At 32.9% G+C, this 61,834-nt stretch overlaps 1 protein-coding gene and 2 pseudogenes across 1 annotated transcript; 2 read left to right on the forward strand and 1 right to left on the reverse strand.

Annotated features, from left to right (window-relative positions):
• Window positions 1-9,860: 9,860 nt before the first annotated feature.
• On the forward strand, window positions 9,861-15,104 carry LOC128171631 (uncharacterized; annotated as a pseudogene).
• Window positions 15,105-28,777: 13,673 nt separating this feature from the next.
• Window positions 28,778-37,333, reverse strand: LOC128176665 (uncharacterized; annotated as a pseudogene).
• A 743-nt stretch (window positions 37,334-38,076) lies between these two features.
• LOC128176674 (uncharacterized) lies at window positions 38,077-59,020 on the forward strand. The gene is made up of 2 exons (XM_052843170.1): window positions 38,077-38,102; window positions 57,661-59,020. Exons 1-2 carry the CDS (start codon window positions 38,077-38,079, stop codon window positions 59,018-59,020), a joined length of 1,386 nt encoding a protein of 461 aa, XP_052699130.1.
• Window positions 59,021-61,834: the final 2,814 nt, after the last annotated feature.

Genomic DNA, 61,834 nt, shown 5'->3' on the forward strand with positions numbered 1-61,834 from the left:
ACGGGAGAGACATTCTTTTCTGCAAGAGTCACATCTATGAATGGTGTCTGATCTTTTGGGGTTTAGGCGCTGCTTTCGTTGTGCGTGTTTGTTTTCTGCTGCATGCACAAGCTTTTCTTCCCCAGACTTGATCTGTCTAAGTTGTCTGGACCTCCATCTAGGTCGATCTGCTGCTAAGTCTACCCAAGATCGCACGTCGATTCATGTCTCATTTTACAAAATCATTGAATCGAAGTTGTGGGCGCCAAGTGCTTCGTTTCCCAGATCTTAATTCTCCATAAAAGATGTCCTTGGGAATACGACCGTCATCCATTCGACGCACATGCCCGAGCCAGCGTAACCTGCGCTGTCGAAGCATAGTGAACATGCTTGGAAGGTTCGCCCGAGACATAACTTCGGTGTTAGGCACCTTGTCCTGCCATGAACACAGGATGAATGACCATCTTTAAGTTCTCCTTAAAGATAGCTTAAAGATGCTTAAAGGTAGCTTAAAGACGATCTTTAAGCCACCTTTAAGCTACCTTTAAGCTATATATGTTGCTTAAAGATGGCTTAAAGAAAGCGTAAAGATGGCTTAAAGGCAGCTTAAAGACTATCTTTAAGCCACCTTTAAGCCACCTTTAAGGACAACTTATAGGTCCTTAATGTCCAAACTTCTTTAAGCCACCTTTAAGCCACCTTTAAGCTACCTTTAAGCCACCTTTAAGCCATTAAAAAAATTTTATTTCAATATTGTGCTTAATTTCCAACAAAATGTATTAACTTTATAAAAGAAAAGGTATTAAAACGGTTTTTGTTCTAGAAAGAAAAATGAAAAAAAAAACACACAAAAAAAACCGGCCACAGCGAGAATTGAACCCGGGACCCTCAGTTTACTAACATCACCACACTTCCTCTGCGCCACGGCAACTTACATACACATGAGCGTTTTTATATCCCATATATGAGTGGATATTGAATCACTGTATTGAATGTGTTTACTTGAAAAGATTTTGACAAACCATTCAGTTTGGAACAATCAATCATATCTAATTTATAAATTACATGCATGCGTGTATTTAGAATGAAATACGGAACTTGGTCTTCAGTGAACAAAAATATATTATACCTAAATGGAAACCGTTAGGTTCACTATAGTAGGCTTTCTTAGTTAATAAATTTAAACCGAGTAGATATACGTTCATCTAATTTATAGCTATAAAATTGTAAGAAAGAAAATGAAATCATTTCTTTTATGAAATGCATTGATACTATTAGGGTATTTGTTCAATCTCCCGCAATTTCCCGGTTTTCATGATCGCGGCGCCGTTCCAATATGTTTGAATATTTACATGTAATTGTATGTACATGATTTTTAAACTATCAATTCTATAACAAACAAAATTACCAATTACCGGTGACGTATTTACTGCATGTGGCAATTGCAAATGACTTGTATATACAATTGTATGATGAGCCAGGCCGGGTATATTTGACATATTTACCCTTATACATATATTTAAATAATCAACCCCTATTTATAATCACCGGTACATTAATTAATTAGCCTCAAGATTTTACTCTTACATACATGTATCGTTAATTTGTAGACGTAACATCTTTGAAACCTAGAGCTAGGAAATAATACTTTGAAAATGAATTACAAATGTAAATTAACTTTTATTCACTAGACTTATTGTATACTCGTACATACGGAGATTCAACGTCTTTAGAAACCCTGACGTGCACCTGGGCACACGACACACCTGTTGTGTATATCTTGTATATTCTGTGTTAGTTCCAGGGGTTTTCTTAAGTTGGACAAACAATAGACTTTAATTAGATATACACAAACATGCACCTGGGCACACGACACAACTGTTGTGTATATCTTGTATATTCTGTGTTAGTTCCAGGGGTTTTCTTAAGTTGGACAAACAATAGACTCTAATTAGATATACACAAACGAACAAAACTATGTCTAGACAAACAAATCAGTAATATCCTGCCTGATATAACAAAGGCAGTTGGGGGTCTTTTCATCTTTAACATGTATCTAGCAGATCTAGAGTTAGAAATAATGAAAATTGAAAAAAAAATACAAACCTTAAACCGATTATCAAATTAAATCATGCATTTTTGGTTCATTATCTTTATTTTGTTTAATAACCGGAGGAACAGAGAGAGAGAGAGAGAGAGAGAGAGAGAGATTTTTTTCACCGATTAATTTATAATAGGAAACAAACATACTTTAATTAGTTTTATGCACATATTAAGATACAGAGACTGCGCTCATCCCTACAATAATTTTGAAACCCCCCAAAAATTATAAAGAATTTTATAACGGCAATCTGTGTCCATCGGAACGGTGCTGATGATAGCGATCTGTGTTTAATGGAGCGACGATTAAAACCGCCTGGAACACACCCCCCCCCTTCCTTGGAAATTATATTATCACTCCCATCTCTATAAAAGAGCTTTTGCATTTAATATATGTTTTTATTGTTCAGCTTGATCAATACTGACTTAAAGGCCACTTAAAGACAGTGTAAAGGCAGTGTAAAGAGAGCGTAAATGCCACTTAAAGATGCTTAAAGATGGCTTAAAGGTGGCTTAAAGGTGGCTTAAAGAAGTTTGGACATTAAGGACCTATAAGCACTTGCTTAAAGGTGACTTAAAGGCGGCTTAAAGGTTGTATAGCCTTTAAGCTCCTTTAAGTCACCTTTAAGCCACCTTTAAGGACTTGCTTAAAGATGGTTTTTCGCCCTGTGGAAATGCCCAGGATGCGGCGCAGACATCGCAGATGAAAGGTGTTGAGCCTTCTTTCCTGCCTGGAATACGTTGACCACGACTCGCTACCGTATAGCAAGGTACTGATTATGCAGGCGTTGTATACTGCCATTTTGGTACAAGTTTTCAGTGTGGGGTTTGTTCAAACTCTTTTTGAAAGTCGAGCGAGAGTGGATGTAGCCTTTCCGATCCTCTTATCTAGCTCAACATCCAAGGAAAGGTTGTCAGTAATGGTAGATCCTAGGTACGTGAACTGGTGGACGACGTCCAGTTGGTAGTTGTCGATGGCTATAGTTGGCGCTGTGGAAGTATCCTGGATTAGAACGTTTGTTTTCTTTAGGCTAATAGTCAAGCCAAAATCCTCACAGGCCATTGAAAAGCGGTTCATCAACGTTTGCAGTTCTTCCTGGGTGTGGGTGACAACTGCTGCATCGTCGGCAAATAACATATCCCGGATGACTGTATCGCGGACTTAAGTTTTTGCTTTAAAGCGAGAGAGGTTGAACAGATTACCATCTGACCTGGTACGTAGGTAGATTCCTTCAGTCAATGCACCAAATGCATGTTTGAGGAGCATGGCAAAAAAGATACCAAACAGCGTGGGGGCGAGGACACCGCCTTGTTTGACACCGCTATTGATGCAGAATGGCTCCGAGGAACTACCATTGAACTGTACTGTCCCCTTTATATCCACGTGGAATGATGTCACTAGGCTCAGTAGTTTTGGAGAGCATCCAATTTTTCGGAGGATCTTGAAGAGTCCATCTCTACTGACTAGGTCGTACGCTTTGGTCAGGTCAATGAAGGAGATAAATATCGGCATCTGTTGTTCTCTGCATTTTTCTTGAAGCTGCCTAAGAGAGAAGATCATGTCGATCGTAGACCTCTTTGAGCGGAAGCCGCACTGTGAATCTGGGTATACACAATCAGCCAGCTTCTGCATTCTAATCAAGATCACTCGAGCAAACACTTTGGTGACTATGCTTAAGAGGGAGATGCCTCTATAGTTGTTGCAGTCGCTTCTTTCTCCCTTGTTTTTGTAGAGGGCGACGATCTTTGCATACCTCATGTCCTGTGGCACGCTCCCATCTTCCCAGCACTTACATAGAACCTTATGTAGGGATGACAACAGGGAGCTCTTGCACTGTTTAAGCAAATCTGGAGGAATCCATCTTTACCAGGAGCTTATCCTGAGGCCAGGTTGTCAATAGCCTTACTTAGTTCTTCTAATGTTGGTTCTACATCAAGTTCATCCATGGTTGGCAGGCACTTAATGGCGTCCATGGTTGAGACAGTTACAGTGTTCTGAGTAGAGTACAGGTCTGTGTAGTGTTCAACCCATCTCTCCATTTGTTGGTTTTTGTCTGAGAGTACCACGCCAGATGATGACTTGAGGGGGCTGTTTTGCACTGAGTTGGTCCTATGGCTCTTTTAATACCATCGTACATGCCTCTTGCGTTACCAGATATAGCAGCTGTCTCGATAGTCTCGCTGAGTTCTTGCCAGTATACATTTGCGCAGAGTCTAGCCATCCGCTGGACTTTGCCTCTGATCACTGGCGGTCACTGAGAGCAGGTCACGCCAGGTACTCCTCTGACTGTTTTACTTAAATTCTCTTTTAATGCGAACATTTTAGTCTTGAAACTTTGCCTATCAACACCCCCTAAGTCGTTTAATAGAACAATGGTAGTATTTCTTTTCAAAAAGGTGTATTTTATACAAATTTCAAATTAAGATTTTAATCTTTCAGCTCAATGATGCGTGACTTTACAGTAATTTTCCTAGTTCGAACTAACTTTTTCCGTCTCCAAACTGCATTATCAAGTCTTTCTTAGAAACTTCTATTAGGTCTCGCACGCAGTACAACTTAATTTTCCGCTGTAGTTAGCTATTTTGACAAGTTGTCCAGGAAACGTGTTTTGAGGAAGAGTTCATACTTTAAGAGACACCATTGACTTGCCTATGCCCCTTCTCTTATCAGCATAATCAGTTCTATAGGTCTAGAAACTGAACAACAGGAGAAGGCTACCTCGGGGAGATGATACTCGTCAGCCTGGGAAAACAGTTCATCTAGGGGAAGGAAAACCCTGATCACAAACCTCCGCTGTCTTGCGGCAATATCCAATACTGGAAAAGACTTCAGGAGTAAACCTCGAGGAAAATCCGGAGATGGAGTCCCTAAAGCAGTCCAGCGCTATCACGAACGCTTTACTGGCAACTCCTGCGACGGCACTAGTGCCAAACTGTAGCAACCTGTTGCTTCTTTGGGTCTACTAGTGACGTGGAGAGGGGGGACCTGCTGCATGGGCAACAGCCTGTCCTCCACATTTACCGCCCTGGCTTGTATCCTACCATCTGGAGAGGACACTCCAGCCTCACTTTTAGTGTGGACACAACACGGAGAGCAGCAGTTACCGGTAATAAGCTGCAGCTTGATTGGCGTAAAGCTTTGGCGCCAGGGGTTGTTCTCGACGGTGGGAGAGACCTTCGTGTCTCACTGGACAGTTACCGCCCGCCTCAAGCTGGGTAGTCCCCAGTCAATAAGGTACTTTCCCGCCAGTCTGCTATCCTCATGGGGTGCATGGGGATAAGGAATGCTCCGAACTGTAGACTGTAATATACGCACCAAGCAACAAAAATATACAAAGAAAGAGACCAGCTCTTAAACTGGGAAGCTTGAATGTCCGGACAATGTTGACGGAACTTTCCAACGACATGCATGATATAGACGGCACGCGCAAGACAGCAGTTATAAACAACGAACTTCTTCGACAAAGCGTAGATATCGCTGCTCTTCAGGAAACAAGGCTGGCAGACTCTGGTACGTTGAAGGAAAAGGACTACACCTTCTTCTGGAAGGGAAAACCCTCTGATAAGCCAAGAGAGCACGGTGTATGCTTTGCAGTCATAAACAGCCTACTGAGTACGCTAGAACCAGATGGCGAAGGATCAGAACGACTCCTTACCCTTCGCCTAAATACCACCACAGGTCCAATCACCCTTGTAAGTGTTTATGCACTAACACTGACGTCACCTCCAGAAACAAAAGACCTGCTCTACGAGAAGCTGTCATCAGTCATAAGGAACATCCCTCACAAAGAGCAGCTCATTCTTTTTGGCGACTTCAACGCCAGAGTCGGCGCAGACAATGACTCGTGGCCATCATGCCTTGGTAAGTCGGTGTAGGCAAAATGAACGAGAACGTTCAACGCTTGCTTGAAGTATGCACTTACTACAACCTGTGCATAACTAACTCGTTTTTTATGACCAAACCAAACCTCAGCACAAAGTGTCTTGGAGACACCCACGATCAAAACATTGGCACCAACTAGACCTCATCATAGTCCGACGTTCTTCTATAAAGTGTGTTCTACACACGCGTTCCTATCATAGCGCTGATTGCGATTCTGACCAGACTTTAGTGTGCTTACAGGGGCCAAGCCTGTTTAAACATTAATTTCAATGTAACCATAAATAAAGAAAGGGGTCAAACTCTGACACTGAGTTACATTGAAAATAATGTTAAAACCGGCTTGGCCCCTGTGAGTGTGCTGTAAAATCAGGATGCAACAAAAAAATTTCCACTGTTCACGGAAACAGGACATTCCGCCCATCAACGTCAGCAACATGTCACATGTCAGTGATTATATAATAGCTATATACTGTATACAGCCTTCTTGACAATTTGCAGTGCACGTAGCGAGATTAAGAACAATGAAGTGACAGACACACATGTACTTGTATATACACACACATTCTCAGGTCTGGATGCTCGGTAATGGTACACAATAATGCAATCTGTTGTTTAAACACCCCATATGACCTTTTTCCCAGTCTGTCAAGTAAAGAAACAAGAACATTTCGATTTTTCAGTTCTGGGAATCTCAAACATGAAAAGATTGAAGAGCTTTAAATTCAGAACATTATTTGGCACACTGATATGAATTAAAACTGTATATTGCTCTTTCATATTTTTCATTTTTCAAATCAAATAAAATTTAAATAAATGTATATTTTTCTGATCCGAAACCCGGATCATTGTTTAAGATAATGAATGTGTGTATAACTTTATGTTACCCTGGTACCGGCATTTGCATACAGTCATGCATTGAATCATTCATTAACGGTATCATTGCTCTACAGTGTATAGGCATGTGGACAATTCTACACTATAATTCATATAAATAACTAAACTGGAAAATGCACACTAGCTGATAGAAGTTAAAAGTGTCAATGGACCGGTCTAATCCCCCTTTCCGAAAAAATTAACTCTCTCTCTCTCTCTCTCTCTCTCTCTCTCTCTCTCTCTCTCTCTCTCTCTCACATGAAAAATACTGACAAATATATCAGCGGTTTACATGAACTTCATAAAGGCTTTTTAATTCTATGCATCATTACACTGGTCAAAACAGTCAAAATATAGGTGATCATTTCATCATTTTGATCGGTAAGTGGTTATCTGCAAGTGCTGAACATGTTGTGTTATTCTGCGCTTTATCTCAGTCAGGTTACATGGCACAGAACATTGCAAATTTCACGCACCCCTCCACCTTTTTTTTTTATTTTTTTTTTTTTTTACAAATTACAGAACACTGCAGTCATTTGTTTAAATGCATGTAATAAAATAAGTGGTTTATCGGTATACAGGTATATCTTGATTTGTGTCAATGTTGAGTCAAAATTATCCACATTTGTAATAATATTGCCCTCTCTTTGAAATGCAAAGAAAAACAAGCACTGTCCAACACATTAATGCTGAATATAAATTTTTAAAAATCCGAATTAATTTAAAGCTATTTATTTACTTATCGAGCAGTTAGGACCGTACAGGGGATGTCAGGGGCATGCACAGGGGTATACAGTGGCTTACAGGGGATGTCAGGGGTGTACAGGGGGTAACAGGGGCTTACAGTGGCACACAGGGGTTGTGTACAGGGGCGCACAGGGGATGACAGGGTATACAGGGGCTCTGTACAGTGGCACATAGGGGATGTGCAGGGGATGACAGTGAAAACACAGGTGGTGACAGGGGAAGACAGGGGATTTTCATACGGACAGGGGTTTTTAGAGCCAGTAGTGTTAGGGAAAGAAGACTTCTTCGGCAAGCTGCAGTTTTAGTTTTCCCAGATTTTACTTAGCCATTCATTCTAGTCAACGATGTAGGTGAGAATGTAATTGGAACTGTACTGTCTCTTTAGCAAGAGGAAAACGGAAGAAAGACAGCATATGCAATACGCTAATTGAAAAAATTAGAAAGTATTGCATGACAAAAAAGAACTATTAGTCATAGTAACATGTGTCAAGCAGTTTCAACATTATTTATGTAAGAAGTAATTTCTTGTAACCGCGAATCACAGTATACAGAAATGGCTCTTGAAGGAAGCCGGAAATTCAGCTAGCAAAATGGTTTTAAGTTTGTGTGTGTACGGTACGACTATTAAGCAATGAGTAAATGTTTACTGTACTGAGTGTCACCATAGACAACAAACTCAACTTGCAACCACATTAAATTAAAATTACAAGAAACACCAACAATAACAATGCTTTTTGTAGTCGTAACATATCTGACATCTGTTTTCTCATTAACGAAGGCAATTAGTTTTAAGACCCTAGTAAAACCAAAAGTCAAATACCATATATAATTATGTAAACAAGACCAATATTGATAAGATAAGATTGATCAAGTCATTTACAATTAACACGAAATTACACCAGAGGTTATTCTTTGTTGTTTTAAACCATTCTGCCATTTTCAATCATACCGAACTTCCTCTTCATAGCTGGAGTTATTACCTCGAACTTATCACTGGCATCTACGGTCACAGCTGATTCCATTCAATATTTCAAAATCATAATATCCGTCTAATCATTATCAGGTAAAGAGAAAAGATTAAAGTTATCCTAATCTTAAACAATGTTAACAAGGCATGATTTTAATCTTTTGAAGATGTGCACAATGCCCAACATTGAAATCAAACACATTACAAGAAGAAGGAGAAGAAAAAGAAGAAATGATTAAGCTTTTATTGTTTAGTAAAAAAAAATGAAAGACTCTTCTTTTTGACGTGACCGAGTACAGTTCGAGTACGCACGCTTTTGCGCAGCGTTTTATTTGCATATCAGGTTACTAATTGTAATCTCTTTGCTTGGGTGACGCCATGGTTTTATTGTTTCAACTGCAGATATTCAGCAAAATTTGTCGAAAATAGCTCGTCTGAGGCGTACAATTGATATTATATTGTAGAATAAACACAAGTCTTTTGAAGTATAAGCTATATTTGTGCATGGGTCGAAATCGTGAAGAGGATTCGGCAAGCTTAGCACTCTGTAACGTTTTCTTGCCCCGACTTAATATCTTTTAACCAATGTATTTCAAGAAAGTTACCATGTATTTTGTATTTTTACCCTTAATTTGTGATATTATAAAATATTTATTGCTTAAATATATATGAATGTTTTAATAACACTATAAAGATCACCAATTCCGCCCTCGTCAAATATAAAATAATCATTATCCTTCTGAGAAATTGGGCATTTAAATACAACTTTGATAAGACCCTGGAAAAAAACAGGAGGTAAAAGGTTATTTATTTTGTTTGATCACTTGATGCCTTTAAGCAATAACCTTCATATGTAGAAAAAGAAAAAGAAATCCCCAGAGCAGAAGTTTGAATAAAAAAATGAAAAAATGTGCAAAATTGGTACCTTTCAAGCAAAATCCCATAGGGTCCTATGTTTAAAATTAACAAACTTACAGATGAACCCCCTAAACAAACGATGTACTAAATGTCTTTCTTTTTAAATGATAATTATTTCAGTAGAAGTTCATGTAATAAATTTCATTAAAAAATGTAGGGCGGAACAAGTTAGGCCCGGCGTCGTTAAGTCACGAATTAATCACTAATAACTATACCCACGTTTAAACTCATAACAGTAATTAATGACACAATAAGGACATGCCGCATTTTTTTTAAACAAACATTTTCGATGGTTTTATTTCTATTATATGGGCTTTAAATGGGCTTTGAGACCATACACACAATTCTAGTTAAAGTAAATAGCTGCCGTCAAATATTGTACATGAATCATTTTCAATTTACAATTTGTAATAATAATTTTCTTTATTCTCGATAGGAAATCGTATGGAGTCTAGCCTTGAAGAAAGTTCACTCAACAACCATCGAATCAGTGGTCCAGGTAAAAACTACTAATATTTTTTTTTCCAAATAAACATGCACATTTTACCTTAAAGTAACACATTTTTGTTGACATGTACGTACACATCAAATATAAAAGAAACATATTATTAAAAATTTAATTGAGCTAATTTTATTTAAAAATATAACAAATATCATCTTAGACGAATAGTACATTGTATGTGTACACTTCATATAAATGTTACGCTTTTTTACATAAAAATTGCGTAATACAAGTAGTTGTTAATTGTTCTCTTCAGAGAAAACGGTATTTTAAGTTTTAGCACAGTCTGTTGTTCTAATTTAAAGGTTCATGTCTGTGATATTGTCATTAAAAATGTCAGAACTTGGTTTTATTGCATACGGGTCATTTCAGTCTACCATTACCTGTTATGAAGAAAAGCTCTGTATTAAATGTAAACATTTTAAAGTTAAACTGTATGGATTGTTTTCTTATACCCTAAAATAATATCATCTGTCAAAGTTTATAGAAAATCTAATGATTACAGTCAGAATTATATTCTTCCGTTTTACAGTCATACATTACAATTGCAAAGCAATATTTAACTAACTTAAACATTTCACTGGAATAATAAGTATATTTTGGAATATCTGGCATAGAGGAGCCTATTTTGCTAATAAAAATTAAAATTGCATCAAATTAAAATGACAAACACAATATTATTGTGTGTCCATTGCACCACATGGCCATGGGATTGTGGATTAAGGATATTTTTTATTTCTCAACGCGAGCATCTAATTCAAGCGTATTATTTGCATTTATATATTTTAAAAATAGGTATCACACTAACTACTCCTCTCCCTATAACATAGAGTTTTTTTTTAACACTTCTTACACACTATTTGTAGTCTGTTTGTTTTTGAAATAAGAATTTAAGTTATCCGATCCATATTAGGACTTAATTTTTCCACCCTTGAATATCCATCATGAATGAAATACTTTGATATTAATCTAAAGCATTTTGGGGTAGAACAAGATTTACCGAGAGAAATTTTCAAAAATGTTATTAACTAAGCAGTAATTAATTAATGAAGATTGCATCATGGCCTATGGGGGCAAGCACATTTTTTAGAATAAAAAAAGTAAATACTAGGAATATCATTAAATGCTTTGGTGGAAAAAAGCATTTTATCATTAGGAATACAAAAACTATTGAAAATAAATTTTATATGGTATAGATTTTTTTAATGAATTTTTATAGAAAAAAAGAAAAGGGGCGCACCTCTTCCTCTTCAAGAAAAGGCTAAGGTCATTACTAGGAACACATTCCACTTTTACATATTGATACTTAAACATGATTATTATGAGCAAGTATACTGAGTATTAAGCCCATACATATCTGTTATGCACCCAAATTCATTGAATCTGGGGCTGTTTTGGATCGGATACCTTGACTTTAGTTACATTTTCTCTTTTTAAAATGCTAAGAGAGATCAATGGTATTGGCCATTTTCAAAATGTAATAACTACTTTTATAGAAAAAAGATCTCCGTATACAGATGTAACAATATAGGAAATACCCAAGGAAATACCAAAAGGTACAACATATCAATTTTTTCTTTAGTTAATGTTTATAGCTAAACACACCATTTCTTAAAATGTTATGTAATTCTGGTGGTTGATGTGTAAGCGATTCATCCTCATTAATTTGAATCAACTAAAATGACATAAAGGTAATCTTAAGCAATAGGTCTGTGGGTCACATCGCTCATCTAAGCAACAATTGACGTAACAAGGGAACTGCAAAGCGAAGCATCTCCTTGCGAAATGAAAATATTGTGCGAGGAAATACGTTACTTAGGAATAAACAATAAAAGACCAAATATTTAACTTGTTACAAACCACTTTAAATTAAAATATTTCGTTTATTCGTATCCCCAGCACGCTTTTGGGTGATCCATGGAAGTAGGTGGGGGGTGGGTTGGTACATTTACGTGGTTTTGCAATTCCTCCCATTACTAGCTAAAACAACCATAAACGTGTTAAACTTTAATATTTATATTTTCCAGTGTCTTTGCCTGTGATAACACTACATATCTATTTTGTACTAAATATTGAGGCGCCAACTGAGTTTGCTTATCTATATTTAAGTATTTCATCTTATGATGGCTTAAAATTATATAAGTATAAGTAGAAAGAAATCATCCTTGAATATAATGAGGTGATATGATTTCGGTCGGGGGCGTGATCAAATCTATCATAAAGCCTTTCGGGCTTTATTGGATTCCATTACGCCCCGACCGAAGTTATAACCTCATAAAACTTAGAGAATTATTCCCTATTCCTTTACTAATGTAGTTTTATAAATTCTCTCTACCCAGTGACATGCATTACGCATTAAGACGATTAGTGTAAGCAAATTTAAGTTTCATATTGAAAATGAAACGTAAATAAGAGCTAGCGATTTATAGTCTGCTTTAAGGGAAAATTCGAGTTAATATGTCGTAATTTTAACCCCAATATTTTAAAGAGAGTAACGTATCTTCTGACATTTACATGAAATGATATCCCGGTTAATCATGTTGACGATATTCATCAAAGTCTCTTCTGAATTATAAAGCTGTTTTTCTCAAATTGATTCATTAAATATAGCCCGGAATTCGACTCAGACGGCTACTTGTTTTGATAAAAAACAAACACACACACAGCGATGCTATATCCCCTTTGCAAAAAGTTGGGCAAGGGGATAATAAAACCAGAACAATGAAAGAGTTAATAGATCCTTTATAGACTTCCAAAATTTTCTCCAGATGCTCTTATGTTGAACTCCTATTGTAACTGGATGATTTCATAGTTATATCAAATATTAAGCATTGCCATCATCTGAAAGATTTAATGCAGACTTAAACATGTTCATGTAAATGTAAATTAACATAAAACTTTGAATTCCTAGTGTGGCCAAAAATATCCAGGGTCACAGACAAGAACTGATAATCAACAAATGTCAATATCCTTGCATAATAGTTATAGTTTATACTATAAATTTCTTAATTATATCTCTTTAAAAGAGGGCGTAACCCATTGTTTTTACAAACTTGAATCCACTTCACCAAAGGATACTTTGTGCAAACTTGTTTGAAATCGACAGAGGACGGATGCCGGACAAAAAGTGATCAGAATAACTCACTTGAGCTTTCAGCTTAGATGAGCTAAAATATTATGTAAATTATTAGAGTAAATGTACATCTTGTAATCGGGATTAAGATCTCTAAAAGTTATAATCCATTGTATACTGATAACAAGGGACAAAACACGCACATTTGCCCCCTATAAAATGAAGCTTTCGTTTACAAAAAAACTGAACATCGATGGCATAAGGTTAAGAAGTATGTACTTCACATATAACGATAGATCGACAATTAACTCTTATATTTTTTTTGAAAAATCAATAGAATTTATAGTCATAATGTGGAAAACGTGTAGGATATACTGTTTTATTTTGCAAATTGAGGAGATAGTGTTACTTGTTATATCAACTTGCATTATAGTATTAAGGTAATGTACATGTAAATTTCAGAATGTCTATAAATGCATTTCAATGGTTATTCTTTTAATTTTAAAGCTTTTTGGATGACCGAAGACTACTTGGAAAAAAAATTGTTTACAATAAGCAAATTTTACGAGAATGCCGTTGGTGTATTAGATGTTTATCGTTGCATCACAATCGTTGGACCTCCTGGATGTGGGAAAACTCTTACTGCTCTCCAGTTATCCTCTCGAAAATGTGAAAAAGATGGAGGTTCGCAGCTATACTTTCGTCAGGCTTTAGAAGAGATCTTGACAATAGCTGAAAAGGATAGCAATGCTTATATAATTGTAGATGATTGGTTAGATAAATATTTGTATTTTCCATCGACACTATATCCAGCGATAGATTGTCTGAATAAAACATATGTGAAGTACATAAAGGGTACAAAGATACACCTCATTTTAACAGCTCAAGAAGATAAATGGAATAGAATCAGAAGTCTCCTTAACGGTTGTTGTTTGTTTAATGAACCGCATCTCTTGACAATGAATTCCAAACCATTTAGTGAAATCGAAAAAAGAAACATGGTCATTCGTCATTTTGAGTGTTTCGACATTGAAGAAATTCTTGGGGGACAAAAAAGTCGCATAACAATTCCTGCAAACCAAGCTAAAGATAGTGCTAACGAGGAAACCAGTAATTTAATGGAGAAAACGACATATGTTCAGAAAGGTACAGTAGATTACATTGTAAGGATTATTAAAGATGAAGAGGAATTTTCTTTCCCACTTAAAGTTGATTTGATTTGTATTTACATACGATTACTGAAATCATATAATGGTGTTTTCAATAATGGATTCAAGGCTTTTTTAACAAAATTTTTTGACACCTGGTCAAATGATACAGACATCAAGGAAAAGAGAAGTTTTTGTATTCTTGTATTTGCTGCACTTCTTGGTGGAGAAATTTCCAGCTAAAAAAACTGGTGATATGTATAACAGAATTTGCAGAGGGTATGCTTGTCAATCAAATGCAAATAAAAGTGTACAGAAAGAAGAGGGTAAAGATAAACCAAAACAAAACGAATTTATCGAGCAACAGAGTGAGAGAGAATTATTAGAGACTAACCTGCGATTGAAAAGTTGTTTGTACCAAGGCAGTAAAGGACAGGGTTGCCCTTGTTTTGCTTTTCAACACAGTTCACTTTTCAGATTTGTACTTTTGTACATTCAAAAGAAAAAAGGCGAGAGCTTTATAATTGAAAATGCTACAGCAGAAACTCTTTTGAATAAATGTTGGTTAGATCTGTCATTTTTCGACGAAAAGAAGAACACATTACTTAAACTAGAGGGATCGGTCATTTTTTCAAGGAAATATTTTTTGCCACTAGCAGAGAGGATTTTATCAGAAATACAAAATGGAGAGTGCATACCGGAATGGGATAAACACGTCTTTTTAAGTCATGAGGAATTTCTTAACGTATGGAATAGCATCAACAAGGCACATGTCATGGATGTAGTGTAACATTGTGCATTAAACTCAGAGAAATCATAGGGCGAAAGCTCACCTGAATGTCGTTTGGATTAATAATGTTTAGAAGCTTTAATGTTAGACACGATTTTTAATAGAAATGGGGCAACAACATTTGAACCACAGGCAAGTTTTCATGCCAATTTTGCATATACGATCTCTTCAGAAATACAAGGTGGATTTGCATACTGGAAATAAACACGTCGTATTAAGTCATGACAAATTTCAAAGCATTACAAACATCAAAATTCAGTGGTACAGTGTAACATAGTTTTTATCAAAAACAGCTAACAAAGTTCGAAATATCCAATCACATTTTGTCCGTCTGTCTGTCTTTTTATTTTATTTTTTACATATTAAGCTGCCTTAAAAGCATTAAGATTTACTTCATTTTTTCAGCATTGATTCTTTTAATAAACATTACTGGATATACTGTTACAGTATATTCCTTTTCAAACAAGAGGTGCCCATCGCGGATTTTAAAGGGGCATGGTCACGATTATTTTTTCTTATTTTTATGTTCACAATGCTTTATTTAGGCATTTTATATCCACAACCATAATTTGAGTGTCCTTCGTTGACTTATAAGCGAGTTACAGAGCTTGGAATTCTTTGCTATGTTAACAAAGCATTTGTTAACGTTTTGAATGTTGAAGTTAAAATTCTAGTTTTAGACCTAAAATGAATGTGTTAAACATTAGAAACTGTTTATTTATGATTCAAATGAATAAAAGATGGACAAATCAGCTTGAAAAAGATTTTTACTGGTATATTGAATATAATTATGTAAACAAAAACAGGGCACGTGTCTTGATTTCACGACAAAGAATTGTGAGCCCATTATCTTTCTAATAACTCTTGGAATGATTGTAAAATTTCATATGATCATTAGAAATGCATTCCTAAAGCATTTTAAATTATAAAAACAGAAAAGTAGAATTTGAACAAAAATTGTGACTATGTCTCTTTAAAATATCGCTTCTATTTTTTGAAAGTGTAAAACTATAAGAAAATTTTTGCGCTCGCGTTTTTATATTCTCGCGATTCGATGCACGCGGAATTATGTACTCGGAGAAATTAAAGAATTTACAGTATGTATGTGTATGACATATAGAGTGATGTAGATAAAAATCCCTAAATTTGCAGTAATATTATTTTTATGGCATTTTTTTTTGTATAAAATATTTATGTAGAAGTATTTTTCGTCAAATGTGTTAAATGGAAAAAATTTTAAATTAATAAAACAATTTGTTTTAAAATTTGTAAATATTGTTATTTTTCAGCTCTACTGGATTCAACAATGGTTCCTTTTAACCACGTTCATTATAACCGTTAAATTTTGCTATGATTTGTTATGTGTTGTTTGACCCTGCCAGTATTTTTCATCGCTTTACCCAATATTGCAAAGACATTCAACAATACGGCTATCCGAATGAAGAATACAGTGGTTTTAAGAGTAAAAATCAACAGGCATCAAGCATTCCATGGAAAGTGGAAAAAATATTTTTTGAAAAGCTGCTTGTATATTATTGATTTTAATCTACTTAACACAAAAACCCTGATAAACAATGATTTTTGTCATGCTAAGGGACTGGTATCCAAGGAAATTTATTTCCTTAGTTACGGGTGCACAAATCTTTGAAAATAAAACAATTATTTTAGGTAAACATCTACGTAAATTATTCCTTAACATGATATTATATAGTATTTTGGTATTTGTATTTATTATAAGATTGAGTTTTCCCATTTTTAGGAAAAAATAAATTCTAAAATATTTCATTGTAATTGTTGCCATGACAACAGGAAGAGAACATGCATTTAGACGCTTATCAATTTTCAAAAATTGCACATCTTTATCACTTTATATGCAAAATCTACAACCACTGCTGGAAAAATGAATTATGTATTTCTGTTAGTGATCATCTGTACTATATATATATGCAAATTAAAATCCATAGGCAACGTTGAGGGGAAAAAGTTGTACAAGGTTTAAAAGTATGTCAAATTTGCATTTTTAGCTTTTACACAGGGGTAAAGGTAACATAAAAACCAAGTATTATTAAATTGAATACATCATATTGTACCTTATTTTTAAAATATTCCATGGTTAAAGATACACAATAAGTCAAATTTTCTATTTTATAAAGTTGTTTTTTTTAAATGACATTTCAAAGATCATTCATTTTATCTAAAATTAGAAAACATGCACACACGGACGTAAGGGCAAATATAAGGTAAAATACTAATTTCATTTATAAATGAGGTATTTTACTCCTCAATGTGGTTGAATCATAAATTTAGTGAACATCTGTATACAAAACAATCATTTAAAATATTATGTACCAAGAAAAACAAGGGAAGGAGGTCAGGCTTTACCCCCTGAATTCATTTTATTTGACCTTTTTGTACTTAAAGTGCAATTCTCAACATAATGAAATATGACTTAGATATTCTTGACAAAAAATGTAAACAATAACATCATATACCAATATTGTTTTTCACTATATAAGTACTATAATGATGGTCAGAATGAATATATAAAATAAATGTATACCGGTATATAATATATATTTAGTTTAAGTTGCATCTTTCCTGACCTTTTTGTACTTAAAATTAGCCAACTTTTAATAATATTAAGTGTGATTTGAAATAAAAGCTTTCTTAATGTTTAGATTTCTTATGATTTCAATGCAGTTTTCTAGATATTTTTTTTTTCAATTCATAAATAAGATATCATATATCAATGTTTATATTAATTAGAAAGAGGGCTTTAAATGTAAAATTCTTACAAAAATGGCTTAAAATATTCCAGCTTTTTTCTTTGTATTTGAAGCAGTTAACACTAAAAGTTTATTACCATTAAAGCTCTCTGAAGGGTGCGTAATTATTTAAAATGACCTCAGTTTAGAAGAAAGACATGCTATTCATCTCTATATGTTATACTATATTGAATCTCCAGTCTACTCTAACTTGTCTAGGAGATTTCAAGTTGTTCTGATAAAATCAAACACCAATAAGATATTTTTTTTTGGGGGGGGGGGGTGGAAGTCCATCATAATTCATTTTTCAATATGTATATTTAAGAAAAAACATTGCTGCATGAAAAAGTATGTGCAGAGATGTTATTCAAAAAATGAAGGTCAGAAAAAGAAATCAAGGAGGTAACTTATTCCTCAGACGGCAAAATATCCAATTTAGATGTTCATCTGATTATCATAAAGATTTTATAGTTGAACACAGTCACCAATAGTTTCCTTCTTTCAGTGATATCAGCCCAAATCGTATTTGGATGTAACTATAACAAATAAATGACAATAATTATTTCAGTTAAATTGGTCATATCCGCCCCCTCCCAGGACCCACGCATGCAGGAATTTCACATAAGAAAAATTGTCTCAAAAGAATAACTCAGTCAACAATATATGTTTATGCTTCCTTTAAGAACTGATGTACTAAGCCACATTTAAAAAGTGTTCTCTCCATCTCCCTTATCGATCAGTAATTAAACTTTTTTGTCCTTAAGATGGGGAAATATTTTTTTTTCAAAATCTAATAATCAATTATTTTACATAAAAATGAATTGGTCTGCAAAAAATTTAAATGATTTAATTTGTAATTAAAATCAAGGTAATTCAGAGAAATATTTTGACAGTCAGATGATATAGATAGTACAGTAGCCTTAATATCAATATGTGAATTGTTGGTTTATATTCATATGCATGAATTTATTTCCTATTTAGTCTTGGTTTTGTCAATGTGATCAGGGCAGTTCAAATAGCTTGACATAAATCTGTATTACTGCTTTCACTGCAGAACTTGCTGAATGCTCTATTTAACATGGATTTCCTTCTTTATTTAACAATCTAAAGTAAACACAAATAAAAAAAATCTTATGAATATCAACTTTAATTTTTACCATCATTAATTTTCTTGTACATTTATTCAAGATGTAATAATTTTCACTGAAAATAATTCAACAACTCAAATGATCAAGTGGTAATAAATCATTATGCATCAGCATTGACATATGAACACATTTTATTTTCAAAAGTAGACAGAGTCAGTATAAGTCAGGCACACATTTGCTTTGAAATAGTTCAGAAAATACTTGTTTGTACCTTTGTATTTAACCCAAATATCCCTATATATAATTATATATAATTTTGAATTCTATTTGATAAGATTTTCAGTTTTATTTGAAAGCCAGCTCTTCTTTTCTGTGGAACAAAGTGGCTAACATAGCTGTTTATCTTCAAGGATGAAAGAAATTCTGCTGAAGAAAATCATCCCTTGTCAACTTTAGTTTTAATTTGTTGCATTTGTTGGTCTGTTTTTTCACAATTGCACTTTCACCCTCTTCTTTTGCAAAATTTAAATATTTCAAGCATTGTCTCTGAACTGTCTGGTGTGAATATTTCAATTTTTATGTAGACATGGTAGATTTTAGTGTCCATCCTCGTTTAAGTTGATTCATTTGGCTTGAATGTGACACATTTTCTGTTCACAACCCACTAAGTTATCTGTATAATAAAACAAAGAACCTGTTACAACTAATACACATTTCCATTCCCTATTTAATTAAACTGTCTTAAAAACTCATACAATAAAGTATTTTACTGTTATAATTCATTAAATATAGGTGAAAAATCTTGACTTTTTCAAGCAATATGGTACAAATAGTTGATTTTATGTGAATACAACATTGATTATCAACATATAGAATAAGAAGAAGACTGATCAATCATTCACACAAGATACATTCAAACATGTACTTGTATACTACATGTACTAAAATACATGTAGCTACCATAGTCTATATACATGAATGTTGATATATTTTTCATTAAAAGTTTGTTATTGTCCATGATGCACAAACACTATGTATACTAAGGAATCACGTATAAATTTTCTTTGTCATGTTTAAACTATTATTTATAATGTTGTGTGCATTGACATGTTAATCCGAATTTTCACGAAGATCTACAGCATCCACAATTTCTCCCGTTAAAGAAATGTTTGCTAGTAGAAAATAAGAAAACAGTAAAAGTTGTCACTTACCATGATAATGAACTAAATTAACACTTCTATAATCCACAAACTAAAATAATCCATAGTCGTCTCACTTCAGCTCCGTAGAAATATTGGATGTAAACAATGTAAACAAAATACCGTTTTTACCTCTTTCGTAAGAGAGTCTTATCAAAGGGAGGTAATTAGAGTAAAACTTGCACGTTTCCAGGTGTATAAAATCGGTATCTATTTATAAACGGGTGACTTGCCTAAAGATTTTTTAATTGATTCTACTAGAACAAATGTCATAATATAAATCTGTGGTGTTAGTTAACCTTGACATGGTTGTAGAATTTTATAAAAGAGCACTGAATTGACTGGTGTTTGCATGCAAAATTAACAAGATAAAACGGGTATAATTATCAAAGGATGAAGTAAATGTAAATTCTTAATGATGTTTAAATTACAGCAAAGTGTTTTGTAGTATAAAAAATTATTGATAGAGTTTTAAGATGATTTAACATAACATTGTATTTGTATATACAAAAATGTTCATGTTAAAATGAAGTACAAATCAGTCAGTCTAAAAGCACGTGGTTTCCATAGTAACAACACGAATAAAAAAAATTACCCAAATATTTTTAATGCAATCTTCATTCTGATTATCTTAATATGTGTTTTTATCATTATTGTTTTTATGTCACTTTCCATATTTTTCACAAAATGCTTGATGCTTGTTGATTTTTACTCTTAAATATTCGTTGAATACCAGTTTTCGTGAATTTCGTTGTTAACTTGATACACGAAAATAAATATTCACTAAAGTGCAATATTTTGATGGATAGGATCATTTGCCACGAAATTCCGTATCCTTGAAACTGTGATTTTCATTGAATCAATGAAAATTGATGCCCACGAATATTAATTAAACCACAGTTGCCTGTGATACTAGTAGTTTGTGATGAAGTCAGCACCTGGGACAGATCTATATGTTTGAAAAAGTAGCATTAGTGACTTATAAAGCGGGAACTGTTTGATTTCTGTTCAAACTGTAGAATATCGGTCGACAACGGAAACTTGTTTCACAACAAGGTCCCTGTGAAACCTTAGTGTGCTCATCTGTCAGCTCGCGACTGGGCTACGGAAAGGAACTGCTACACATTTTGAGAGGTAGCGCCCTATCAATACTTCAGAGAATTTAAAATACAGCAGCTAGGAATGGAAGCAGGGTCACATTACACCTGCAGCATTAATTGACAATTAAAGGGGCATGATCACGATTGAATTTTTGAACAAAAATTATATAATGATAATGATAAAAGATTTGGCAGAAGGAAAATTCAACTTGATAAAGAACTTGTAGTGATATATTGGACCAATGTATTCAAAAACAGGGCACTAACCTATTTTACAGAACACAGAATTATGAGCTCTGCATCTTGCTTCTAACATTACCAAAAACTCTAAAATTTTGATAAATCATTAGATACACGCCTTTAAAGAATTGTAAATAATAAACACAGAAATTAAAATAGAATTTGACCACATTTGTGACCATATCCCTTTAACACTAATAGACATTATTTCTCTGCACAGGTTGCAAGTGGACTTCCGATTCAAGTATTAAATTCTTATTATTGTATTTAATGCACTTCCTGAATTGTAATATATTTTCAAGACCTTGTAATTTTTTTTATATCTCAGCGAAACCGTTGCGCCAGAAAATTCCAGAGGTTAAGTTAAACTTCTTTCTCGAATCAAGTGGCATTGGAGTCGGTGGTTTAATGTGATCTACTTTTAAACAGATTCCCCACAAACGTCATGGACCAAATTAAGGCAGATTTAAGAAATGTGAAATGACAAAACATTTTAGGCATTTTACCGTTAACAAATTTATTTTTATCTATTGGATTGTATTTAATCAACTCTGTTTCTATATCTTCGATAAGCCAAAATAAAGCTAATTGTTAGTACTTTGATTATTATTAATTTTGTTAATTATCTATCAGTTCATTTTTTTAAATTCATATGTACGTTTTATTATTATTAATTTTTATTAATTATCTATCATCTTCGCATCTCACAAACCCTTGGCATATAGTGCTATCAAAAGTCGGGATTTTTTTTCGTCACATGATCTCCTATCCTATTTTTAATTCAGCCAAACGATAAAAGATGTCGTCCTTTATACTTACATGGTGCAACCTATGTAGAAAATGATATCAACAAGTTGCAAGAACGTTTTAATGTCAACTGTATTCGATAAAGAAAAAATAATGTGAAATGTTACATATAGATCGAATTCAATAGAAGCAAAAAACTGGGAGCGATAAACAGTTGGTAAATCCTCAATCTACAAGTGCATGCCTCTGTTGATAAACAATCTGGTGTACTTTTTATTGCACCATTGAATGATACTTGCATCATGAAGGCTCAAACAGAAAGTCTAGAAAAATAAGGGTTTTGAGCTATTCGTGTTAGAGACACTCGTGAATATACAGTACGAAACATTGTTGAATAAACTAGAGATGCTTTGCAATTTTTGATTGGTCGAACGGTTTCAATTTAAATTCCAATCAAATATTAATCCAGAAAAAAAATCCCGACTTTTGATAGCACGATCTGACAAGGGTTTGTGAGAAGCGGTGCGGATCAGAAAAGTTTGGCTACCGAAGATGATTATAAGTTCATTTTTAACTTAGATGTTCAAGTATGTCAGTTTTATTTTTGTATATTTATTAAAGCATTTTAATGCTTAAACGATTACACTAAATTTCTTGATAATAATTGTAATCTACATCGTCCCGATATGAATTGAATCTTCGGTTTTGTGATTTTTCGCTCCTTGTGTGAATTTCCCTTTAACTTGGGTGCATTTTCACATCAATATCGTCGAACCCAGGGTTTTTTCGCTCTTATCGTTATTGGACACAGTTTTTTTATTTAAATTCTAAAGCAATTATTACAAGTTTTTCAACTTTTTACATTTTTAAAATAAAACCATTCCAAAAGTAATATAAGAATCATCTTTAATACAAGAAAATCAGTCAAATTCATAAGTTAGAAAGCGACAAAATTCAAATATCGAAATATACAATTTTTTCTCGATCTACCCACCATTTATCTCTGACGTCATTTGCGACTTCGAACGAGAATTTGTTCTTCGTAATCAGACTAGATTTAATCGATCGATAATCAAACTAGTATAACTTAAAATATGATTTGGTGTTCGTTAATAATTCAAATTTACTTCGTTATACTCTTGGATATAAAATACCAATGAATAATGCGGTTTAATGTAGCAAATTCAAAGCATACAGTTCCATTATTAGATAATGAAGTTGGCATTTTGGTACAATTGTCTTCAGATAAAGTTGATGAGATGAATTTCAGTTCTTTGTATAGTTTTTTGTTTTGTAAATGATAACAAAATACGTTACGACAACCATTTGAGAGATGTATCTAGAATTTAAATGATTGTTTATCAACCTTCAAAACATTATTAGATTGAACTGGTTTATTTCTTTGTTTTATTAAACATTGCGAGATTTTAGAATTATAATTTGAACAATACAGAAAACTCAGACAAAATAAAATAAAATGTGAAAGGTTAAACATTATCAATATCAAAACAATACATTCTACCTCATTCATTTAAGTCTTTTGTTCAAAATTTTAAATTACGTACGAAATCTTTAACAGACCAAATAAACAATTTCTCTCTAATCAGTTGACTAAGTTGAAAATGTCATAATATGGGATGCGTATGGTTTCCTTTATCGTTTTCATATTAAAAGAACTAAATAAATACCCGTCTCATATCATTTTTTATCTTCGCTTGATAGCAATTGTTTGATCATCGTTATCGCATTATTATATAAAACACACGCCTACAAAACAATGGCGTTCAATGTAGTGAAAAATTGTCAACCAACTGTCCTGGAATAGTCAAGTCGAGCCGTTTCCACATGTAGCAATGAAGAAAGTTATCACTGTATGGAAGACGAGTACTCTAGGATAGTGGAAGTATGTACTGTACCCATATGGATAGAAGCAGGTATTCTTATACTCTTTCTGTATAAAAATAATTTTATTACTTTCCTACTTATAAAGATACGTTTAATATATAAGGAAATGATATATGCAATTTTAGCATTCATTTTTTTCTTTCAAAAATTAACAACGTATTATTGTTCCTTTAATTATAGAGAAAATGTACTTGTATCTGTATTCAAAGAGGTTTGATCCTCTGTTTTCTTTTCAAAGCTATACAATTTAAATTCGATCTATCAGCCAAAATGATTGATATAGGTCGGATGTTTTGACGTATCTAGTTATTTTAAGCATTGTAGATTTAGAAAGTTGTATCCGTAATTATTTTATTACAGTAAGATTTCTTTTCAAAGGATTTTAAAATTTGCTATTCTCGTCGCCTTTTTACTGATGAATACGATACCTTAAAACGGTTTGTGTTCATTTTTAATTTTTTGATTACATAATATCCTTTCACACACGAGTGATCCGAGACAATGACACAGGTAAACAGGTAAACTAACGAAGCCACTGCTCCAGACACACGCGTATCTTGGGTATGTATACACATGGTACACGAGTCTGGTGAACAAAGAGAGGGTTTCACTCCACTAGACTGGTAAATTGATTTGTGTATAATTAGCTACTCAATTGTTAAAAAATAAAACAGAAAAATAAATTAGAATGTGTAAAATCAAGCATTCGTAAACTAACACATGTGTATAGTCCGTCGATCAGTGATTAAAGAATCATGCATGAGACTATCAAAAAGTAAACTAATGTTCGAAATAAATGCCTTTATTGTTATTTATCTAAACACTTTAATAATGACCAAATTTACAATTCAGCAATTTAAACCTTTTTCTATGTGATCAAGTAATTATTTCGGAAATTAGTACGTTTGTCTTAATTTCTTATTAACAAAGTACAACTTTCTTTCGAGCGCCATGTGCAGCAATTTAACGCTTTAACTCCATATAGCTTAAATTGATATACTGACAACGAATCATTATGAAATCTTAATAAACTTGAAAATGTTGACAAAGGATGTAAATAAATGTAAAATGAAATTCCATTATCGTATTTTTAAAAGAATACGAGACAGACTTAATCATGCAGTCATCTTGGACTTTCGCCTTGATCCGTTTATAATCTAGCGTTTGTTTATTAAACAAGAGGCCCATGGGCCACATCGCTCACCTGAGGAACAATAGGTATGAAAAAATCAGCTCAATGGAGTCATAATACAAACTATCTGGACAATGTACAATAATTCATGTAAATCCTGTATAAATAAAATCCATTTTACCCTGGATATTCTTATGTTTATAATCATTAGTCCCTTTTCTAACAGGATGATTTTATAGTCATATCATATGTTGAGTATTGCAGTTCTAAAAAGATCCCTAACAATAGTTTATATATGGGATATAAACGTACATCAAACTCTGAACCTTCTCGTGAGGCCAAAGAATTGTCCTGGGGCCAGAGTCTTAACAATTATAAAGAATCATCTGGCTGATTAGTTTCTGAGAAGATTTTTAAAGATTTACCCTATATATTCCTTTGTTAAACTTTGACCCCCCCCCATTGTGGCCTCACCCTAGGATGCTTTCACACAATTTTCAGCTTTCCTGGCTGATTAGTTTCTGAGAAAGATTTTTAAAGAATAACTCTGTTTATTCCTATGTAAAACATCGACTTCCCATTGTGGCCCAAACCTACCCCCAGGGGTCATGATTTTCACAAATTTGAATCTACACTACCTGAGGATGCTTCCACACAAGTTTTAACTTTCCTGGCTAATTAGTTTCTGAGAAGAAGATTTTTAAAGATTTACTGTATATAATCATATGTTAAACTTCGATCCCCCATTGATGCCCCAACCTACCCCCAGGGGTCATGATTTTCACAATTTTGAATCTACACTACCTGAGGATGCTTCCACACAAGTTCCAGCTTTGCCGGCGAATTAGTTTCTGAGAAGAACGTTTTTAAAGATTTACTGTATATATTCCTATGTTAAACTTCGATCCCCCATTGTGGCCCTACCCTACCCCCGGGGGTCATGATTTTCACAACTTTGAAATTACACTACCTGAGGATGCATCCACACTAGTGTCCGCTTTCCTGGCTGATTAGTTTCTGAGAAGAAGATTTTTATAGATTTACTGTATATATTCCTATGTAAAACGTCGATCCCCCATTGTGGCCCCACCCTACCCCCGGGGGTCATGATTTTCACAAATTTGAATCTTCACTACCTAAGGATGCATCCACACAAGTGTCAGCTTTCCTGGCCGATTAGTTTCCGAGAAGAAGATTTTTAAAGATCTACTTTTTATATTCATATGTTAAACTTCGACCCTCCATTGTGGCCCCACCCTACCCCCCAGGGGTCATGATTTTCACATCTGTGAATCTATACTACCTGAGGATGCTTTCACACAAGTTTTAGCTTTCCTGGTCGATTAGTTTCTGAGAAGAAGATTTCTAAAGATTTACTCTATATATTCATTTGTTAAACTTCGACCCCCCATTGTGGCCCCATCCTCAGGTGAGCTAAAAAGGTTAAGTTTACAATTCAATAAGTTGGTTTCTGGAAGAACAGATTTTGAAAATTTTCATAATAAATATTGACAATTTTTTTTTACTTTTTTAATCTTTAGCTTTTAAGATCTGTGTACAAATATAGAATTGTGAGCAAATCTTTGTATCTTGCTTATAATTCGAAGCTTAACACTCAAATAAAGTTAGTAAATAGAAATTGTAAACAATTAAACACAAGAAACATGCACCACATGTATAACAAATAAAGAACACAATTTATTTTTTTGAAATGAATCATATATATACATGTATATACCTACATATTTCCGTAAGCGATATCAAACTCTATTTAAACTGAATAAACTACAGAAAATGCCGAGCATCTCAACAAAACCTATTGCATTAATCTACCATTACGCAAAAGATAATGCCGAATTACCGATAGAATGAATTGTATTTCAGTACCCCTACATCAGATTTTGCTTAATTTGCGCAGGTAAACAGTTCACGTAACTGTTTGATATACCGAAGTCTCTGTTTGATTTGATACGTAAAAATCACGAAATACAGACGATAGTTTCCAGGTTACAAAGCATAATTAATGAAAACGAAACGAAAATCAGAACAAGCTAACACCAACGTCATGTGTGAAAACTGTCAACGCATTGAAATATTTAGCCTCAATTTACTTCACAAAATCGGCACCAATATATTTTTCATGTTTCAAAATTTCCCTTCATACGCGAACTGTTGCACAACAAGCAAATTCATCATAGTCAGATCGACCCTTTTTCGTATAATGTCATGGCTGCTTTAAACAAAGAACCTCGTTTTAGAAGTATGGGCCGTGGCAAAATAAATGCCGGGGCAGATCGGCAATCGTCAATTCCAAATACGCATTATTTTGCAGCAATATCTACAGCGAATACAAATATACTAGTCCATCAAATATCCTGAAATTTTAATCAGATTTGCAGATTAATAACTGCCAATCTTTTGTTTTGCCCAGGCCAAGTCTTACCTATCCATTTTACCGGATGCCGAGCCCGAAGCTATAAAACTGATTGAAACACGCCTTTTCTTTATTATTATTTTCGTAATAGCTTAGATTTGAAACAAAATTACCCCTTAATTTTTGCAATTTATATTTTCCTTCCCATAAGGATAATTTATGGTAAACTACGTTGAATTTGCCTCGGTAGCTCTTGAGAAGAAGATTTTTAAAAATGCACCCCCCTTTTTCTACAGTTTCAAGGTTTTCTCCGCTTTGAATACAGATCGGACTTTTATTTTTGCAATTTATATTCGCCCTCCCATAAGGATGCGTTGTGCCAAATTTGGTTGAAATTGGATAAGCAGTTTTAGAGAAGAATTTCAAAATGTAAAAAGTTTACAGACGGACAGACGGACAGACGGACGGACGGACAGACGGACAGACGGACGACGGACAAAATGTGATCAGAATAGCTCACTTAAGCTTTCAGCTCAGGTGAGCTAAAAATGCATACTATTTTGATTGTTATATGAGGAATAGACCCCGCGTTACCTTTTACGACATATGTATTATCAATATTATTAATCAGTTAACAATGTAACGGAAAAGAAAAAACATTTATTAATATTGTCATTCTTCCGAAACGTCACAGTTCATTCAGCGCCAAATCGGCTTGATTCAAAACTCGTTCAGGTGTGAAATCGGGTTTTCCCCAAATATCTCGAAAACTACTTATGCAATCGCTGTAAAATTTTCAGGATGATGTTTTTACATATAAACCTCCATTATATTAAAAATTGACCGGCACTGCAGGTACCCTTTAACTTATATTTCAAAAAAGTCAAGGAAAATTGAATCCCAATTTTTGCATAAAAATAGCGTGTTATATGCCATAGCTCAAATTTTACAAAAGAGACCCATACTTTTGGTTTTATTTTCTGAATTTATAAGATTTTATTGACAAGTCTATCATAATTTGTGAAAAAGTTTGAAACTTTTAACCGAAGCGTCGAATGAAGCATATGGACCCCAAAATTTTGTTTGAATTTTGGTTAAGCTATGTGTGTAGATTTTTTAAAAATACTTTGGGAAAAAAAACCTTAAAGACTTTTCATCTCAGGATCCAACGTCCTTAAGGATGTACACATCAGATGTTGATTTTTTTAAATCTATTTAGTGTATTAATAAATGGTAACCAGTCGTAGCTAGAATCTTGAGGGGGAAATGCACCCCTCTTGTAATTTGATAACAAAAAATGTAAACATTTCTGAACTGGCTTTTTTCTGTCGTAAATTGAACAAAACTGTCAAAGAAAATCGAATATTTACATAACAGTATTTTTTGTTTATGTACATTATACCTCTTAATATTGGTTATTGACAGTACTTTTTTAGGTTGACTGTTATTACCCTTCTCTTTATGTAGGTCACTGTCCTGTTTACAACTCAGAGACGAAGAAGATGGATGCTCGTGTGTGCGTTGGGGACCTCTGTCATAAACAAACATTTACTTCCAATAATGTTTACAAGTGTAAATCTAACTAATGATATATTTTGTTATTGTTATTTTGCTAATTACGCGATATATAAACACAGAAAAACTCTGTCATAAAGAAATATGCCCTTCAGATGCTGTTTACCATTGTCCAATCCACACATTACAAAGGTGTTTCCCTTTGCGGGGTCAACCCAAAGGTCAAGAGGGAAAACCACTCCTTTTCTTTCGTTATGTTACCAAGTATTTGGGCATCCTGTGATAAAATCTCTCTGAATTTGATTTATTCCTTGAGTTGGTTGCCCCATCCTGGGGCAATCAAAATACACAACGGAACGGAATTTTATTGCCAAACGACAAAGTTACAAACCTCTAAACTAAAAGGCTACTGTAAGAAATCTATTGTTTTCCCCAAGGATGGCGGCCAGGGACATAATTTTTGTAAAGTGTTGATTGGTCTATTGTCAATGTATATCTGAAAACAAAATAGTTTTTTTGGAGGAAATGTGATTATTCTTAAGAGTTTCAAAGATCAACCTGTTTGTTTATTACTTTGAAGATATATGAAGAACTTGTTTTAGATGATAAGATTAGGATTTGGTCGTCTTTATATTTTGTTTTATATATGCAAAATCTAATTTAATGTTTTAACCTTAAAGACACTGGCTGCCAGCAAATTGTTCTTAGGTACGTTTTCATTTAATTGCATATCAAATCTTATGTATACAGTATTATGAATAACTTTAATTTACCTCTGATATTTAAATTTCTTATAGTTCAGGTATGACTACACCTTCGACTGTCCATGCAAACAACGACTTTATAAAAACCTCTAACACTTCCACCATCATTGGCTCCGTAACTTCAGTGTTAGTTGCTACTCTACTGGCAATTCTTGTACTTATTTTCTGTAGAAAAAAGAAAACATTCGGTAAGACACATTCTTTTATGTTCCGTAATGATTATCTAGTTACACAAAAAAAACTGTTGATGTTTTATTTGAAATTTAAGCTTTTCCAAAATATATTAAGATATAAATGTAACACCTGACCTACTAGGAAAATAAATCTAGAGCGTTATCCAACAATTTTGATATGCCACATGTGATTTGTGAAATTGTTTCTACTGGCAATTCTAGGACTTATTTTCTGGAGAGAAAAAATGACACCATTCGGTATGACATACTTATAATGTGTGAGCTAGATTTATGTAATGAACTGATAACGATGATAAATTATATACAATATGATTATATCACAGAGTAATACAATATCAAACACCTAATGTCACATGGTTCAACTCTAGTGACAGCAAATTTTAATTTAATTGTCTGTGGCATATCACTGATGCCTGTTCGGGTCTTTTTGAATGAAAGGTTAATCATTGAACCTATGAGGTCAGCAATTTGATAACCTTTCTCATAATAGAAAGTTTAACCGGCAAATTATTAAGTGAAAACTACATTTAGAACATTTAATAATGATTTATTGTGATCAACTATACAAATACAATGAATGCCAACCAGAAAGTCAAATTTTCATTTTGTTACTTTTAATCTACATACAAAACTGTCTATCTCATTACAGTCTTTACCAATCAAATTAACAGGTAGTTAAGAGTGCATGACACAAAATAGATAAAGGCTACACCGGTGCACATGAGACCAGAGGCACTGTGGCATGTTCACAATTAACGAATATGTGAGAAGAAATATGGACACAACTTCAAGACATATTTAAACTTTGTATGAAGAATGAACTCTTGTTTTCATCAATTATAAAATTATACACCAAACACAAATCAAACACTTATTTCTGCCAGTAACCTTGAAATTGTCAAGATGACCTTTGCTTAGATTGTTACAACCCTAAAGTCACAAGCTATCTTTGTGTCAAGTATCAACCTTTAAGTTGTAGACAGGACATGGATAAAACACTTTTTTTGCAAATAACCTTTAACTTGTAGGAATGATCTTGGGGCATACTCATTACACAGCCCCAGGTTATAAACAATTTTTATATCAAGTATGAGATTTCATTGATTCTCCATTAAAAATGATAAAGCCCAGCAAAGATAGACGGACAACGTGATTCCTATAACCCCTCTTCGTTATTGTTTGCAGCGGTTGTAATAAACAAATGTTATTGTGCATGGAAACAATGATGGTCTCTTATTATTTTCAAAGAAAAAAAGTTAAATCTTACGCGGGAGTGTTAAAGAAGCATATGGAATCTGAGTTACATGTAATTCCGTGAAATCACAAATCTTAGTTATTATTTACATATTCAAATATCTAAGCAACGAAACGTAGACCAAAAAAAAAAAAATAAAAAAAATACTGAAGACAATTTTTTTCAGCAATTACTTTGTATTACGTTTATTTAGACATTGATGACGTCATGACTGAAAGTTGATTGTCGTGTGAATTTGATCTGAAAGCGTTGTAAAGATATTCATAATATAACTAATCTAAGAACTGTAATGAAGTAGTGTGGTGTGATTTATTGAGAACAGAACATAAGAATACTGGGAGAGATGTTAGTTTTATCAATCATTCGCTAAAGGTATGAAAATTTGCTTTTATTTCTCGGCCAGGCAACGATATAAAAATATGACAAGAACAACACTACCCCGTATATATTGAACTTGAAATTTTATACGTTTCGTTAGATTGATCAATGCTTGAATTGAAAAGTGCTGCTAGAATCCCATGTTTTGTGTTGTTTTGATGCAACATACCGTTTTGCCGCGCAAACTTTATAAATGTTTGGAAGGTTTTGCGAGAGCCGGATGAATAACTATTTAATTAAGAAGAACACAGAATTCTAGCAGCGGTTTTGATTAAACTGAGATGTTTTGCCTTCACTTGGTAAGTTTATTTTATTATAGAACCCGCGGGCAGAGGGGCCAAGCCCGTTTTAACATTAATTTCAATATAACCATAAGTAAAGAAAGGGGTCGAACTCTGACCCAGATAAAAAACTACCAGTTCGCTTCAAAAGCCTAATAAATCAATTATTTTTACAACACTTGAAATATGCATGTATTTTTTCAGAAAAGTAATTTCTAAGATACACTCATGCCGAATTTTAAGTTGATGGGTCTTAGAATAGCGGATAAACATTCGCACTAATCTTTTAAAATCTCACATCAAACGCACGCTACTTACATCCTTAAATTCCTATAAAATTCCTTTTATACTCTCCAAACTGAACTTTGTTGCAATACTGCTGTTGTCATAGGCAAAATCCCATCGTGAGCATGTCCGAGTAAAAATAAACTGGCGACTTCGAGAGAATAATGACATATATCTCCGCTATTAATTAAGACCCATCAACTTGAAATTTGGCATGAGTGTATCTTAGACATTACTTTTCTAAAAAAAAAAATACATGCATATTGCAAGTGTTGTAAAAATTCTTTGATTTATAAGGCTCTTGAAGCGAGCTGGTATTTTTATTTATCTGGGTTAGAGTTCGACCCCTTTCTTTATTTATGGTTACATTGAAATTAATGTTTAAACGGGCTTGGCCCCTGTGACGCGGGGTAGTGTTGTTTTATCAGATTTTATGTTAAGGAATATACGTAAGCTATTTATAGTTGTAACGTGATAATGCACCAATGTGGCAGTAATGTACTACCCGATTTTATTGCACTGACATCTGTTTTAAAGGATAATACTAAGTTTTTGATCTTATTTAAAATAGTTATTTAATTTCACGATTTTGAATATAACAGCCAAAATAAGATGCTAAATCTCCCATATGCTTCCTTAACACCCCCGCATAGGGCATTAGTGTGATTAACGCACCTTAAAGATCGTTCTGTAGCATCCACAAAGTCTGTGCCTAGTCTTTAGCGAAGAGAACTAATTTGACCATGGCTTATAATGTTGATGGCTGCATTAACATCAGCCAACTGAATTTCATGAAAGGGAAGTGCCTCCTCTTCCTAACTCCAGTTATAACTTTGGCTGCACTGCAAACTGTGCTGCATTGACTATTACTCTGTTACAAAATCAAAAGTTATGTACATTAATAATTTATAGCTACTTGTACTACAATGTATATATAATATGCATGTACTTTGAAGACAATTTTTTTTAGTTTTTGCAATATGTAATCCACATAGCTCACTTGAGCACATGTAACAATTTGGGGTTCTTTTTCATGGACACTTCTCCCTAATATCTTCAAATGGGTGTGGAGAAAGTTTTCATTGTCACAACATTTACAATTTTAATAGATGCAGTTTACAGCCTCTGACTGCCTCTTCTAATGCAAATATATGTGAGGAAGTATAACTTCAGTATTTTTCAGATTTTTTGGTGTTTACATGAAATTCATTCAATTCATTCAACACTACTCAGTTTTCATAAATAAAAGTATATGTCTGTCTTGTACGGAGTCGGCAAGTCCATGCTTCATCATTTGTTTCATTCATAGGCTGAGAAATAAAATGATGGAAATGCTATAGCAATGAAATCATACTTTTGCAGCAAGAATATTCATTTTGATAATTAACATAAATAAAAGCCAAATACTGAAATTAATGTCCTTTTAGGCCTTTCGATACTTTAGAGTCAGAGCTGCAGGAAGCAATTAATGCCTGTCTTAAAGATATCATGCAGAACTTGCTAATTCAAATTTCATTATTGGCAAAATATACAATGTGAAATTATTCTGAGACAGCCTCTTTATATGCATAATTTCAACCTTTTACTTTTCTTGATGTGGTATATATTGTTATGTACATATGATATCACTGAATATGTTGTTTTAAATATTATACATGTTGAATATAACTTGAACTTGAAAGGTTGAATGCATTTTAAATTAACAAAACCTTGATTGAAAAATATGAATTTTACCTACACCATCAGTATATGAAGACTTTTTGTTTTTGAGAGGGTCTGTTGTATGTTCTTTGTTGTCTTCTATGGGAACTTCAACCTAATAAAGATAATATATTTTACAATTTGATTAAAATTGGATAAATTCATTTCTTTTTATCACAGCAAACAGACCTACATACACTTGCGTTGCCTAAAGAACAGAGAAATTTACACTTAGGGATCACTTTACCTGGTATCTTTCTGTATGCCACACCCCTTACATCTCAAAAACCGGAAAAGGCACGGATTTGATATTTTGTGCATACATGTATGATGCACTATGACTTATGTAAACTGCAATGGTTACCAACCTCATGACCTTTCATTTTACATGTACGATGGTTGTCGAAAAAGTTCGTGGGCACATGTAATTTTATTCAAAATAACGGCGCCATTATCAGGAAAGTATTACATATATAATATCTTAATAAAGTTTATAATAATGTATATGTATAAAAAATAAAAGCAATGTACGTTTTTCTATTGAAGTTATTATAATTTATTTATTGCCTACACAAGCCGCACGGCCCAGTCTGACGTTGAGTTATAACGACGTTTCAATAACATCATAGTCCTGGGTTTACCTGAGAGTAATATGCCACATTCACCGTTTGGTCAGAGGGTACAACCACATACTTCATCAAAATATCGCTTGTGCCACTTGTAGATAAATAAACTCGAACTATTTCGATGTTTTTCCTCTTTCCTCTGTCGTTTATTTTGTTTCTATCGGTGATTTGCCTCAGTCGGCACAATTTTATGATGGCGCGCTGTTCCATGCGGTCAGTCTTTTAAAAGTCATCTGCTAGTTTGAAAATAGCCTCAAATTACGTATGTAAATGACGTACACCATACAGACTACATCACAATAAAAGATTTTGAAATTTTGAAATGTTTTATAAAAATATAAATATTCATAACTAAAAACTCAATTACACAGTTTTGACAATTTTAGGCTGGGCCGTGCCTACTTTCCGCGACCCTAAGATGTATTAAAATTTTAGTTTATTTCTATGTAGATATTCAATACCACTTTAGTTTGATTTGAAAGTTTATGACAAAGATTTAGATATACAATATGTATATATACATCCATTTAAAATGACGAAAACGCGATTGTCTGAGAAATTTTTGGACAACCCTCGTACAATCAATAGAGCCCAGCCTTAATGTTAGCACACATCCAATGAAGCACAACGACGGATAAAAACGGATAGTACATGTAATAGGTCATCTGACTTTGTTGACTTTAAAGTGCTCATGCCTTAATTGCCTTTACTCACATTCATACTATTATGCAACTATGGATATAGTAACGTATTTTATACACCAGGAAATCAACAGTAGTAAAAAAAGATTGCATTCATTTCCTGTCCTACTAATGATGGAAGATTCAAGTAGTCTCCATGGCATTTTCTGCATATTCTTAAAATTTTAAGAGAAAAGTATTTGATTTATCATTTTTTTTAAATACATATCTGTATAATAAGTCCATCATCATAATAATTTACTTATGACTCTTCTTTACTTCTAGAAGTCATTTTTAAATGACAGATTTATCATATCCCATTTTTTCACAACATTGAAATAACATTTCAATGTTTATTTTCTTGTTTATAATTAAATATATCTTTATATGTATGTATGTGTGTGATCTAAAGTGAGTGTGTTTACTCGTTGTAAAACATTGTATATATGATAAAATGTTTGCTGAGTTCATTGTATATGCAACCTTCACTTCGTATAGGGAGAGGGCATTTATGAGCATTGTATGCCTTTTGCTTAATTTATTCCTAAAAAAAAATACTTCTAATCATATGATTTATGGCTGATAAAAATTCCAATATATGCTGATATAAAAGCATTTAAATCACCAATCATCAGCTGATCAAATAAATCTGCTGATCGAATCAGATAAAAAATACATGTAATTGGGAATTCGTAGCAATACTCTGCCCCGAGTTTTTGCTTCCACTACTTTTCGGTTGACATTTCGATAATCATAATTACAAATGAAGGCATTTAAACTACCAATCATCGTCTGATCAAATAAATCTGCTGATTGAATCAGATATGAAAATACATGTAATTGGGAATTCGTAGCTAAAATCTACCCAGAGTTTTTGCTTCCACTACTTTTCGGTTGACATTTCGATAATCATAATTACAAATGAAAGCATTTAAAACAACAATCATCGGCTGATCAAATAAATCTGCTGATTGAATCAGATATGAAAATACATGTAATTGAGAATTCGTAGCTATACTCTTCCTCGAGTTTTTGCTTCCACTACTTTTCGCTTGACATTTATATATTATATATAATTATTATTACCTTATAGGCTTTTTTCTCAAACTACGTTCATGCACTAATATGAAAAATGTCCAGATGAGATACTCTGTTTTAACCCCCCCCCTACCGCTTCAGGTTTCAAAACAAAACCCAAAATAGAAATTCTACGGGGATTTTGCATTGAAACACCCATGAAATAGCTCGGATGATAACGCTGAAAAATTGCTAGAGGTATTCAAAGTAAGTTTCGAATGGTGAAAAGATGAAAGCATTTTACATTATAAATCATCTTTAAGAAATTGATCGTGCCTGTAAACTTTTATGAGTGAAAAATGATAGTATATCAATGGAGATATCTTGGATATTTTCCCTTTTATCAATTTCAACTGTATTTCTTTCACATGCATGTATATTTTTAATTAAAAATCATCAAAAAGTGACGAAAGCAATAACTTGGGACAGACTATGACTATACATGTAATTGTAACACGTGCATAGACCAATGTAGAAAAACATCTCCACCCTACTATTAAGGTCTTTGACCATGCAGGGTCATGAACATTTATAATTAACCCTTGCAAGATATTAAAGTGTTACTGTGTTTCATTTTAGAATTTAAATAGCTTCTGTTCAAATTTTCTTGCTGAACCTAAACATGATAAGTAAGTATAACATACCAGAACCAAATGGCACTAAAATTCCAAACTCAGAAATTATCCGCTTACACATGCGAGAGTTAAAACTCCGATATGGTTTGGCATTTCCCTTATGGTTAGGATACAGAAAAGAGGTCTTTGGACGCCAGTGAATTCCTAGAAAATCTCCGTGAAAGGGACAAACTGTAAATGTGTCCTCGACAGTGAGAAGTCCCACCCGCTTGCAAATTCGATCTGCTTCACTGAACACACCAGCCTCTCCTTCTACACCAGATCGAACTCCATTTTTGATTAGATGTGAAAAAATACCTCTCTTGCAGTCTTTTAAACTAGTCAAATTTGTTTCTAATGGATGAAGAGGTATAAAATCACAACAAGTTGAGGAAAAAACACTAATAGAGCATCTTTTAATGGAGTCAGCCATATTATTATGGGAAACGGGAGATAACTCTTGTGGTTAAAATTGGGAGAAGGGATTTAACATTTAATAAGCATGGAGAAAACACAAAAAATTAACAATTCTATATGAAAGAAAAATAAAAATAAAAATATTTTTATCATGAAAAGGTATTTTTTGAATGCTTTTTGTAAGTATTAATAATTTAAAATGGGTGAATTTTTGTGATATTCTATAGAAATTCAACCAAACCCATAAATTCACCTTGGGTGAATATCACAATATACCAAAGAAATGAATTTTATTTAATTCATAAAGTTATAGAGGTTTAAACTGAATGACAATTGAAAAGAAATTACCAAATTTAAAATTTCATGTGTGTAATGCCTGCATAGGGTCTGCCTGACTCTTACATGGAGCAGTACTTAAAATAATGTTCTGAACAATGTGTTCCCTCAAAACGGTTTATTCGTGGCTTCAGTTAGATATTTTATAACAGTCAACAATTTCTGAACACTTGTTGAACAAACTATGTTTATATTTACAAGACCTTTCATTTAATATCAAGAAAATGGACAGGGTCTTCAAATCAAGGGTCATAAAGGCTTTAAAATCTTCTCACTATAACTCTTTATTGAGCGTATAAATGACTCTATGCCCGAGCTTAGTCACCATCAGAAGACTTTGGATTCTGGTCTTAAAACAAAGTTACTGTCGGAAGTGAAGTGTAAGTAACTTAAAAACAATGGAAGATCTTGTGAATCTCGGACATGGCTGAAGAAGAAAAAAGAGGCATGTCAGTAAAATAAATATGATTAAAGACCATATCATATCTGACGAGGAATCTAATACTTTTCTCAGCACAAAAGATAATATATTTTACGGTGCGACCGTTGGGGCGAGCACAGTATGTGATCAAACAATGAATTATAATAAATTAATAAAATAAAATTAACAACGTGAAATTTGAATGCCAAAAAATAAAACATACCTATTTTTCAGTAAATTTTCATTATTCATAGTTTATAAGATTTGTTATAATTTATTTATTTATATGTAGAACAATAGTTTAATCTCAGATACAATGTTGTTTAATAATAAAGATTTTAATATATAAATATTCATTGCACTGCATCTCCTCTTTTAAAGTGATTGTGATTATGATTGATTGATTGATTTCCCCCTTTTTTTTTTGCAGTAGACATTTTTTCTTAAACTTACATATAAAACTTGACTCATCATAGAGCTCCCCCCCATGCTAATTTTTTTTTTCATTTTTGTCAATTTATACATAGAAAATCGACTTACCATGGATTTGCCCCTCCACCTAAAAAAATATAATTAATGTTTAATTTTTAGTTTACGCTTAAAAATATTTGCTTATCATGTTAAAAGAACATGGTGTTGTCCCCCCCCCCCCCCCCCCCGCATGTAATAAATGGAAGTGAAAATAAAAAAAGCATTGAACTGCTAAAGAGCTGAAGGATTAGAATTTTTATGATTTATTTTTCTTTTTGCTTGCAAAGATTTTTTGGATGAGGCTGCCATCCACCCACCCACCCCCTTTAAAAAAAGGCGCTGCTACGTATATCGTTACGTTTCAGGAAATTACCGTAATTATAGTGAATAAAATATTTGTGAGCATTCATCCAAATAAGTGCAATTTACAACTGTTTCCTGTATCTGAAGAAATGTCCTTATTCGTCAGCTGTTCTTTATCTTAGCCTTTGCAAGATTTTGAGAGGATTTTGGTCATTTCAGCAGATTTACAATAACTTCAATTAGAGTAATTTCCCCTTATCAGTGCTTATTGTGACGTCAAAGCTGACGTTGGTTAAGTGTCGTCTTACTCTTTAAAATTCCCTTGAGAAATAAAAGTATGCGAAGTATACTGTTTTATTTACTTAAAAAGCATAATGTTCTTAAAATTAAACATCTTATAATCTTTTCAAAGGTTTTACTTTGATTCTCGGGAGAACGTGATGTTGGAACGTGAGGTTGGAAACCATTGGTACTATGAATTGTGGGTCAAAATTTACTGACTCCGAAAAAATATATCGGATCAATGTGTAAACGTTTGAGACGTCACACGATTATTTTTGATTGAAAGTGTACTGAGGTGAACTTTAGAGGTAACATTGACTGTATGTCGCTTACATCGTTATTGTTTTTACTGTCTAAATTTGTCTTGCTGATTCTCGTGAGAGTGTGAAGTGATAAAAATTGCCATGATTACAGGGAACTACTGGGACGATTAAAACGATGCATTACTGGTCCGATTTACTGACGCCAAAAAAATCCGTTGAATGAATTTGCAACTATAGTCCGAATTTTCTATTCACACACGCCTTGCCGGTAGAGCTCGCTTCGCGCCGGCGCGGCGAGCTGCGCTCGCTATCAATATGAGTAAAGAAATTAAGATGAAAATGAGCCTGGTATGATGTAAAACAAGAACATAAACAGGATAGGAAACTGCCTTAGAGATTCGAACACGAAATTAAGACTCACGTTATGGAAATAGAAAGTCTAAAATACTGAAAATAAGCCAAATGTAAAGCCTTCAACAAACGATGAAGCAAGCTCATGGCAAAATTACAAATCTCACTTTGATACAAGTGCAATGCTTAAGAATTGGAACAAACAAGAGAAAGGGCTATATTGCTATCTCACTGAGAGAACAAGCATTCATTTAGGCCAGATTTTATTAAGCCATTGATTCTAGCTAACGATGAAAGTGAGAATATAGTTGGAGCTGTACTGTCTCTTAACCAAAAAGGCAGCATATGCAAGACGCTTCTTGAAAAAACAGAAAGTATTGCATTACAAAAGAGAGCTTTTAGTAATAGAAACATTTGTCAAGCAGACTCAACATTAGTAAGTAATGTTTTATTACAGAGAATCACAGTTTACTGAAATGGCTTTTAAAATTAAGAAACCTGGAAATTCAGCTGGCCGGATGGTTATAAGTTTTGTGTATGTACGATACGACTATTGAGCAATGAGTAAATGTTGTAAATGTTTACAGTACTGGGTGTCACCATAGACAACAAACTCAACTAGCAACCACATTAAATTATAATTACAAGAAACACCAACAATAACAATGCTTTTTGTAGTCGTAAAATCTCCGACATCACTTTTTTCACTAAAGAAGACAATCAGTATTAAGACCCTAGTGAGACCCAAAGTCGAATACCATATATAATTATGTTAACAAGACCAATATTGATAAGAGCAGTACAACGAAGGTTTTGACGATGCATCAAACGCAATCACTGCAAGGAGAGCAGTGTTATTGATCTTTATATTCCACCTTAATACCATGTATTCCTGGCATTTAACATGAAAAATTAAATAACATTTAATCATTTACAATTAACACGAAACTACACCAAATGGTCCTTTAAACCATTCTGCCACCTTCAATTACCGAACTTCCTCATCATAGCTGGAGTTATTTCAACTTACTTTTGGCATCTAAGGTCACAGCTTATTCAATCCAAGATTTCAAAATCCTAATATCCTTCCTTCTAATCATCATCAGATTAAGAGAAAATATTGATTTTATCCAAATTTCAAACAAGGTAAACGAGGCATGATTTTAATCTTTCGAAGACGTACGCAATGCTCAGCATTGGCATCAAACCCATTACAAGAGAAAGAAGAAAAAGGAGAAGAAGAGGAAGAAACAATTAAGCGTTAACTGTTTAGCAATCCTTCAAAACTTTTAAAAGCTTCATAAGAACACTGAATCCATGTATTTAGATCAGACTTTTGAATTATTCATACTAATGTATTAAAATAATAGAAGCGAATTTTTGGGCTTTAATACTAAAAAATCAGAAGAATACTGTCTTTTATTTTATATATTTTAAACATGATTGGTACTTGAAGATTACCAATTTCTTCTTTATTTTTCTCAATCAAGCCTCGCTAATTAATAATCAACGAAAATTCCTTTTAAAAAATCCAGAAATCATCTGGATGTTTTGGATTTTACAATCTTGCGCATGCGTATTACATTCACGCTTAATCACGGGAGGCTCTTTAGTTTATGTTTCCATAATATCACATTTGCATGGATAAACTAAGAAACGATATTACAAATAAGTTTAAATTTTCATTGAAAATTTGTCATATATTCTGTTCATCAAAGAAAATACGGGAGATAATTCTAACTCAGTACATTTAATATGAAAATTACCGAGAGATCCGAATGTCAACGAAGCGAGTAAAAACGTTGGTAAAAAGTGTTGAATTCTTCTTTAACATGAATTAATATTTAGATGAAAGGTATTTACAGCCTCAAAATGGTTTGTTATGAATATTTTGACTGTTATTTTCTATGCAGCTTTATTAATTTTCTCCAAAATCGGTTCGGAGCGATTCTGCAATTTTTTGTTACATTATGGGTATATTGGAGGCATTTTAACTGTTGTAAAGGCCTGTCCCGAGACACAGTTAGATTATTCTAACTATATAAGCAGAGTGTAGAGAAATTAATAGCATTATTGTAGGCTTACAGCTTGGTTATGTAAATGTCAACAATACGGTTTGTCGATGTATCTATTTCGTATATGTCCGATATCATATGCAATGTCAGACCGTGCACGCACGGGTCAATATCTAGTTAATTGTATGCAAGAAAAAATAAATGACTTTTCTCTTTAAGTCACGCGTTGATCGGTAATAACTTTACACACTTTGAAGCACATAATATTAATATGAAGCATAAGGAAATGCAGAATTTTTCTTTAAACAAACACTTTCGATTGTTTTATTTGTATAATTTGGGCTTTGAATGTGTGTAATACCATACACACTGTTTTGCTAATATTTTGGTTGAAAGTAAATAGCTGCAGACAAATTATTACCAAAACATTGTACATCAATCATTTTCAATTTACAAATTTGTAATAATTATTTTCTTTATTCTCGGTTAGGAATTCTAATGGAGACTAGCCTTAAAGATAGATCACTCAACAGCCATCGAATCAGTGGTCCAGGTAAAAACTAAAAACATCTTTTTTTCAAATAAACATACTGAAACGAAATGAACGCACCCATAAAAAATGAATGACCTGACATCCCTTGGAATGAACTGTTCCAAGCGTATATTAGTATATAAGTCGGCTCAGCCGGTAGCTGAGGCAGTCTGGCTGAGAAGCTCGAAGGCGACACATTGGAGAAGCCTGAGCAGAAGAAGGATATTAGGAAGGCAATAGTCAGGAAAGTAGAGGCTAGGGTGGGAATTAGAAATAGTTTCACCCTCGATATTGGTGTCTGGGGAATTAAGTTGGGAATCAGGACGTAGTAAATCTGCATAAGATTGAGACACCTGGTTCCCAACATTAATAGGAACCCAGTACCGGGAACTCTACGGTGCAATATACCCAGTCTTAAGAATACCTGGTAAAGCCTCTGATAAATCATTTTAATAGAAGCAAATCATTAAAACTCAGGAAGAGTAGAGGAAAATCTTTTTATAATCATATCAATCAAAATACTCAGAGTATCTTAGGAAAATTATATATCCCTTAAAAAGAACCCTTTTATTTATTATTGTTAGAAAAACACGTTACAACGCGTTTGACCTACAAATTGAATAAAACATTTCACCTAAAATAATAAATTTTATCTTAAACTATTATACATATCATCTTAGACGATTGTACATTGTATGTGTACACTTCATATAAATGTTTCGCTTTTTTGCATGAAAATCACGTAAGACAAGTAATTGTTAATTAATCTTTTTTAAAAAAGCGGTATTTAAGGTTCTAGCTCTGTCTGTTGTTTGAATTGAAAGGTTCATATCTGTAATATTATCATGAAAAATGTCAAAACATTGTTTTAGCGCACACACAGACACACACACACGCGCGCGCGCGCCTGTGTATGTTTGTTTTTGTGTGTGTGTACGTGTTCATTATAGAGATACTGGACAATAACAAGTTTAGAGGCCCATTTTAGGCTACCGTTACATTCTTATGTAGAAAAGCTCTGTAAAAATGGTACCAGTTCTAAATCAAAGCTAAAATATATGGATATTTTCTTAATAAATGTTATTTTATGTCCAAAAATACTCTGTACAAGTCTAAAGTAGATTTGATGATAACAGTCTTAAATAGATTTTTATTCTTTCTTTCGTTTAACATTTGTACATTTCAATTGTTAAGAAATATTTTACTAACTTACACATTTAACTGGAATTACTAGTATATTGTGGAACGTATGGCGTAAAGGGGATTCACCAACTTGCTAACAAAATTGTAACAGATTAAGGCAATTCCAATTGTGTGTCTGTTGCACCATATGGGATTGTGGGTTAAGGAAGTCGTTCATCTCGAAATGCGAGCATCTATAGCTAGTTCAAATGTATTATTTGCATTCAATTAAGAAATAAGGAATCATTCTTTGAGTATTATTATGAGGTGATAATTTTAGTCGGGGCGTGATCAAACCCAATAAAGCACGAAGGGCTTTATGACAGATTTGATCACGCCCCGACCAAAATTATCACCTCATAATATTCAAAGAATGATTCCTTATTACTTATATCTATAAAATTTTGAACCATCGTACGATTAAATATTTAAAACGAAATAAGCAAACCCCTCTGGCGCCTCAATTTGGCGTCATTTGAAGTTATGGGTTATATAGTACAAAATCGATACATAGTGTTATCACAGGCAAAGACACAGGAAATTGTAAATACATATTTTTAAAATATGTATGACACTCCCTACTCCCCCTCCTTTTGTGGAAAAGATACTCAACCCAACTGCAACAGAGAAGTGATTCAAAACTTCTTACACAATTTGTAGAGTGTTTTTGGAATAAGATAAGAGTTATACTTTATGAAAATATAGATATCACCCGAGGAAATACAATCATTCAAAAGGTACAAAATACCAATGAATTCTTAAGTCAATAAATGTTTATAGCTAAACATTCCATATCTTTAAATGTTATGCAAATCTGGGTGTAAATGTGTTAGCGATCCATCCTCATTAACTTGAATCAACTTAAATGACGCACTTATTATCTTAAACAAGAGGCCCACGGGCATTATCGCTCACTTGTTCAAAAATAGATAATAATAAAACCAGGACAATAAGTGAGTAAAATAAATTAAAACATTTTCAAATTTTTGCCCAGATGTTCTTATGTTGAACCCCTTTTGTGACTTGATGATTTCATAGTTATATCAAATATTGAGCATTGCCATTTTCTAAAAGATCTTTTACATATAAATATAAACCTACATAAACCTTTGAACCCCTTGCGTGGCAATAAATTTTCCGGCGCCACAGTCAAGAACTGAGGATCAACTTTGTATATGTACTTGCATATTAGTAATACTATATATTTTTGGGAATAATCCAAATTGTTTCCCATGTAAAAACTCACCCAACCCCGAATTTTAGTCTCGTCCTTTTTTTGTTTTCAAAGATTGTTCTCTATATATTACACCACCTAAAATGCTTCCACACAAGTTAACTTTGTTCAGGTTAACAGATTGTCAAAGGAATGTATTTTGGAAACAATAAGAAATATTGATTAATGTTCCGTGTTCGCGATTTTATATTCTCGCGATTTGATACAATACAGCGGGATCGCGGAATGAAATACTCGCGTGATATAAGTAATTTACAGTAGATGTCCATGCCATTATCACGTGATGATTTTCCTTAATATAAAATAAGATAAATAGAAAAATAATAATAAAACAATGAATATTTTAAGGGAAGGCAAATCATCTCGGATTTATCAAAACTGCTGCTAGAATCCTATATTCTTTTCGATTAAATAGTAGTTCATCCGGTTCTCAAAAAACCTTCGTAACTTTTACACAGTTTGCACGGAAAACGGTATGTTACATCAAAGCAACACAAAACACAAGATTCCACAGCACCTTTTCAAGTTAAGCGTTGATCACACTATTGATACATACTAAATTTGAAGTTTAATACATACGGGGTAGTTTTGTTATAGTCAGATATTTATATCGCAAATAACGACAAAGGAAAGCCTGGCCGAGAAAAAAGCAAAAATACATACCTTTTACCGAATGATTGATACAAATAATATCTCTTCCAACATTCTTATGTTCAATTCTCAATAAATCACACCAATATACTATTTCACAGTTCTTAGATTACTTATATTTTGAATCTGTTTACAATGCTTTTTGATCAGATTTTCATGACATTCAACTTTTAAATTAAATTAAAAAAAATTGTCTCCGGTATTTTTAATATGTTTACAGTCTACATTTGATTGTTTGAATATTTGAATAGGTACATAATAAGTAAGATTTGTGATTTCACGAAATTACATCTAACTCAGATTCCATATGCTTCCTTAACATCCTCGCGCACAAGTGACAGCTTTTCTTCCGAAACGGTTTTTGAGGAGATTTTTAAAGATTTTCCTATATAAATTCCTATGTAAAAATTTGAGCTCTCATAGCCCCACCCGACAACCCCCTTCTCCCCGGATGATAATTTGAACAAAGAAGATTGGGGGGATAAGTAAGCGCAAATGCCCATTCAGTTTAGTCGGAAAATACAATTTTGAATTTTATTTTTTTTTCCAATTGAGTCTATTCAAATATATTTTAATTCAAGTTTGCAAAAGTACACAATTTCTAACTATATTCAACAAAAGAAAATAAACAAATATTGCCTTTAACTTCTATGGTACTGTAAATTCCTAATTAAACGCGAGGAATTAATATCCGCGTAAAATCGCGAGAAGTCCGTCCGTAATTTCGGCATTCGCGATTTTATGTTCTCGCGATTTGATGGTAAATCGTTGAATCGCGGAATTAAGTACTCGCGTAAAATAAGGAATCTACAGTATCGAACCCATAACATAAAAACCCTGTATTTATAAGGTTAGCTTATGTCGTGTGCTATAACCACTGAGCAATTTCAGACACAACAAAGTAGGCTGTTCGAATACTATGTGTCACTTTGGCCTCGAATTTACGGACTAATTTTAATAACGTTCAATTGTTGGGATACAAAATGATAATTTTATTGTATGTTGGGTCATCTCTCCACTTTTTTGTTGAATGAAATCGGTTTGTTTTCCATTAAACCTTATTTAGACCATGAGAAAAATATGAAGCACAGACCCACTCTCTATAAGAAAATGCCTTGCAGTTCTAAAAAATGACATTATATGCAGGTTTTGATACGTAAACGCCTGTTTGAGTCAACATATTCCCGGTATTGAACATATTTATAGGTTAAAATTCAATTATATGGTCAATATATATTGTTTTAAATTATATTTTATGAAATATCAGATTTATTTGATATTCTAAGTTTTCAGTATCTTGTCTGATCGTGCATTGTATCAACCTCTAATGATAAAACGCCGCTTAATGATACAAATAACATTAAGCGTTGCATTTGCAACCCCTTATACTATATATTCTTGCATTAACAGTTGACAACATCAACCGCTAATGATAAATCACCGCTTAATGATACAATTTTATCATTAAGCGTCGGAAAGCACAGCATCCTTAACGCTTAATGAAACAAGCCAAAAGCTATATTGCCAACCCCTAATGATACAAACATTTATGTGTTGCGTTTGCACTCTTAATGACATAATAAAATATCTAAATGTAGAACACTGGTCTGCAATGAACGTACAAGATTTGAATGTCTTTACTGTCTGAAGGGGTTATAATACAATATAAGTAAACGTTATATACATTTATAAAACTCAATCAAAATCGCATTTTTATCTCATTCATAGAACTCCTCCCCCACATAATAATAATGCATAATGATAGTATCAAACATAACATTCTTTTAAAACAATTACAATGGTACATATATGTCGTCAAAATGCGTATGCCTATAAGTCTAATTGAAATACTTATATTATAATAGATTTGCACACCAATTCCTTAAAACAATGATTTAAATGGCAGAATATCTTCAAGTAGAGAAAGGTTTAAGCAAGTTTTTTTTTTATTTAATGCACACTGGTTTTCAAAACAACATTCTGTATGTCCCTTAGAGAATGATTAGAGATGTAATTATTTTTTGCTCGTTAACTGATAGAACCATTGATAGATTTAAATACAGTATGTATGTTTTGAACCTCTTACAATCTAAAAATTTTTAATCTTAAGAAATAAAATTTTTGTATAAGCTAGATATTCATTTGTATACATACTGAATTATATGGCAGCCTGAAATATTGACAGTTGACAGTCACCATTAAAAATTTATCTAACAAGCATTCTGAGAGTATTGCATAAGCAATACACGTCCCCTACCGGTTTGTGGAAATTGTGAAAACAATGCACTGGTATGCAGAATATCGAACCCGAACATTAAAAAATTGCAATATAAAAAATTAATTTTTTCGAAAATATGTCAACCAGACGCTACAAAAGTGTAAACTTAATCTGTAGTTTGACATTTTGAAGCTGTTCAGCAAATTTCATATTATTCCTCAAACGCATAAAAAAAAAAAGTGTGGAAAACTGAAGTGGGACAGACAGACGGACGGACAGACAGACGGACGGACGGACAGACGGACTGACGGATGCAGAGGAAAGCTTTAGTCCCCTCCGGTGAAAACCGGTAGGGGACTAATAATATTGTAGTATGCATATACTGGCTATTGACATTAAACCTCTTTTTAAATTATTATTAATTACAATGTTTTAGAAAATATTTTTAGTGATAAACTAAAATTTGAGGGTCAGTCGCATATTTATAAGCAAAATACAGAGCTTGCAATTCTTTGTCATGTAAACAAGGCGCATACAAGCTTAAGGCGCATGCCATGTTTAAGTTTATATTGGTTCTATATACCGATAAAATTTATTTTTTCAGTCTAAAGCTGTATTTTTCACATTAACATTCAAAACATACATAACATAATCTTTGTTATCCTGATACAACAAATTGTGAGCTCTGTATCTCGCTTATAACACCGCGACTGAAACTCAGTTTATGGTTGACTATTAAAATTTCCGTAATAAAGTATTGTAAACATTAAATTCGGAAAATAGTTTTTAAACAAAATCGTGAACAAGTGTGTAGCTTGCAATTAGTGGCTATCGACATATACCGTTAAACATTTTCAAATAATATTTAGGCATGTAATACTGGCAGTAAACTTCACCTTTAAACATTTTGTTAATTATTGTAGCTTGCAGATATTGGCTATGGGTATTCATCTTTTCGTTCATTTTCTAATAATAAAGTAGCTTGCATGACTGGCTGCAGGCATATGCTCTCCATAAAAGGTAAATAGATATTGAAAAAAAAATCGTTTTATAATCATTGTCCCTAAATGTTTGACCATGAAAAATAACGTATTTGCACTTTACTTCCCATCCATAGACTGCAAAACTCCGCGCCTGGAATTTGACCTAATACAATATACTTATAGGTTATACAAAAAGCTAAAATAACATAAAGAAACAAAAGAAACAAATATATTTAAGATTATATAATTTTAGCTGAACTGAGCCGAAAGGTCAAGTGAGTTTTTCTAATAAAAATGTGTCCGTTGTCTGTCGTTGTTGAAGTCGTTATAAACTTGTAAATTTTTGTCTTCTCCTGCAGAATTACTAGGTCAATTTCAACCAACTTGGCACAGAGCACTCTGGGCCAAGGAAATTCAAGTGTGTACGAAAGAAGGACCACATCCTATTCCGAGGAAGATGAATAGGAAATAATTGGCGTATCATTACCTTCGGGGGTAGGGTGGGGCCACACGTGTTGGGGAAGGGTCAAAGTGTTACATGGTAGTATTTCGTAAAAATCATTAAAAAAAAATCTCAAGAACCACTTGAAACTTAAATGTATGTGGAAACATCTCCATGAAGTTTTGATTATAGTTTGTTCAAGTCATGACCCCCTAAGGACAGGGTTGGGCCATAATTTTACATATTTGTAAAGAGTCAGTCTTTGTTGCTCAGGTGTGCGACGTGACCCCCGGACCTCTTATTTCAGGATCTTTTGAAGTTAAAAAAAAAGTTAAAAGCTGTCGAAAGGATTTTGGTTTCTGATATAAAATGTCTTTGAAAATCAATCTTGTGCAGGAAAAATTATCTATTTGATGACTTAAAAAAACACGCATAAGAAATTAAATTTTGGAAATTTAACTATAGCAGACCATACCTTTATAATGCATAAATTCTTTCTGAAAGTGCATCTAAACCCCTGACATTGATTAAGAAAATAGAATTAAGATAGTTTACCCATGGACCGATAAAAAATAAAAGAGTTATGTATATTTGTATCTCATTCTTTTTCAGCAGACCATTTGTTTAATTTTGAAAACCTACCTAAAGGATGTATTTGCTATTATCATTTACAAATAAGAATGCTTTAAACAAAGGATGACTGCATTTAACGCCCTAACTTGGCCCTTTATCGGTCACCATAGTTAGATTTATTTTTCGTTCAATTTTACATCAGGTCATTTTTATATATTTTGTTTATAGCGTTTATAGTTTGGTCAATTTTCAGTCGAAATTTATCGTCATATTGGTTTTAAACTGTGTTGCACAAAATCGTTAATCTCTCAAAGATACCTTATAGAAATGAAGTAAATATAACTCAATTGGAATGAATTGAAAAAAGTATGGACAAATAATACCGCCCAGCAGAATGCATGCTACCTTACACATCATATTACGGGAGTCTTGTATTCACAAAGTTACCCGGGATTAGAAATCACGTGGTGAATTATAATATTCAACAAGTCAAAGTATACTGTTTACAGAAGAGAACGCAAACGCTAGAAGGAACAGTGTTTAGTATATTTAATCATGGACGCATATTTGTCTATTGATATCTCCTTTTAACATAAGCTTATATATGAATATACAACTACATTTAAAGGAAAACAATAGACTATATATTAAGTCTGTAAAAAAGCAGGCGTCCTCATTATTCTATGAAAAAACAAGAAAATGTAATCATCCCTACCTATGAAAATAACTTTCTTTTTTGTATTAGAGGTCCATGTTGCTCTGCTTTGAATTTGTGTTTCGTTTTATGGATTTTTGAGATGGTTGACAGTTTGTTATTGTCATTTTTTTCATTTATAAATATGAACTATATTTTTAAATAATTACATAAAGTTGCAGTTAAGACATTGGCGATTCCTACACTTAAAAGAAATATGTCCAGTTTTAACATTATTTTTGTCGCAATTTTTAAATGTTCTTAAGTGCAGTCATCCTTCAACTGAATTTAGATAATTGGCCTCCTTTTGTTTTAATTTTGCAGTTATATCACTTTTGGAAAGAAAATGGTATTAAATTTAAACAATTTACTGTGGAATCATTTTTATTCGGGAGGGTCAATGTCATTGGGTGACCAAAATATTCCTGGTTTGTGGGGACGTAATTTCATTGATAGTATTATCGTAATAATTTTTATTGCTGATAAATATACGATTGTGTATAGGTTCTTGGGAATACAAATTCGTGGGCAAGGGTTACCAACGAAAGCCACGAACATTGCTCCTCCACAAACAATGATGATTCCACAGTATATATCCTATCCATGATATTGATTTCTTCCTTCAAAATTTAAGGAGACACAGAACACTGATCACGTGACTATCTTTGCTTTGCTGCTTTGATGTGCCATCTATGGTATAATGTCATAACTAATTTGATTTATGATGCTTTGATGTATTTTATCTATGACGTCATACATAATTTGAGAAATCTTTTATCGTTCTTTACGGCTCAAAAGCAGTCATTGTCACAATGTCTAAACTTACTTTTTAACATTGTACCAAATAAAGTCCCAAAAGCCTATCATAAATATTTTCTTTGAGAATTTTTTTTTGAGAGACTGCAGAAATCTGTCTATATTTTATTTGCTCGTAACAGAGAAAAAATTTAAAAAAAAAAAAAAAAAAGGTACATGTAGGTGTACTGCTTATCACAGTATCCACATTAAATGTGAAGAAGACATCGTGGAATTTATGTATATCATAGTGCACATCCTAGCAATTAAAAAAAATATTGAGACATTTTTGGAATGTTGCATTTTTATGAAACGGTAATTTTGCAGTATTAGTTTTTATAATTTTTTCAATCTCATGATATATAAAAGCCAGTATTTTAACCGACTCTAAGAAATTGATGTGGCAATGAAATTCTAACCGACTCTAAGAAATTTAAGTGGCAATGAAATTAATTATATATTGCGGAGGACATCCTAGTGTCTGTAACTTTGCAAAAATAACAAATATTTATTGCATATTCAATGTGTTGCATCATATTGTTCCCTTATAAAAGCTCCATTTTATTTAGTTATATCAAATAATTTTCCATACAGACCATTTATGCATCATTGGGGCTTTTAGAAAAGGGAACCGGTTGCTTTCTTCTTCCGACTGATTGCGATTATTCAACCCGCATGATAGGCATCGATTGTAAACAAAGCAAACTTCAGAAATATTAGCGAACAAAACGTACACAGGTTTATTTGTAATTTGCCTGAATATTACGACTTCTATTTATAATGATGTCAAAGTTGTAACACAACCATACCCGTATCGACGTCAGGGGTGAATTTTACCATGAGGCAAAATAACGCGATACCCTTTTATGTCGTTTGTTTTGTAAACACATTTTATACTTATTTGGCTTAATTGAGTGGGAAAACTACTGCAATGTCTATTTTTATACATATACTTAGCATAACCATCGTTTAAAAGCATACACAAAATTTGATATAAAATCGGACCAAGCAGCTTTAGATGAATTTGACTCAGTAGCTCTAAAGAAGAAAAATAACTAAACCTAACTAAAGAATTCGGTGGGTTTTTTTAATTGAAAACTATGTCAGCAGCTGTCGCCCAGGATGAAAATCTAACTTTATTATGAAATATCACATTTAAACGTTAATCTCGTTGTAGTTGGCGGCTGCAGACACATTTTCCTCTTCAAAAAACTACAAAAAATGCACCATTTTTCATCACGTTTGACTTAATCTTCAAAATATGTTAAAATCATAATTATTGCTAGAAAAGCGTATAACAATTTATGCACACGTATTTAATATAGTATATATAGGATAATATTTCCATGAGATTTATACAACTTTTGAAATTTGGGGCGAATATTGAAAGGAATTGTACCTTCTTTTTTATGTATGTCTTTTTTTCCTGCCATCCGTCATTGTCTTTCTTTCTGGATATTTAAAAAAATGGTCAGAGTTCAACATACTAGTATTTTATTATATCATTAAGAGTGCAATGTCAACGCTTAATGATACATGTAAAAAAGATTGTATCATTTGGGGTTGATCATGTAGCTTTTGGCCTGTTTCATTAAGCATTAAGGATGCTGTGCATTTGCGACGCTTAATGATAAAATTGTATCATTAAGCGGCGGTTTGTCATTAGCGGTTGATGCTGTCAACTAATAATGCAAGAATTTATAGCATTTGGGGTTGCAATCGCAACGCTTAATGGTATTCTTCAATTAACATTATCTGGATATGGAAAATGTAAAAATGTTTACAGACAGACAGGCAGGCATACAGACAGACGGAAAGACAAACAGACGGACACAAGACAACAAATAATGAGAATAACGCACTTGAGCTTTCAGCTCACATGAGCTTAAAATAAATTTGTTAATATTTAGAAGATTTAAATTCAATGAACATTTTGTATTAAAAATTTACCTGTAAATCTGTAAAAGTTTTAATCTTTTATGTTTACTGATTACGCCACCGATTGGCTCTCAAATAACAAAAGAGACACATTCGCAGTCAAAAAACTGAAAATCGACGACATAAGCTTTTGATATGTATTTTAAATTCAGGCAAGTTGCATTGGGAGGGCACTCATCTAAAAAAAAATCTCGACCAACCCGCCCCCCCCCAAAAAAAAATCGACTGGCGTTGTATATCTATAACTTCAATTTCACTCTTAAGGAAGGAGTCTTTTAATTAGATTTATGGTTTTTGACTTGTCAAACGTAAATTTGATTAATTGTGCATTAAATCAAGATGAAAGGAAATTAAAATGGTATTTTTTTTACTATCATAAAACTTGGCATAGAAAAAGTTATCAATGTTTAGAATCTAACAAGGACTATATTTTTGGCGAAATATTGGCGTAGGATAATATTAAATGTTCCACAATTCAGAATTGCTGCAGATTAATGAGTCTGTTTTAGCATTTAAAAAACAACCACATTAATGTTGGATTTTTTCACAAATGTGAACTAATGATATGATACTTGGGTTTCAGTATATGTTTTTAAAATATGATTTGCCTATCAAATTACATTTTTATTAGCTTTATTAAGCACCCATTCTATGGTAGCTAAACACAGTTTCGTATAAAATCCAGGGGGGTTTTCTCTGGGGAAAAGCATGATGGGTAGGGATTTTCTTGCTATTTTTATGCGGTATACATGAAAATCAAATTTTTAAATTCTCAGTTGCATAATATAGTGAATTATCTTTCGAATACATGAAAAAAGTATGTAGAAAAATTTTAAAAATTAATTTTGTGAGACTCTAAAATAAAGGGCGGTAACTTCAAAAACATCCGGATTTTACACATGCAGAATTTCATGAATTTTTTAGTGGGTAACATAGCTCTTTAAAAAGCTGGCGAATGTACCCTGAAAATACTATGAAATGATGCCTAAGAACTTGTTCTTGTAAATGTACAGAAATAAAAATGGCTGATTTGGTTGCATTCTGCTTTTAGGGGGAGCCTAAAATGCATGGGTGTACTGCATTTAGAGGCATTCTTTTGTCTATTTTCCGCATGATTTGAGTACCAAATAAATTCTAGCATTAAGTTACATGTGCATTATTTTTAAATATTTAAAAAATTCACGATTTTATCTTTCTATTGATATATAGAAATATATGTAACATGTTTTAACAATTTATTTTTTTAGGGGGCAGTTTTGCTTGCCCCTCATCTGAAAACGTCCTTATAACGTTACATATAAAACTGTGTTTTGCACCCTTAAGGGAACACATAATATAACGTTGATCTGTCTTTATCTTACAAAATTGCTGCGTTAGCATTTTTGTTCAGTCAGTAGAGTTTTAGTTTGACCCTCAAGCATTAAATAAATGTATAACATGCTTTGTGCATGTTTCATTTCTCACTTTATGACGTTGGGTATATGATTGTGTATTGTGACGTGTTGTTTAACATTGTGATGCATTAGCATAGTGACATTTTTAAGTGTGACGTCATGTCAACAAAGCCGCTCCGATCATGAGTTCATAAGTTTTAGTTCCAATAATAGAATAGAGAGAATATGATACACTTATTTTATGTGTATGTGTATTTAATTATGTTTTAAAATGAGTATCCGGTTATGGACTTTTGAGCCGCTCTATTAATTCAACAAAATTTCATATGAAATGATTACACATGTGTGCATAATTCAAATAGACAATTGTGTAAAGTATCCGAAATTGTATTTGCCGGGGGGGGGGGTGTAATTATTTTTTTTTCAATTTGTCATCAGTATCAAATGTGCAGTACCATTGGTTATGTTCAATTCATTAAATAAAGTAGAATTAGTAAGTGGAAAGTCAGTTTTGAATTTTGAAATGCACAGTCGTGTTCGAAAGGTCTATCTTTGTATTTGACACATCCTACCTAAATGACAATATCTCGGTCATTTTTTCACTAAATTCAACTTTGTGTACACCAAAAAGTTTGTAATATTCTCCTCTTTGCATCAAAGTATTAAAAAGTGGCATACAAAAATATTTTATTTCCTTTAAGGTAGCTAAACACAGTTTCGTATAAAATCCAGGGGGTTTTTCTCTGGGGAAAAGCATGATGGGTAGGGATTTTCTTGCTATTTTTATGCGGTATACATGAAAATCAAATTTTTAAATTCTCAGTTGCATAATATAGTGAATTATCTTTCGAATACATGAAAAAAGTATGTAGAAAAATTTTAAAAATTAATTTTGTGAGACTCTAAAATAAAGGGCGGTAACTCCAAAAACATCCGGATTTTATACATGCAGAATTTCATGATTTTTTTAGTGGGTAACATAGCTCTTTAAAAAGCTGGCGAATGTACCCTGAAAATACTATGAAATGATGCCTAAGGACTTGTTCTTGAAAATGTACAGAAATAAAAATGGCTGATTTGGTTGCATTCTGCTTTTAGGGGGAGCCTAAAATGCATGGGTGTACTGCATTTAGAGGCATTCTTTTGTCTATTTTCCGCATGATTTGAGTACCAAATAAATTCTAGCATTAAGTTACATGTTCATTATTTTTAAATATTTAAAAAATTCACGATTTTATCTTTCTATTGATATATAGAAATATATGTAACATGTTTTAACAATTTATTTTTATAGGGGGCAGTTTTGCTTGCCCCTCATCTGAAAACGTCCTTATAACGTTACATATAAAACTGTGTTTTGCACCCTATACAAAAAAAATCACTAAAATCAGTTTTTCTCTCTTATTAAACGGTCAATATATTAGCTTTTCTGTTAATTTATATCTTAATATAAAGTCTTTATAATAAATAAAAATCAAAAATATTTTATTGGAAGCATAAAAAAATAATCAATTTTTTTCTTCAAAATTTTAAAAAATTAGAGGACATGCGGGCTAAGCAATATCAATTTAATATAGATATTTATTCCAATTTAGTAGTATAAGCTGATAGACATTGTGATATTCTATCATTTCATAGAAGAAGAGAATCTTCAAATCTTAAATAAATGTCTACAGAACGACAAAGAGCTACATTTATTTTTTTCATCCATTACGTTGAGGAAAAAGGTAGTGACATTGACCTGACCTTTATGCAAAAACAAAAAGGTCAAATTTTATTCAATTGATACGCGGGGGTGTTAAGGAAGCATATGGAATCTGAGTTACATGTAACTCCGTGAAATCACAAATATTAATTATTATGTACATATTCAAATATCTAAGCAACTAAACGTAGATCAAAAACAAATAAAAAATACTGAAGACAATTTTTTTCCAGAAATTAGTTTGTATTACGTAGATTTACACATTGATGACGTCATGACTAAAAGTTGAATGTCGTGTGAATTTGATCGGAAAGCATTGTAAACATATTCAAAATATAACTAATCTAAGAACTCTTATAAAGTATTGTGGTGTGATTTATTGAGAATTGAACATAAGAATACTGGGGGAGATGTTAGTTTTATCAATCATTCGCTAAAAGGTATGTAAATTTGCTTTTATTTCTCGGCCAGGCTTTCCTCTGTCGTTGTTTACGATATAAAGATCCGACTAGAACAACACTACCTCGTATATATTGAACTTGAAATTTTATACGTATCGTTAGTTTGAACAATGCTTAAATTGAAATGTGCTGCTAGAATCCCATGTTGTCTGTTGTTTTAATGCAATTTGCCGTTTTCCGTGCAAACTATATAAAAGTTGGGAAGGTTTTACGAGAATCGGATAAATAACTTTTTAATAAGGAAAAACATAGGATTCTAACAGCGGTTTTGATTAAACGGAGATGTTTTGCTTTCACTTGGTATGTTTATTTTATTTTTGAAACCGCGGGGTAGTGTTGTTCTATCTCATTTTATGTTAAGGAATATACGTAAGCTATTTATAGTTGTCACGTGATAATGCACCAATGTGGCAGTTATGCTCAACCCGATTTTATTGCACTGACATCTATTTTAAAGGATAATACTAAGTGTTTGATCTTATATAAAATAATTATTTAATTTCACGATTTTTAATATAACAGTCAAAATAAGACGCTAAATTGTCCATATGCTTCCTTAACACCCCCGCGTAGAATCATTTGGTAATATGATCCGTTTGACTGGCAAAATTTCATGAATTTCTTATTATATGAAGTATGTTTGATAATGAGAAGACCCCTTCCTTAATTTCCTTATTTTCATTTCAATTTTTCACATGCTCCCAAAAAGAGTGTGTGTTAGGGGGAGGGCAACTCCATAATACATGTTATTCAAATTGTTATATGTAAATTTAAGAAAATTAGTTCCTGCGAGAAAAAATTGGGGAATAGGGGCAGCCCCCCCCCCCCCATGCTACCTGCCTGAAATTTAACAATAAATCGACTATTTACTCTCACATTTCTTTTCAAAAACTCAAATGAATTGATAATCTTCAGTAAAATATAACTCATATTAACTTTCTTCATAAGCAAATTGGAGAAATATTCTTATTTGCTATTTTTACTCCCAATTTTAGAATTACCAAAATGTAGTTTTAAAAATATCTATATTTGCACTTTAACGCTTCTTTTTTTAAATTTTAAAGCTTTTTGGAAGACCGATGACTACTTGAAAAAAAAGTGTGTTTATCACAAGCAAAGTGTACGAACAAGCCGTTGGTGCATTAGATATTTATCGTTGCATCACACTCGTTGGACCTTCTGGGTGTGGGAAAACTCTCACTGCTCTCCAGCTTGCTTCGCGAAAATGCGAAAAAGATGGAGGTTCGAAGCTGTACTTTCGTCAGACATTAGAAGAGATCTTGGCAATAGCCAAAAACGATATTAATGCTTATATTATTGTAGATGATTGGATAGACAAATATTTGTATTTTCCATCGACACTATATCCAGCGATAGATTGTCTGAATAAAACATATGTGAAGTACATAAAGGATACAAAGATACACCTCATTTTAACAGCTCAAGAAGATAAATGGAATAGAATCAGAAGTCTCCTTAACGCTTGTTGTTTGTTTAATGAACCGCATCTGTTGACAATAAATTCTAAAATATTTAGTCAAAAGGGAAAACGAAATATGGTCCTTCGTCATTTTGAATGTTTCGATATTGAAGAAAAAGAAGATAGTGTTGATGAGGAAACTAGTAATTTAATGAAGAGAACGACATTTGTTCAGAAAGGTACAGTAGATAACATTGTAATGAATATTAAAGAAGAACAGGAATTTTCTTTCCCACTTGTAGTGGATTTGATTTGTAATAATATACGTTTACTGAGAACATTGGATTGCGTTTTTAAATATGGATTCGAGGAAACTTTAACAAAATATTTTGACACATGGTCAAATGACACATATATCAAGGAAAAAAGAAGTTTTTGTATTCTTGTATTTGCTGCACTTCTTGGTGGAGAAATTTCTCCAAGAGACCTTTCAGCTCAAAAAACTGGTGCTATGTATAAAAGAATTTGCAGAGAGTATGCATGTCAATCAAATGCAAATATAAGTGTACAGAAAGAAACTGACGGTAATGAATTAATCGAGCAACAGAGTGAATTATTTGAGACTAACTTGCGATTAAAAAGTTGCTTGTACCGAAGCAGCAAAGGACAGGGTTGTCCTTGTTTTGTTTTTCAACACAGTTCACTGGTTAGATTTGTACTTTTGTACATAAAAAAGAGGAAAGGCGAGAGCTTTATTATTAAAAATGCTACAATTGAAGTTCTTTTGAATAAATGTTGGTTAGAAGTACCATTTGCTGACAAAATTGTCAACAGAAAGAAGTACACATCACTGAAATCACTTGAGGGATCAGTAATTTTTTCAAAGAAATATTTTTTGCCACTAGCAGAGAGGATTTTATCAGAAATGCAAAATGGAGAGTGCATACCGGAATGGGATAAACACGTCTTTTTAAGTAATGAAAAATTTCTTAAAGTATGGAATAGCATCGACACGTCACATGTCAAGGATATAGTGTAACATATTGTGCATTAAACTCGGAGAAATCATAGGGCGAAAGCTCACCTGAATGTCTTTTGGATAAATAATGCTTAGAAGCTTTAATGTTACACGCAATTTTTAAAAGAAATGAGGCAAAAACATTTGAATCACCAGAGGGATCAGTCATGTTTTCAAGCCATTTTTGCAAATAGGATCTCATCAGAAATACAAAGTGGATTCCGCATACTGGAAATAAACATGTCGTATTAAGCCATGATAAATTTCATGATTAATGGAAAAGCAATACAAACATCAAAATCAGTGGTACAATGTAACAGTTTTAATCAAAAACAGCTGACAAAGTTCTAAATATCCAATTACATTTTGTTTGTCTGTCTTTTTTAATTTTTACATATTCAGCTGCTAAAAAACACATTCAGATTTTTACTTTTTTTTTTACTAAACAGCACTGGATATACTGTAGATTCCTAATCAAACGCGAGGAATTAATATCAGTGGAAAATAGCAAGAAGTGCCCTATGCGGATTTTAAAATATCGCCATTATTTTTTGAGAGTGTAAAACTAAAAAAAAAAAAGGAAAATTTCTGCGCTCACATTTTATATTATCGCGATTCGATGCACCCGGAATTACGTTCTCGCAGAAAATAAGGAATTTACAGTATGTACGTATATCTCATATAGAGTGATGCAGATGAAGATCCCTAAATTAGCGATAATGTTATTTTTTATGGTATGCTTCTTTGTTTAAAATATTGATGTAGAAGTATTTTTTGTCAATTGTGTTTGATGGAATAATTTTAAATTAATAAAACAATTTGCTTTAAAATTTGGAAATACATGTATCGTTATTTTTTTTTTACCTTTACTGGATTCAAAAATGGTTCGTTATAACTACGTTCGTTATAACCGTTAAATTTTGCTATGATTTGTAATGTTTTATTTGACCCTGGTAATATTTTTCATCGCTTTACCCAATATTGCAAAGACATTTAACAATACGGTTATCCAAATGAAGAAAACTGTGGTTTTACAATATTCGCTGAATACCAATTGTCGTGAATTTCGTTGTGAACTTGATACACGAAAATGAATATTTACTGAAGTGCAATTTCTACAAACATTTGAATGGATAGGATCATTTGCCACGAATTTACATATTCTTCAAACTGTGATTTTTACTTTATCCATCAAAACTGATTGCCACAAATATTAATAAAACCACAGTAGCCTATATACTAGTAGTTTGCGATGAAGTCAGCACCTGGAACAGATCTATATGTTTGAAAAAGTAGCATTAGTGACATATAAAACGTGAACTGTGTGATTTCTGTTCAAACTGTAGAATAATGGTCGACTACAGAAACTTGTTTCACAAACAGGTCCCTGTGAAACCTTAGTCAGCTCGTGACTGGGTTACGGAAAGGAACTGCTACACATTTTGAGAGGTAACACCCTATCAAAACTTTTCTTAAAAATTTTTAAAATACAGCAGCTAGAAATGGAAGCAGGGTCACATTACACCTGCAGCATTAATTGACAATTAAAGGGGCATGGTCACGATTGAATTTTTGAACAAAAATTATATAATAATAATGATAAAAGATTTAGCAGAAGGAAAATTCAACTTGATAAAGAACTTGTAGTGATATATTGGACCAATGTATTCAAAAACAGGGCACTAACCTTGTTTACAGAACACAGAATTATGAGCTCTGCATCTTGCTTCTAACATTACGAAAAACACTAAAATTTTCATAAATCATTAGACACACACCTTTAAAGCATTTTAAACAATCAACACAGAAATTAAAATAGAATTTGACCACATTTGTCACCATATCCCATTAACACTAATAGCCATTATTTCTCTGCAGAGGTTGCAAGTGGAGTTCCGATTCAAGTATTAAATTCTTATTATTGTATTCAATGCACTTCCTGAATTGTGATATATATTCAAGACCTTGTAATTTTTTTTATATCCCAGCGAAACCGTTGCGCCAGAAAATTTCAGAGGTTAAGTTAAACGTCTTTTTCGAATCAAGTGGTATTGGAGTCGGTGGTCTAATGTAATCTACTCTTAAACAACCCCCCCCCCCTACAAACTTCATGGACCTAAGACATGAACAAAATTAAGTCAGATTTAAAAAATGTCTAATGACAAAACATTTTAGGCATTTTACCGTTATAAATTTATTTTTTATCTATTGGACTGTATTTAATCAACTCTATTTCTAAATCTTCGATAAGCCAAAAGAAAGCTAATTGTTAGTACTTTTATTATTATAAATTTGGTTAATTATCTATCAGTTCATTTTTTTAATGTTCATATGTACGTTTTTATTATCATTAATTTTTAATTAATTATCTATCATCTTCGCATCTCACAAATCCTTGGCATATCGTGCCATCAAAAGTTGGGATTTTAATTTTGGTCACATGATCTCCTATCCTATTTTTAATTCAGCCAAACGATAATGATGCCGTACTATATACGTACATGGTGCAACCTATGTAGAAAATGATATCAACAAGTTGCAAGAACGTTTAAATGCCTACTGTATTCAATAAAGAGGAATAATGCGAAATGTTACATATATAGGACGAATTCATTCGAGAAGCGAAAAACTGGAAGCGATAAACAGTTGTTAAATCCTCAATCAAATAGTGCATGCCTCTGTTTATAACCAATCTGGTGTTCTTGTTATTGCACCATTGAATGATACTTGCATCATGAAGGCTCAAACAGAAAGTCTAGAAAAATAAGGGTTTTGAGCTATTCGTGTTAGAGACACTCGGAAATATACAGTAGGAAACATTGTTGAATAAACTAG

The sequence above is a fragment of the Crassostrea angulata genome, chromosome 1 (assembly GCF_025612915.1).
Source record: "Crassostrea angulata isolate pt1a10 chromosome 1, ASM2561291v2, whole genome shotgun sequence".
Taxonomy (NCBI): Eukaryota; Metazoa; Mollusca; class Bivalvia; order Ostreida; family Ostreidae; genus Magallana; species Magallana angulata.

Coding starts and splice junctions, on each gene's coding strand:
- LOC128176674 (XM_052843170.1), top strand. CDS start 38,077: ATGGCTGAAGAAGAAAAAAGAGGCAT. Junction 38,103..57,660: donor GAAGAAGAAAAAAGAGGCAT/GTCAGTAAAATA, acceptor TTGAAAAAAAAG/TGTGTTTATCACAAGCAAAG.